The 72089-nt window shown below is 45.3% G+C and overlaps 2 protein-coding genes across 2 annotated transcripts; both read right to left on the bottom strand.

The window, feature by feature from the left end:
* Positions 1 to 4862: 4862 nt before the first annotated feature.
* On the bottom strand, positions 4863 to 5786 carry LOC119445474 (uncharacterized). The gene has a single exon (XM_037709756.2). The coding sequence runs from the start codon at positions 5718 to 5720 to the stop codon at positions 4863 to 4865; it is 858 nt and encodes a 285-aa protein (XP_037565684.1). The 5' UTR covers positions 5721 to 5786.
* A 9224-nt stretch (positions 5787 to 15010) lies between these two features.
* Positions 15011 to 70202, bottom strand: LOC119445473 (glucose 1-dehydrogenase 1-like). Its single transcript, XM_037709755.2, has 9 exons — positions 70096 to 70202; positions 53198 to 53337; positions 48957 to 49049; positions 34270 to 34408; positions 27812 to 27852; positions 27578 to 27647; positions 19849 to 19885; positions 16191 to 16254; positions 15011 to 15373 (listed from the first exon to the last, which is right to left on the bottom strand). The coding sequence occupies exons 1-9, from the start codon at positions 70130 to 70132 to the stop codon at positions 15200 to 15202; spliced, it is 795 nt and encodes a 264-aa protein (XP_037565683.2). The 5' UTR covers positions 70133 to 70202; the 3' UTR covers positions 15011 to 15199.
* Positions 70203 to 72089: the final 1887 nt, after the last annotated feature.

The following is a 72089-nucleotide window of genomic DNA, read 5'->3' as shown; positions in this document are numbered from 1 at the left end:
CGTCGAAAGTGGTGCTTAGTTTCCGGAGAAGTTCAGAAACTGCGACAAGCGGAATTCGGTGACTTGTAACCCATGATGCAAGCCATCCTTGAAATTCCACACATTTACGTGGACAAAGACTTGCCTGATTTTCTGCAGATGATGATGCATAGTCCGAAGAACCTCCATTTTCGATGCCCGAGCTCAAAGGAGGGTCGCTTTGTGGAACAAAATATTCTCTAGAAATGTCTTGCGTATGTGCTTCTACATTTTCTCCTTTCAAGGCAAGGTCACTTTCGTGAAAACTGTCCTTGGATTGAGCATCCTCATGTGGCGAAGATACTTCACTAGAAGCATGGTTACTACTTTTAATAACCTACCATGATACTTATTGGACGGTACTCGTGGCAACAGGACTGGCAGATATCAGTTCGTCATTAACTCTACGCCTCTTCTGACGGTCTGATAGGTCAGCGTAACTTTTCTTCTTTATTGTGGACTTCATTATGAGCATAAAGAGCAAGCGGCTGCCCCTTCAGTGCTCACTCACCACAATGCAAGCACCCGCGCCTGGGTTGATTGCACTCTGTTCTAACAGGGCGAAGCAAAAACAAAAACCAACGTCCGTTTTTCCCGCCAAAAAGCAGAACAAAGAAAACAACTACAAAAAAATCAATAATTGTAGGCTGCTAGAACAAGCGATTTTAAACGTCTTCTAAAATCCGCCTTATAGCAAGATTTTTCCATCCCAATTGAATCCTCCTCGATGTTGACTTCTTCAATCTAGATTTTTGACGGTCAAAGCGAAATATCCATGAATAAGAATGATTATATCTCTTTTGTGCTAGCTGGGTATCAGTCATAATTTTATATTAGCATTCAGGCTGACATTAAGGAAACAAACACTGCTTCCAAACGCCTGACCGTTAACAATCCAATGACATTCGCTCAAGCAGCGCGTGTTAGTCACTGATTGTTAGCATTGGCGGAAAGCAATCAATCGACGGTGCTACACAACACTCGAACGACGCTGCTAGACGCTCGGCTATCTTATCACACTGCTGCCAACGATCGGTCGTTTGCACGCTGAGCTGGCAGCAACGAATCTTTGCGTTGGCGGTTGCTTTCACAAATATTTTCTGTTGAGAAATTCGCAGGTTGGTTTCATCCGCGCACGTTTTCTCATTTATCCTGATAATAGTTTTGCTCCATCACTTCACCACGTCCGACGAGAAACGCAGGAGCACAGTACACAAACACACCCGCCGCTCACAGTAGGTACCAGACTTTGGCGAACTCTCTTCGTCGTAACTTCACTTAGGAGCAAAACAAAACACCCCGGAACAAACACGTACAATGTTTGTTTGCAGCGGTATGCCGCCGCGGGATCTTGTTTCCACACGAAGCGCAGCGCAGTGCCACCGATGTTCGCTGCAATCTTTCTTCGCCGGCTCACGGCTCAGGACAAACGCACGCGGCACAAATTGTGCATCGTAAGCTCACAATAATATTTCCGGCATCACAGACCACTCTGACGAAGGGAGACGCACAGAGCGGACGCGACTCGACCCAGTTCGAAGTGAGGGCGGCCATGTTAGGCATGTTCTCCGTCGGCGGGGACACCGGCCGTCCGGCTCATGACGTCACCTGAAGTGCGCGCCTATTGGTGCCGGCTCGTATGCATCCGCCTTTGAGGGGCAAATAATAATAATAATAATAATAATAATAATAATAATAATAATAATAATAATAATAATAATAATAACAATAATAATAATAATAATAATAATCTTTATTTTCATCAGTTCACTGACAGGAAAGCTGCGGGTAAAAGCTGCTCTTTGTAGAGGCAGCTTGACAAGAGCCCGCAGCTACCTTTGTGTAGTACATACAGCAGTGGCAAGAAGCATAGCACACTTTAGTCAAACAAAAACAAAAAGACATACATAGCAGTAACGCAACTTATATTCCTAACATATGTAGCTCACGTAGCTTAGGCAGTGTACACTTGTAGGGATCAACACAGGCTTTCACATATTTGTTAAGTAGTTTGGGAAGAATGTACGATAGTTTACCTTCTGAGTAATTTGTTCTGGGTGTTTTTACTTTCCACGTCTCTTTACTTCGTGTGTCAAGCGATGTAACGTTTTGCTGTAGGTTGGAAAGGTCATGTAAAAAATGTCTATTTTCTTTGACTTCGCGTCTGATTGCTACAGTCAATTTAAATGCATACATGTTATGAACGGGTAATATCCCAGCCTGCTCAAACAAGCCGCGCGTGTGGGCATCATACGGCAAATTGAAAAGTATTCTTATGTATTTCTTCTGCATCAAGTATAACTTTTGTAGGTTTGTGTAAGTTGTAGTGCCCCATACCAAAAAAACAATAGGTAAGGTGTGAATAAAAATGTGATTTATACAGTAAAAGCTTTACATTATATGGTAACACTGTTTTGCAACGGTGTACCATGCCCACAACGCGCGATAACTGTTCCAATACGCCGTTGACATGTTCGTTCCAAAGCATATTACTTGAAAATGTGACTCCTAGAATTTTTATATGATTTACTAACCCTATTTCGGTATCGCCGTACACAAGATGTAAATTATCGTTTGCCGGTTTGTTCTTTGGTCTGAATAGTACCGCCTTTGTTTTACTAGTGTTTATACCTAAATTATTGGAACATGACTATATTTTTAGTTGTGCAAGAATCTGGTTCATCTTTTGCTGAAGTATTGCGCTATTTACAGCAGAAATAAATATGCTGACATCATCAGCATATAGAACATACATAGCAACAGGATAAATGCGTATTAAATCGTTTATAAAGGCAATGAACAGAAGAGGACCAAGGATGCTTCCCTGTGGCACACCTTTAGTTATTGGCTTTAACGTCGAACAGTTACGATTTATTTCAACTACCTGTTTCCGATGTTTCAAATAACTTTTAAACAAGTCCAACGCATGACCACGAATTCCATAGCAGTGTAGCTTTTTAAATAATGTAGAGTGTTGAATGTTATCGAAAGCTTTGCTAAAGCTTTGCTATGCCGCTGTCTTCTAAAGTTGTATCCGACTATAGAATATACTGGCTAGTGTGCCGACCGCGGCCTCCCGGGTGGCACCGTTTGCAATGAATGTTGGCGGCTGCCGCTAGGAGCGCTGCAGTGCGGGTGATGGCCGCGGCGCCACCCGCTCGTCATAGACCGCCGCGTTATCATAAGGGCGCTGCTGCGCTTTTTGTATTTATAAAGCCGTAGGAGCAGTAAATTTATGTAGGGAGGTCATTTCTAATTTAGGGTTTCTTTTACAATAAGAAAGCTTATCTACTGCTTGCTGCCTGTGTTTAAGTTTACGTACCAGCTTGTTCTGTTTCGAGTGTCGAACCTCCAGTGGTTCAATTCAGGAAAAGGAAGCACTCATTGCATCGTAGTATTTTTAAAGTATACTTATTCGGCGGCTCTTTACTAATAGAAACTAAGAATGCCTAATTTATATGTTCATGTGTAACTGCACTATATATAGGATGTTTTTTTTTCAGACAATACAGATTTATATTTTTAAAAATTGATGAACGAAACGAACCTGGTGTTTTCGCAGACGAGTTCATAGGCGAGGCCGAAATTGCCACAAATAACGTGAGCTTCAGAAGACTAATTAGGAAAAAGTTATTATTACATTTTTATTCGTGCCTTGGTGACCGTTGTCTAAATAGTAAATTAGGAGGCAGTTATATATTCGTCCACACGCATCGTTTAACCACCTGGAGAATTGCACCTTTCAAGAAGTGTGCGGTGAAGTTCGAATGACAGCATGCCGCGGCAAATCCTAACCCGACACACAGCCGCACACGCTTGCCAGGCAAAGCGTATGTGACGCATGAGTAGCTGCCACGACTACAGCCGAGACGTTCGGTTTGCTGCTTTCTCGCGCTTGTCCTCACGGCGTTTCGGTCTGATATGACAACGGGGTCGCCTTTTCTGCGCTCCAGCGGATGATAGCCTGAATTTACTTTTGAAATTAGATGATAACTATCTGGAACTAAATGTGGCTTTCAAGGTAAAAAAAAAACAAAGATGCGTTAAAATGTGAGTGCCTTCATATTCTCCAGTTCAACAACTGTATAAAAAAGCTAGGTCATTAATAATTTTTTGTTAATTCATCTTCTAAACCTCACGTTATTTGCGGCAATGTATTTTCGCCTCTCCTCGGAACTCATCTGCAAAACAACGCCATTTTGCTGCTCTTATATAGCCTCTTTATAAAAAATCAGGATTGTAGTTATACGAGTTCTCTTCGATGACGCTCGTATATGTGCTTCGCATGTTCATCATACGTTGACAAACTAATCATTGTATCGCATGCCGTGATGCGACTTACGTCGTTCAACAAGAGCTTCTCTTTCAAGGCAAAATATTATCTTTTGCTTCATTTCCCTATTGCAAAATCCAGTTTGCAGTGCCCAGTGCCCTGCCTGATTATGGGCCAGTGTCGCGCGCTGGATGCTGGGATGCTGGCAAGGGCGCGGCATACTGGGAGGCACTGGGCGCGGGGTACAGGTGCGAAATGCAGCTCTAGAGCGAGAAATACGTGATGCCTGGCTACCTTATATATTTTTTTCAAATACAGAAAGAAACAGAGAACGTTGTAATGCAATAAAAAAAGAAAAGAAAAAGAAACAAAATAGTATCGACGCGGATTCGAACCTCCGACCAACAGATCCCAATCCCAGTATCTTACCACTACGCCACGCCGATTTTTTTTTTCTTTCGTGGTATTTATTACAAATACGCAAGATATTTCCATAGCGGCCAAAACAGTCAGCCGCGTCTACAAGCACAAAACAAACACTTTACAGTACAATTATTACGGTAAGAGTTCTCTAAAAGGAAGGCAAAAGGATACACTTCAACAACAACGGATACCAGTCTGGTTGGGAGTATCTCTGATCATAAAAGTCTTTCAGCTGTGAAATCATCCGAATGAAATGTGATCTCGAAGATACAATTGGTTCTGCATTCCGATCTAGCATGCGAGTTTTCCATAAACTGTGCAACGCCATAAGCAGGAGCATATCAAAAGGCACATCGTCACATTGAGGTTGTATCAGATATCGTATTGTATAAGCATTTATATCAAAATCCTTTTTTAAGGTCCTTTGGAGAACGTCCCAAAACAATATGGCATCCTTGCAATCAATAAAACAGTGTTCTATGGTTTCCGGGACATTACAGAGACGACAGTTTATCGAAGATACAAAGATTCCTTTCCTATTTAACCAGGTTTTAACAGGTAACGTTTCAGTGTGCACTTTGAAGAAGAATATTTTAGTGTGAGGAGGAATAGGCATTTTACAGACCCGTGTAAGGACGTCATCTCCAGGTAAGCCGATGTACAGCGATCGGTATAACGGAGGTTTAAAAAGCATATCAATTAGATCTTTATACAGATTCTTCCTTGAGATAGAGAATAAGTACTCATTTGAGAACCTCACTGCAAGAAAACACACTGAGAGGCGCACTTCACGCATGAATCCCTGCAAATATGGATGTGAAGCAAAATTTGTCGAAATTACTAAATTTGGTAAAACGTTGACGAGATTAACTTGCAAGAACGCCCGAAGTAATGGATGAGAACAGTCTCGAAAAAAGACGAAACGAGACACTAATTGTCTAACATAAAGGTGAACCAGGCCAAGAACGCCTGCACTAACCGGTCTGAAAATATTGTCACGCCTCATTGGCTCATAAGATGATGACCAAATAAAGGTTGCAAATATTCGGTGAAACTGCTGTATGTAAACCCGGGAACAATGAATTATTTGCAGCACATAGAAGAGTTTTGTTGCCAAAAATAAGTTGCACGCTTTAGCTCTGCCAAAGACTGAGAAATTATGTGGAACGAATGTTTGGGCATAGCGTCTTAGGGTTGGTACACGTTCTCTCCAGTAATGTGCACTTGACTTATATGCATCCAATGGAACGCCCAGGTATTTTGGTGGTTGACAAGTCCACTCAATGCCAGCAAAATATGTCGGTTTAAATATCCATGAGCCAAACCAAAGCCCCAAACTTTTAGCACGGTTCATTCGTGCACCAGAAATTTCTTCAAATTCCTCTATTTTAGACACCACATTTGTGATACTGGGCTTGTCCGTGCAAAAGAAAGCGAGGTCGTCTGCATATGCCAGCACTTTCACCTCTCTGTTCCAAAAACACTGAAACCATGAATATTAGTAGAGTGAATAACGTTTAAACAAACTGGTTCCAAGTAAAGGGCAAAAAGCAATGGCGACAAGGGACACCCTTGCTTCACAGAGGAATGAATTGACACAGGCTTGGACAGGTGACCATTGACAATCAAACGAGTTGAACAATCATTATAACACAATTTCACACCTTTAAATATAACGGAGCCTACGTTAGCATGCTCGATAAGAGAAAAGAGAAAAGAATGACGAACCCTGTCAAAAGCCTTAGCTAGAAAAGAATGACGAACCCTGTCAAAAGCCTTAGCTAAGTCTACTTGTAGCATTGCTAGCTGATCATAAGAACTGGAACAATGTTCCAGTACTGTACGGGCGATGTGTATTTTTGTTTGTATTGAGCGGCCTTGCAGGCCGCAGGTTTGGTGAGAACCAATAAGAATAGACATTGCAAATTGTAGTCTGTTTGATAATACCTTTGCAAGAATTTTATAGTCTACATTAGACAGTGTAATAGGTCTGTAGCCTTCAACAGATCGCAGTTTCTCTCTGTCGGTGTATTTTGGAATGAACACTGTGTGGCTTCTAGTGAATGACTGAGGAAGAGTATCCAGATCAAAAGCAAGTTTGAAAATCTTGAGTAACACGGGAGAAAGTAGGAATTTAAAGGCTTTGTAAAGCTCGCCAGAAATGCCATCCGGACCCGGCGTCTTTGATATCGGTAATTGTTCAATAGCTAATTCTATTTCTTGTTGAGTGAAAGAACCACTAATGACAGAACACTCTTCTTCAGTTAAAGGGGTTACAAAGGATACAAAGCGTCTTACCACATTATCATTTTGTTTATCAGAAGGGGCGTTAAACAATGCCGTGTAGTAAGACTCAAATTCCGACATTATTTCCTTTGTATTAGAGACCAGCGACCCGTTCGAATAAATATCTGGTATTAGTCTGCTTTTTGCATTGCAGTATTCATCAAGTAAAGTTTGACGTGTGGGTTCTTCAGAATGTAAAGTACGATTATTACGCGATCGAACACAGGCACCTCTGTAGCGTATTGCGTCATATTCCTGAAGTGCACATTTAGCTTTAGTAATTTCGTCCACATAAGAGCCAGGTGCCTCACATTATAGATCATAGAGATTATTAAGACTTTTCAGTAAAGTATTTTCTTCTAATTTTCTATAGAACGACCTCACAGACCCGATTTCTATCGCGATTGACCGAACGTCTTGTTTGAAAAGCTCCCAAGGGGCAAATAAAGGCGTATCAGCAGCCAAACAAGTTTTGAGTGCCACCCGCACACGAGAAATGAAGTCCCCATCATTCACAAGTGAAGAGTCAAGTTTCCAGAGCGCCCAGTTCGGTCTGAAATTTGAACGAGTGTTTTTTCCAATCTGCGTGGTAACAATGCAGTGATCTGAAAAAGAAACAGGTTCTGCTTTACAGGACATATCAGGGGATATAAGAGCCGATGAAACATAAATGCGATCAAGTCGTGTGTGGGTACTTCCTTGTGCATGTGTATAAGAGGGTAGGCTACTCGATGCCCCTGTGTCTATCAGTCCAGCCTTCTCAACTATAAGAGACAACACTTCAGCACTCCTATCACTACGACTAGGCCCAGTACGGTCATTTCGATTGCACACACAATTGAAATCGCCCATGAACACAACATTACGGTCACAGTCAAGTAAGGTAGCTATGTTCTCAAAAAGATTAATGCGTCGCGGTGGATCATTAAAGGCATATACATTGATTAGGCGCCATGGCAAGCCATACAACATAAAATCGCATTGTATAAATCGTCCCTCACTGTCAACATTATATGCGACAGCAGAATATGGTAAACTCTTCCTGAGAAACAAAAGGCAGCCCACCGAAAGGCCCACAGCATGTGACACAAATACATGAAAGACAGAGAGAAATGGCTTCAAAGCCTTCTCAGTGTCCTCATCGCTGTCTATCTTCGTTTCTTGAACGGCTACGAAGTCAAAGTGTCTGCTGAACAGCAACCGGCGTAGCTGCACCTGTTTCTGGTGGGATCGGAGGCCACATACGTTAAACGTTGCAAAAATAAGTTGATGGGACAGCGCCATGGTGACTACAAGGTATGCCTCATTACTGCATGCGTTGATCTGGCGGGGAAGGCGGAGGCGAATCCTCCCCCGTACCAACTCCAGGTCTCCTTGATCTCGAGCGTCTGCACTTTCCAGAATGCTTTGATGTTCTCCGACGACGCGACTGTCTAGGACCGATTGTTGAGTTACTTTCTTCACTCGTAACCGTGTTGCACGATGCAGGGCGCTTAGTTGCAGGTATTTCGGTGCAGACAAGGTCGTCTGCAGTGCGTGCTGTAAGATGGGGCTGTGCACTAGGCGGTTCCGTCTTCGAAGTTTCTGCAGCAGTAGCCCGACTGAGGTTATCCTGTTCTCTCGCCATTGGCTCAGAAGCAGTCGGCGTTGCCTTCACACAGTGGAGCGTCATATCTGCATTTTCTGCCTTGTCTTCAGATATCGCCGCGACTGTGCACTCACTTCCCGATGCCTTGTCGACAGCGTTGGCGTCAGCCACCACAGCACCTGGGAGGTCACCCGTTGCATCTAAGACTTCAGTAGCATCCATGATATGGTCCTGCAACGCATCGTCGGGTGGTCTTGTGCGATTCCGTAGTTTACCGGCGTATGTCACCACACATTCTTCTGCAGAGTGTCCGAACCGGTGACAATCCTCAGACGAAGACGCCGTTCTAAACGGTCGCGTTTTTGATGTTCTCCGCCACAAAGGATCAATCGGCATCAAGCCGAGGTACTGCACAGGTTTCTACCAGCAGTAATGATTATCGTATCGTCCTGCCTCGTCTGCCCTCCGGTAAGCTCGTCGCCGACTCCGTTTTTCTGCATGCAGACCTCGCTGGTCGTCCTTACCGGGCCCAAGACTTTAGAGATGCTCTCCGGAACGTTATCGATCTCAAAGACATAAGCTCGATTGGTCAATTGCAAATGTCACACGTGTGGATGGTGACTTGCAAGACAGCGCTAGCTAAAATCAAGCTAGTCACTTGTGGTGAATTTCTGGTTCGAGGCCGCCGCTGTGTTGTGATAGACCCTGAGCCTACAGAAGTTAAGATGAAGCTGCTATGGCTACCTGAACTCATGGAAGATATTTACATACATGAAGCACTTCAGTCATTTGGGAAGATTAAAGCCATATCTGCAGAAACTTGGAGGGTGTCTGATATGGAACAGATGCGCACACTTAATCGAGACGTCGTAGTGTCACTGGCGGATGGAGTTCGCGTCAGTGACATTCCGCATCTACTGACTGTTTGTGGCCTACAGAGCCTAGTACTCATTCCTGGCAGGCCACCGTTATGCCTACGCTGCCACAGAGTCGGGCACATTCGTCGACACTGCCGTACGCCACGATGCGAGGATTGTCACCGGTACGCCACGCCGATAGTTTTTTTTTCTTTCATGGTATTTAATACATTAACATGTCGTCCAATAAAACATTCACTAATTGTGCATAGTCATAGAATGGTGGGTACAATGAGTCACACACAGAAAAACAGAAGAGGCACGCCGATTCGTGATTACCGATTCATATTTTCCATGTCAACGCACAGACACAGTTGTAGCTTTGCACAGACGTCTCGCGCAGACATGGTAGATGCGATACCGCCTTCAATTAAAACTTACGCCTCTATCAGAACGAAAAAGTTGTTGTCGTATTGCATAGTATGCCTGGGATTGCTGGAACACTGATTTGCTTTTGCGATTGGTATATTAACTACGAAAAAAGCCTTAAATGAACCGCCGACCCGGAATGTTGTACGGGCCGTCACTGCCGATTTTGACAGCCGTTTCTTATTCTTCGCGCAAAGGTAGTGCAACATTTTCATAGCTCGACAATGCTTTTCAATCGACACATATGTTTAGTCACATATCTCCGTAAGAGAAGCGGTCGGTTAATGCGGCTGACAGCCTTCGGCGACAGCACATATAGGTATGTTTATAACACGTCATATCGGCGCTCATCGCTTGTTGTGCTGACACTGTACACACGAAAGAAGGATCTGTTTAAAAACACCGCTGGGAAAGGTGAAATGCAGAGTGATTAATCCTTCTTAGACTTGTTGATTCCTCAGCCAAGACGGGCCGATAGAGTGTAGACGAACTCGGCGGATACGGTAGGCTTAACCTTCGGTTGAAGCGAACGATCTCGGTGTGGGTACCTGGCGAATGCGAAACGGCTTGTATTCGAGCTTCAGAACCTTTTAACTATTATTTTTAGTACAGCATGGAAAGTGGAAGCGCCCGAGTCACCGCAGCTTTGTTGTCGGTGCGATAATATCAATCAGTGGCAGGCTTTCTGAGGTCTCTTCGAACGCGTCTGAACGGCTGCTCGGTTTCGTGTCGACTGTACAACACTGCGACAACTCGCAGTCATCGATTGCGTACAAACTACTAGAAAACGAGGGGTTATCTGCGTTTGCGTAATTTCATTCACGAATACAGCTATCCGCACAGTCAAAAGGAAAATGTACAAAGCGAAAGCGATCTCAAGTGTCGCATATGCATGGGCTAGCTCACGCACCTTTATTCCAAGCTGCAACACCGCCGACACGAAACATACATTTATGATCCCAACTTATAGCGCTAGTATTTAGGACAGGAGTCTGTTTTTTGGACAGGAGATTTCCATAAAATTGTATCAAGCATTTAATAATCTACAGCGCCTATACTCTGGCAGTGCAGCAGAAACCAAACCACCGCAGTCTCCAGTACGCGCCAGCGAACTCCAGCGCCAAACAGCGCGTGTACAGCGCACACCAGTGCGCCCCAGCGTCATAGCAGTTAAACCAGCGTCTCGTCCAGTGTGACCCCGCACTTCTCCAGCGATCTCACCAGTGTCGCAGTGACTCCCAGTGACTCCCAGCGTGCGCCCGCGTCCCCAGTGTCACCCAGTGTCCAAAAACGCTCTGGTTTCACACTGGAAGGCACTGGAAGACGCTGGTTTTTGCAATAGGGTTGCCAGAATGTTAATTTCTATATGGAATTACTCCTTTTGATTGTTCGCTTTCCCCATACTTTCCTGCACTTTCGCTTTTTTTCAATTGTATCGACACTACAGGCGAATTTTCACCGTCGCCGTGATGTACTGTGTATAAAGTTCAAGTGCGATAACTTTGCGGCCACACGCCGTACGTGTCATGTAGGTGTGAGCGAGAGCTTGCGAAGGTGAGCCGAGAAGGATGGTTGCTTGATTGGTATATGAGAACTGCTTGGTAGAGGCAGAAAACACGTACAATGTTCCCCGTACATTGTACTTCTTTTCATAAGCTATAACTAACATTTTTTAGCGGTAACTATGTCTCTATAGTACTGCTTCTTCGAAAGAGGCTTTAATTACACTGCGTCGACCGTAAACAAGCCGGAGCTGTAAATAAGGTAACTTTCTTGTCCAAGGATTATACCTCATCACAAGTTGTGCGACACAACTGTTTTCTCTTCTATCTTCATCACAGCATTCAGAACACTACCATTTTCTTTAAATATATATATCTATGAGCTTATGTGAGTGAGCGCGCGCAACACTCGTCGCAACTTGAGTAACTAGGTGTGTGCCAGTGGGATTGTACCGCTCTACAATAACGAAAACGGTCCCACATGTTTATCCGATGCTGAGCGGAATCGCACCGACGTCACAAGAGTTTCTGAGGGACAGGAACTCGATGCATTAGCAGGCAGCGCCATAAGTTCACTCTGTTTGTGCCGCTTCTCAATGAACGCCTTTCACGAGAACCTTTAGCGGGCTGCGCCATGAATGCACTGAGTATGTGTTTCTCTTCAGTGAACATTTCGCCAACTTGGGTCACTTAAAAAAATTAAATTATGGGGTTTTACGTGCCAACACCCCGATCTGATTATAAGGCACGCCGTAGTGGGGGACTCCGGAAATTTGGACCACCTGGGGTTCGTTAACGTGCACCTAAATCTAAGTACACGGGTGTTTTTGCATTTCGCCCCCATCGAAATGCGGCCGCCGTGGCCGGGATTCGATCCCGCGACCTCGTGCTCAGCAGTCCAACACCATAGCCACTGAGCAACCACGGCGGGTCAACTTGGGTCACTGAGTATGTGCCACTGAGTGTACGTCAAGCGAGGAAACATTTCTCAGCGTTCGCAGGCCGCGGCACATCACGCTTTTCGACTCGAAAGCCACACGCGGACTTCTAGGCAGTTCCATTAGATGGCGATACTTGTCCTGAAAGAAGCGCGAGAGACGAGCCCGGTTGGCGCATGACGCTTTTCTCAGCGTTCACAAGCATCGGCAAGCCATATATTTCGGAGGCCACGCGCAGGCCTTGCGTCGACCTCTCTATAGGGCGAACGAGTATTTTCGGGAAGTGCGAACGAGAACGGTGGTAATACGTTGTCTGCATATATTGATTCAATGTTAAACGCATTACTGTCGACAGTCATTGTGAGGTTTCCTTTTTTAAATGTTGTTAGTTTGTGTCTATACAAAAGGCACATAGGATGTTAATGCTTGGAAATTATATATGGACGATTTTTTCACCTTTTTATTGGCCCAGCCGGTGAGTGTATTCTCGAATTCCTAGAAACAAGGAAGGCCTGCGCTTCATTGGAGACCCAGGTGCTCAGAAACGACATTGTACTCAAGATCGGTTTACCTTATAGCGCCGCCTAACTCCCAGCACGTGCATTGAGCGAGCCGGTTAATCTCCCGGTAGTTCTCTTTCTTTTCCCTCCTTCAGTGAATTTTCAGCGTCACTGCGTATTTCTTCCCAACTAAAAAGCCGCAGTTTCGTCCGAAATGAGAAGCATCGATTGCGATACCAAATTAGTAGACAGCTATACGAAGTAAGAATGATAGTTTTATGGGCCGCATAAACTTGCAAAATCTTTCTTTTTAGTAAATTAAGAAGCAGTGTTTCACGCGTGCACAGGCAAACATGAAAACATCTCGCTCCATGACCGCGGAAACTCGCTGTCAAAGCGTGGCTGTCTGGAAGCACAGCAGCAGCTGCGAGCAAATTGGCCTTCGTGTATTTTTCGCTTCAAAGTGAACTAAACGTCGGAAGCACAGCGCATACGAAGCTACCGCCACTCGGCGTGGCACACTTTGTCCACACCGCAGATAGTTTTCACGATACGGCGCCCGCGCGGCTGCGCCGTAAGCAGCAGGCGCTGGAGTAGAAGGCCCCTCCCCTCTCCCTTGCTTCCCCTCCACCATCTCCTCATCCTACTTGTGTCGGATGACGGTGTGCGGCGACGATGTTATCATGTTTGGACTTTATACGGAAGATCACGACGACGGCGACGGCAGAAATGCACTTGCAGTGTCCACATAATTGCTATCGCAATAAAACCAGGAATGATCACCAACACAACCTTTTAAAAACAACTGTTAATGCAGATCAGCAATGTATGAAGGGCTGCAAAGGACGCACTAACAGTGCAAGGCAATATTGTTTGTTTACTACCTCGTATATCTATGCAAAGCTAAACTTCGGCGGAACTCATCTCGTGATGACTGTCGACGGTAATGGTTTAGCATTGAATAAATATAGCGACACAACGTATTGCCACCATCGAAACAAGTAATGTATGAGGCGTCTACGTATGGCAGCGGTATCCCTCTTTCGGGCTTCCCCAAGAACAATCGGCACCATCTGGCGCCACCGCCACAAAGCCTGCGTGTGGCCTCCGAAATACACGGCGCGCCACTGCGTGTAAACGCGTAGAATTGACCCATCGCTGCTGGGCACCCAGTGACCGAAGTTGTCTAGAGGTTTATTGAGGAGCGGCACAAAGCCAGCGAATTTGCGGCGTAGCCTGCTAATGCGTCCGGTTGCTGTCCTTGAGGGACCCTTGTGACGTGGGTTTCATTCCGCACAGCATCGGACAAACTTATGGGATTCTTGTCGTCATTGTATAGGGGCACATTCGCAGTGGTACCGACCTGGTTACTGAAGTTGGCGTCGACGACTTTCATGGAAGAACGGAACACACCACCGGCTCATTGACCCAAGTAGGCATCAATGAGGTTTATCGAAGACCATCACAGACCGAGTGTCACATACGCAGTGGTCCCAGTCGGCGTCAGAAAGTTTCTTTGAACGGTGGTACCTACCCATTCCCGCATCAACTGTCAGCCATGTCGACGAGAAAGAAGTTCTTTGAAGAACGGTACACATGTACACATTGCCACATACTCAGTGACTTTAGTTGTTCGAATGGTTGCTTTCGAACCCTGTCACCTCAGCACATCAGCTGGATGCGCTACCCATTCGACCGTGGGCTACCGAGTGACCTAGTGTAGGCGGGAGGAGTTACCGCGTTACTTATGTCGCATACGTGGAGAGCAGAACGTCTGCACACAAGCCGGGAGCAGAGCAGCAGCTCCCGGAAATGACTTCAGGCCAATTTCATCTGAAAATGGCAAAAACACCCCGCCACCGTCGCAGTATTTACATAACCAGCTTGCACCGGCTCTACCTCACCTCCTGCTGATGCCACCCCATACTCAGGAAAACGGGCTCGCGAGAATAGAGAGGCGAGAAGGATAAATGAAACGCAGAGAGGTAACCCCGGACTCAGCCCGGTTAGCTACGCGGCATTTGGGGAAGGGAAAATAGGATAAAACGATTAGCAGAACAAGACAAAATCCGCTGTTGTTTAAGCATAGCTTTCAGTATGACAAACGTAAAATACGGCATGCGCTGCAGATGACCATGCTCACGGCCGCGCCAGGGACTGAGGCCTCGCAAAAGGTAACTCAGAACAAGACTTCCCTGCAGCCAATACATATTTATTAGTGTGAAAGCGTATATCCATATGCTCCATAATGGTCTTTCATGAACATGTGTTCATATCATGCGCCAGTGCATTCACAATGATATCGATTTCTCTTCCCTTGCGCATCACTGGCCAACACCGGCTATGTGTTGTGACTTGCTGTGGCGCTGACCTCTGGGTCTTCTTTCAGTTATCGCGACGATTAAGAGGCGACAGCAGCTGCATGCCGCCATCGACGGGCATTGTAATTCCAGTGACGAAGGAGGCGTCGTCCGAGGCCAGGAAGGCGATGCAACAGGCAACCTCGTCCGCGGTGCCTGGTCTGCCCAAGGCGTGTGCGGGGCCCGTTGACTCCAGCATCTGCATGGATGCACGAGTCACACCGCGAACACTTAGGCATACAACTCGGCGTGACGCTGCAAAGTAATGAATCCAAATGCACTGCACCACTGACTATCTTTAGCCATATAGCTCTGGCCCTCATTAAATATTTATGTTACATTAAACATATTTTTTTTTGATACCTGAAGTGCCCCATTTGGGATTTTACATGAGGTGCTGGGGACATCTTGCAGGTAATATTTTCGATGAATACCCTGAAAGATCAATGCGTAGAGTGGTGCCCCGCTTCAGCAGGGAGATGATTCTAGGCGGAGATTCAGCGCTACCACTGACGCCCGACGAACGCGCTGGGAGTCTTCATCCCCTACGCTACGTCACGCCAGCGCCGGTGCGCACTAGTTTCTAACTGGTGCTGCTGTTAAAGCGCCATAAATGAAGCATTGCAGGTTCATGTCGAATAATTCGACGTTAGTCATAGACCTACTACAACTGAAGGCGTTGTTCAAGTCCGACAACCCATTAAGTCGGCACGCGGCCATAGCAACGTACTTGAAAGGCTTCGCAGTGGATTAGTTGGCAATCCATAATAAACTTGTGAGCGCGAAGGAAACAGAGTGACTACAGGACGGACGCACAGCGCTTGTGCGTGTCCTAACTGTCGTCACTGTTTTTACGTCGTGCTTCAAGGTTATTACGTACCCCACAAGCCTCCCTCCGTAACCACAGCGATGTGTCGCGCCGACGCTTTCAGTGAATGCGCACTCGACAAGAAGCACTGTTGCTGGGAAGGCGGTGCATACGAACTTGATTACGAAAAAAATAAATAATTGTATACCCGCATATGGTCTTCCAGACTGTCCCCAGGCTGCTTTCCTATAGGTGTTTTGATGACCGCTGGGCTGGACAAGACAAAACAATGCGAGAGAAAGCTTCATTATTGTTAGTGCTATTGCAATGGCGAACGGATAGCGGGTAATCTGCTGCTAATTCTGAACCCATTGATCGGCCAGCATCTCCAGATTATTCGGTAAGGAATAAAAAAATGGCGTATTTAAAATTGTTGCCTGAGCGGTGCTTGCTTGAGCCGCGCACCATCAGCATTGGAAGACGCTTAAGCTTCGCCTTTCAGAGTGGAGCACGATAGCATTCAACGATCTCAGGCTGCTTATCAGGCTTTTTTCGCGAATATTCAAATTGCCATTCGACGCTGGCATGTCTTTAGGTTGTAGGTAAGTCGTATTTAACAATTTTTCTGACAAATTTTACTTTGAGAAATTCATTTTTTTCACTAACCCCTGGCGCCACGCGGTGGGTGTGTGTGGTCGGGGTGGTTCAGAATGCATTTTTCCGCCACGGACGCCACGGACGCCGATGCTTACACCGACACCGACACCGGATTTTCTGCGACACGGGGCGCTTAACGCTTTCGCTTTAAAATCGCTTAACAGCCAAGGCTTTGTAGGTTAAGCTAGCTACTGGACAAACCTATTTTTTTTTTAATAGACGTATGCGTATGTCTTTGAGCCTGTGTGAGTAGGCACCTAGCCAAGAGCTGTGTTATGGCACGCGTATGCGTAGGTGTTTGTTAGTCTTTAAACACGGAATCTAATCGTCGAAATTTGTGTGACCTAATGTACCCGTATACCGGTAACTTGACATAATTATTGCTAACGCGAGGCCTATGCCAGCAAAGCAAGCAAGCATGTCTCGTAATTTTAGTAAAGCATAAGCTTTACATCCATCGGAGCAAAATATACAGGAACCAGCCATTTTTTCGAAGACATGAGGTTTCACGTTATAGCGTCTAAGAAGCATGCCTCGCACTGAATTCAAGTGTATGTTGCCCGTGGAAACTTTATTTATGTTAGTACTCCCTTCACATATATTATCAAATAATTAAACATGCAAGTCAGTGAGTGTCTTGCCGTTGTTCAGGGCAATGATCACCGTGTACTTATTCACCGTAACTTATATTTGCCATCTTCATAATCTACATGTGGTGATGTACTTTTCCCGTTTTTCATTTTTTTCAGATTTCCTAATGCACCTTTTCCGTAGGAAATAGCGAGAATTCACTGACAAGGAGTCGATTTTAATAGACGAACGTGTTTAAAAAGTGTCATCATCTACGAAAGCTTCTATCGCAAAGAACACTTGGCCTGAATATAATGTTATATGATGCCTGCCAGCGAACTTTAGCCGAGCTCATAAATAAATACAAGTGAAATATATACGGTAGCAACTCCACAGATTACTTCAGAGTAGCCTCTCACAACTACGTGAATTGTTTTCTCTCTAACTGTTCAAACAGCAGAGACAAGTTACGTCTTCCGATTTTGCAATCTCGTCAATAACCACTCAGCTTTACAATTGGTCATTTCGCTCGGTTCTTGGGACAACAATAATGCCACTCCATTACCACCCAGCTGCCTATAGCAATTGTAGAAATACTCGGAAAAATCTGCGAAACGGTGTATCTTATTGGGCGTTGACGTCGTGATTCTGTGTGCTTACAATGAGTTTGACAATAGATCGCTTGACGGCACTATTGCGACTGCAACGAATTACTCAAGATGTTTGTTATCGGCTAAGGATGAGTGAGATATCAATATGCAATAGTGCAATTAATAATTAGTATTCCTTTGTTCTGAACTGAATCCTGAGGCTCTTTATAACGCCTTTTCTGCAAATGGTATCAATAGTTCACTAGCGTAAGGTTTACCACATGAAATAAATTTCCTCTGAGAGTAATTAAAAAAAATGACACGAAACATAACGCCCGTTCTCGCGCAATATCTATTTTCTAGAAAACGTGAAATTTTGAGTTCACCTTCATTGAAATGGCACTAAACAGGACGACGCATACTAGTAAATTAGTACAATTTACGCGAAGATGAACCTGGACCAACTAGTCCTAGAAAACGTCCTGCCTAAAATTTTAGGGTTTTACGCGCCAGAACCACGATATTACTTCAAGGCGTGCCGTAGTAACATGAGGGATGACCCCGGAGTAACTCTGAAAATGCGGGGTTATTTAACGTTCACCTATAACACGAGCGTTTTCTGCATTTCGCTATCATCGAAACGCGGCTGCCGCGACCTGGATCGAATCCGCGACCTCGGGTTCAGTAGCGCTGCGTCCATATAGGTACTAAGTTACCGCGGCAAATAATTTTCGTTAAATCTAATCTTATCTACGGATATCTTATCTTTACAAATCTTTAGATTACCACTTTTTAGGACGAAACACTTTATTAAAGACCCGAAATGAATGCGCAAAACACTGTTTGGACCGATAGCTTAATAGCTAGTAGCCGGTCCAATATTGACTTTGCATACAGGTTATGTACAAGGTTATGTACAAAATCAGCACTTGCTTGTATCGTTATATTCTTAATAACTGCATCGATGACTAGTCTCACATGGTCAACGTGCAATGCCGGCTGTTCAACATTAAGCTTTACGGAATTTGTAAAAATCTCATGTGGCAAGAAGCATTATTCTTACCGTTGAATTGGTTTATTCGAAGAGGCGGACATTATAACACGAGAAATCGAAACACATATTCAACTAACTAGTAAACAATCACTAATTAACTTCTTAGTTAATTTCTGTACGACACATATTTCAATTTACAAATTGTAGCCGGTGAGGCGTACCCACTTGGAATGCATTTCAAGAATGACAGCAGTTTGTAGATATGAGCCATCAAACTCGCTGTAAAAATGCACTCTTGCTCCAATTACTTTTTTTACCAAAATACTGTTTTATACATAGAACTGGAACTGGAAAGTAACTGGAACGCCCATGTATTTCGTCTCACACTTTGTGAAATAATATCTCGAAACTGGTGTCATCCTGGAAATTTTTTTCAAGTGGATGCGTCTTGCAAACTCACCTGCTACAATTCGTAAATTGCAATACGTGTCGTAAAGTAATTAACTAACGATTTCGTTAGTAAATTTCTGTTAACTAGTTGAATGTGTGTTTCGATTTCTCGTGCTACTAATGTCCGCCTCTTCGAATAACCCAACTCCACGATAAGGATTATGCTACCTCCCACACGCGATTTTGAAAATTTTCGTAAAGCTTAACTTTGGACACCCGGTGCACATTTAAACCTTTTACATATAGACTTACAATATGAACCGCTTTCACATTTCAGCTGTTCAACTGTCATAGCATATGGCGCAGATGTGCATACATGGATGCACAGGTTGGTGCTCAGAACACAGACTGGTGCTCTGGAAGCTGAGAGCACTTGTTGCGCCAGACTAGTATAAACATGGAGAAAATGGGAAATACTCTAACTTTCGCAATGTTCCATGGCCAGCGTGTTTTGCTTCTGCAACGCTAAATTTTTACACTCGGTACCTAGACGCTGCGCTCGAAAAAAGCTCGAGAGTACAAATGCGCTGGAGCGAACTGCGGCCGAGCCTAATGTTCTCTTTATAAAGAAGACTAAAAATGGAAACAAACTATGTTTTACTTACTTGACGGTGTTCACGCGCACCCCGAACGGCGCATTCTCTGAAAAAGTTAATGTGTAAAAATAAAATAAATTAGAGGACAACGTAAACTATTGCAGTGTCATCTGTAACAATAAGGGATAAATGAACGGCGTGGATGGCTACATCTTAATCACTAACTTGACACAGCTCGTTGAAATGTCGCTGGCTTGATGAACGGATGCATTCTCCGTTCAGAGAACCTATGTTCATCTTGGCTAGGGGTCACAGCGTTCAAGTATTATTTAGACTCTAACTTCTACTTGACGAACTGTGCGATAGCAAGTGATTACTAACCAGATGACAGAAGCGAGCGTTCACTACTAATTATTGACTGTAGTGATGACAACACATAAAAAATGAAAACAAATCTACAAAAGAACAAAAAGAACTCAGAACTGGCATGACGGCGCCTCGGTGCAAATTGATAACAAAAATTAAAATCTTGTCATTTAACTGCAGAAAAACAGCACATGTGATGAAAGACAGAATCACAGACAAAAGAAATGAAAACACTCCAATGGCAAGAGGGGGCATTTTTGTTTTCAGTACACGTGTTTATTCCATGTGCAGTTAGTTATGTGACAAGGTTTTAATTCAATGTCGATGTACTCGGAGCTTCAGTCGATGATTTGTCGCTTTTCGGCACTTTGTATCGTGTATTTGTCTGTGTGTTTTACCAATATTCTAGTGCCACTAAAATAAGATGTTGGCCTAGTAGTTTCATGTTTTGGTCCACAAATGTGGCGCAGCAATAGGGACGTGGATAATTAAAACCACAAGAGTGGGCCCGTCTGTGTTTGTTGTTTCTGTCACCCGTGTCCCTACTTCTACGGCAAAATTCTGCTCATGAATATGGTACCAATATTATAGGAACTGTGACTGACTGCTCGCGTTTGACCACTCATTATCGCGCTGTTCTATTTTAAACGTCGAGGGAGTATCTCAGGTATCTCGTGCACTGGTTGCACGTTAAAGAGCGACAGGTAGTCAAAATTATTCTAGAGCCCCCACTACGGTGTGCTCATAATGATATCCTGGTTTCGGCACCTAATACCCCAGAATAAAAAAAATTGCCCTCGCCATGCTCCTTGACAGCTTCTTCATTAGCTCGATGCTTAGCCACCGCTCCGCGAAAGTGTTGGTTCTGGGTGCGACCTCCAGACCAGGGGTGCTATGTAGGATGCCCCGAGTTCTTGCTCGACAGCAGTCAATGAACAAAGATAGCGCAGTCTGTGAATAAAAATAGCGCAGTCAGTGAACAAAGATAGCGCGGAACGCTCAGAATCAGTAGACAAATTTTCAATGGCACTTGGTTATCTCTGCGTGGATGAATTAGAAAGAATTGCGACGTCTCTCCGATGACGCCTCAGCCTCGTTCGCGAACTTGCATGGTCGTCCAGAGGAGCCGGGCGCAGCTCTACAGATTGAGAAGTTGAAGTCGAAGGTTTGTCCATCGGAGCGCACGACAGAACTCACTGAAATCACAGCACCGACTTGCAGCAGCGCGACGCGCGGTGTTAAATATAGACCGGCGACACAGTTGCCGCTTCCCAGCAACTGTAGCTCATACAACCATAATCTTTATCCTGAAACGGTCGCGGCGAACGCTATGCGCGAAGGCGAGCTTTCTGGTTCTTTTTTTTCTTTCCCCCGCACGGCCGGCGCCACCGCTGCAGTGGTGATTGATGATCAATGATTATTTAAAGGCATCCCCTTTGAATCGGGGTGGTGAGAAATAGTTATCGAGCATTTCATTGTACATCTCCTTAATATTCTTTTTTCTTCAATATCTACCTTGTGGCGCAACCTATGTATGTAACGTTTCCGGTCGTATCAGTCTCTTCCCGGATATTTTTTCCACCAATACTCCAAACACCTCTTACGTATGTCGACTGCTGACTGGTTGATGCTTCCGTTCACTTTAAACCCAAGTGCTTCTGGAAGGTGTACTTTACCTATGGTTCTCACTGGCTGAATCCCTTCGCATTCTATTAGGATGTGCTCAGTGCTCTCTGGAGTTTTCTGCAGCATGCACATGCCTCATCTCGTTCTGAACATTTGCTCGGGTAGGTTTTTGTCCTTAGGCAGATGGCTACAGCTTCAAATAGCAAAGCTGATAAGGGTAAGAGAAGCCCCATCATTTTTTAATTGGTATGACTTGCTCTTGAATTGACACCACATATCTCTTTGTGTTGCCGTACAGATTTTCACTTCTAATTTCTTTCTTCTAATTCATCTAAATTTCCTTGTTCCTTTTTGTTTCCATTCTTTGCATTCAATTCACTATCTTCGTTTCTCTCACTTTCTTTCGGATGACTCATGGTTGTCGATTTACACTTTCAGTTAGCCTGTAATTGGTTGCCAACTTTCTTGACCTCTTCCTCCAATCAGTGTCCACGCTTTTCAGGTACAGATACTTGTGCCCTTTAGCCGCCCATTTATTTTCATGCATGTTCCTCAGTCTTTCTTCAAACTAATTTTGCTCTGCGCTTCTCTGACTTCAAGAGAGGCGCGACGCTTGTCAACCTGCAATCCCTCATTTGCGGTTCCCCCTTGTGCTCCCAAAGCCACCCGGCCTACCGATCTTTGCTTAACTTCCAACCACGCCAATACATCCGATTTTGAGCACAGAATGGCATTTGCGAAACTTGGATCCGAATCTACAGCTCAGTGTTCCGTCAGGAATATCTAGAGCTGAGGAGACGCTTCTGTGCCGCTTGTGGCTTGGCGTGGCCTTCACGAAGGCTTACTCATTTCGGATCGGAATGGTCAACAGCCCTACATGCGATAACTGCAGCTGCGAGGAAACAATCGCCCACCATCTCTGTTAGTGTCCCCGCTTCAGTGAGCTCAGGTAAGAACTTTCAAGAGTGTTAGATGGACTTCACAAACGCCCTTTGTCGAAGGAAAGGGAACTGGGACACTGGCCGAGACCGTCCTCAGCACAGAAGGCTTTGAAAGCGTTGTGGCGCTTCTTGCAGAGAACTGGTCTTAGAGACAGACTTTAAGCAGTGTCGTATTCTCCTTTTATTTCGTTTTTGTGTGCTCTTCTCGACCTTATTTTGTAACATGTTTTCTATTATCTTTTACTCCCCTTACACCCTTTCACCAGAACAGGGTAGCCAGCCGGTTTGAGAACTGGCTAACCTCCCTGCCTTTCCGTCTATACCTCCTTTCATCCTTAGCGCTGGCACCATTACTCCTTTCCAGATTCCATGCACCACCTCATACTTAGTGTGGCCCCACAGTGATCAATGTTTCCTTATTGCTACATTCCGCTTCCCCCTTATTTTCAGATTATCTTAGTGGGTGCTTGTGTAAGTCTTTCCTTCGTTTATGTATACGCCGAGGTATTTATATTGCTTGACTATGGGTATGACTACCCGCCGTTGTTACTTAGTGGCTATGGTGTTGGGCTGCTAAGCACGAGGTCGCGGGATCGAATCCCGGCCACGGCGGCTGTGTACTTAGATTTAGGTGCTCGGTAAAGAATCCCAGGTGGCCCAAATTATTCCGGAGTTCCCCTCTATGGCGTGCCTCATGATCAGATCGTAATTTTATCACGTAAAGCCCCATCATTTTGAATTGGTATGACTTGCTATTAAATTGACACCACGTAATTACTCGTCTTTTCATTTCATATCATAATTCCTGATTTCCCTGTGCTGAATTTAAGGCCTAGATTTGTATCTGCGTTACCACAGATATATATATTATATTGTCCGCTAGTAGCACTATGTAGTCCGCATACAACCGTCCAGGGACCTTCTGTTGCACCATTTGTCCATTACGAATGTAGGATAAATCTAACCCTAGTTCGCTGTTTTCGAGTCGTCTTTCTATGCCTATGCCATAAAACGTGAACAACAATGGAGACAGCGGACATCCTTGCTTCAGTCCTTGGTGAATTCCCACCACTTCATTACCTCTTCGACCTCCCCATACCACTTGTGCTCGGTTGTCTCTAAATATCTCCCGCAATAGCTATACGAAACGTCACCTATGCTCTCGTGCATCCCTGTCCACCTTTTCATAGGCTCATTTGATATCTAGAAATGCTATCGCTGCAAGTCTATTCTGAGCTACTGAAATCTATATGCACTGAGTTAGTGAAAGCATATTATCCTCTAATCGCCTGCCTGGCCTTACCCCATTCTGTAGTTCCCCCAGAACATCATTTTCTCCACCCACTTCGACAGTTCTAATATTATGGCTTGCATTGCCATTCTATATATCAGCGATGTTACTGTAATTGGCATGTACGAGCTTGACTTATCCTTATCAGCTTTTCCTTTGTAGATGAGGTTCATGTTGCATTGATGTCATCTAACCGGAATTTGCTTTGTTCTAAACACTTGCTCTGCGGCATTAGTCAGCAGTGCCTTGCTCTTTGAACCGATGTTTTTCATTAGCTGTATTGGAATTTCATCGGGTCTTGCTGTTGTGTTGTTAGGGATATGTTACAACGGAGCTGTCATACGCTACTTTCCAGTGGATCGCGTTTCCAGCGGACCGAGCGCGTAGACCAAAAACTCCGTAACCTCGATACAAAGCAAAAGCGTATCGCCGGTGTGCCCCAGCTGCATTTATTAGGCAATGGGTGTTTCTTTGGCTGGTGACGTCACGTACTGCATAGGCAAGTTATGTCAGTTGCGTTCCGGTCGTGTAATGCATAGGCCGCGTATTGTGCGGACCGATAAAAGGCGGTAGAGAATGACAATTCGTGTGATATGTGTCTTTACTGAAATCAATATAGTTTATCACCATATATACAGCACGCTGGTCATCCCCCTTCACAGAGTGGAATGGCACAGAGTTGGATTTTTGAATTTTTTACAGTAAAAATGTTCTATGCTAAATTTTGATTTCACGGACTTCTGTGTTGTTGCTGGATCTGTTTTAGTCTAAACTACCCTTTCTTTCGTGCCGAATTTATCCCAAATAACGTCTGTGATATACCGCAGCGCATCGTCACCTTCGTAGATCTTACCGTCTTATCCCTTCTAGTCGTTCGCGAATTTTAGTTGCAGCTTGGAATGCTCTTATGTGTTTACATAATATTTTAGGGGTGCCTTCGTCTCTTTTGTGAATGTTTTGCACCCAACGTTCACTTGCGCATTTATATTCTCTTGCACGAGCTCCCTCACCACCCTTTTCTTTTCTCGAGATGTGTTCTATCTAGAGTGCGCCTCTTCTTCGCGTAATACCAACTTTTTGACTTCTCGATGAGCCCTAGAAGCCTCTTTACGCTCTACTATAGCTTGCTTTATTTCCTTGTTCCACCACTTACGTTGTTTTCTCTTTCCAATATGACAATCTATTTGCCGTGTCTGTCTTATTTCCTGCTGCATAACGTCTACCAGTTCCTTATATTCCGAGACTGCCGCAGGAAATGCTTCCATTTTCTTCTCTGTGTTTCTTTCGGTCTCTGTTATTAGTTATTCATTCGTTTTAGAAATTCTGATGCTATTGGTTCGTGTTTGCTTTCTATCCCAAACTTTAATGTTAAACGTCTATGATCCCTACCCAGGCTATTTTGTACATGTTCGCCTATTATAATTTGGTCTAGTTGCTCGTAGACTATTTCTAAGACTAAGGCGTAGTCGATACATTACTGCCTGTTTTCGCATTGCTACGCTACCTGTCCATGACACTCATGCTCCCTGTTAACTACTATAAAGTTCTATTCATCACACAGATCCAGCCCTATAGAGAACCGCTGTAATCGGTATATTTCTTAACAAAACGCCACTTTTTGCATTGAAGCACAAAAGTGACTGAAACGCTAATGCATCTCTCCGCAAAGTTCGGGAAACATATCTCGAAACTGGTGTCATCCTGGCAATTTGGTCCAAGTGTATCCGCCTTGCGAGCTCCACGGCTAGAATTTGTATATTGCAATATGGGCCATAAGATAATTAGTTAAAAACCTAATTGGTGAATTTTGCTAATTATTCGGCTATTCATTTCAATTTTTTATGCCTATAATGTCCACCTCTTCGAGTAGACCAGCTCATAACTAGAATTGTGCTATCTGCTACAGGCAACCATAAAAAACTTTTGAAAGTTCGCTGGAACACCCGATACACTTCGAGCTCAACGTGCCTTGCCGGACCCCATTAAGTTCAAGAAACATATTTGGAAATGAATACTATAATTGTGAGACAATGTTGAAATATTTTGCTATCGATCATTACGAAAACACCTTGTCATCCTAACAAAAATTCACCTGAATTTCTATTTTAGTTATTCACAGATACTGCTATGCCCGAAGGGATTTCAGCAGGGTGGAAGTACAATATATCAGCGCACAAATACAGCCAACAGAACAAAGCAAGATAGAGTACATTGCTTATACAAACAACACAAGTTTTGAATAAAACACGGAAAATGTCTGCATCCTTTTTCAAGTATAGCCTAAAATTTTAAAGTAGAATGCAATGGCGTCCATGACTGCACAGCTGCAGCGGAAAACGATTAGCACAAGTGATATATCACCCGAGCAGCTAGATTGCGGCACGCGATGCTGCTGTTCCCTGGGAGGCCGTAAATAAGGGTGCCAGGCACCCCCTTAATATGGCACCTTAGATACCCGTGTGCACGGGAACAAGAGCGTCGCCTTCCGAAATTTCCCTGCTCTGGTCAGCGGCCACTTGTGCTAATCCTTTTCTGCTGTGGCTGTACATTCACGCGGTGGTGCAACGTCGTGGTGAAGTGGCTATGCTGTGGCCTTGCACTGAAACAACTTACCTTTATAACATAAAAGCACCTCCCATATTTGTTTTGGGCGCTATTCGAATCGACAAAGCTATCTTTAGAAGGTAACAAAAAACATTTCGATGCTGCTCTACTTATTAAAGGAGATGGATAATTTGCTTGAACGCCTAGCCCTAATGGGCAATTTCATTTTCCTTGAAATGATGTAGAACTTGTCCAACCACCACTATGCCGGGGAAGCAAAACGATTAAACAGTTGCAAGAGCCCACTGCGACTATAGCGCTGATGCGGATGTGTGGAGGCCAGAGAAAAATTACAGTTCGCAACGTGAACATGCCAAAAGAAACTTTTAAATAGGGCAAAGGTATCGAGAACGGCGTACCAATGGGGAAGGCAAACAGGCTTTTCTTTAGATAGAATTAAGACGCCACAGTAATAGTGGCACAAATACATATATTTCTTCAAAGTTACACAGGACAACTCAATCATCGCTGTAAAAGCGGTATAGAGAGATCTAACGCCGAGCGTTTCCTGAAGAACGGGGTGTTGAGCAGCTCATCCTAAGCAGCGGCGACGTGTAGCGCGGGAAATCGTCGACGAAATGCCAGTTCTGCAAACGGAGCGCGATAATGGCGAGACAATTCTGGTAGAGGCGTCTATTTTAAAGGTATTGAAGTAACAATGAAGTGTGCTCTGCCATTAGGTCGCCATCAGCCCAATTTCGACGATGACCTTGAAATCATGGATAATCTTTCAGGTATACGATAGCCATCGAATACAACTTTCCGCGCAACTCCGTAGGCTCTTACTCATCGATGCCAATCCTATAGGCGCTAAATATTGCTGTAGTCCTGTCTTCCCGAGCTATCTTCCTGAGCTGTAATCGTTAGCAGCAATAAAAGTTTGTCTCCTACGTATGCATTGGCGTAGTGCGCCCATTAGAGCAGCTGCGCTTGCAGGAATGCAGTTTGTTGGGCGGCCATGCTCACTTACCTAGTGCCGCGCATCGTGACAGATGATCCAACGCTGCTTTTGTCACGCAGTAAGGTGTCGCTACGTTAACCTACACAAAGAGACGACAAAAATTTGATAAGCGATCTTATGGCGTACGCATGTTATAGCGTAAAAAGGAAACCAAATATACCTACTACATTTCAGCCATATATGAGCACCTGCATGCTTGAAAATACGACAAGCAAACAGAGCTGTTTTTAACATTTCACTTACCGCAATTGTCGATGCTACGCTTGAAACGTTGACGATGCTGCCTGCAAAATACGCATAAGTAGAATAATGAACAACAAGCTTGGTAGCAGAAAAAGCACCTCGTGAAGCGCTCTGTATTGTCCTCTGGAAGCTGGAAAATACGTCATTTTGAGTGAACAGAGAGACAATTGTTTTGCTTCTGTCTTGCTGCGATGCATTAGTGAAGCAGGGAGGCTCACCCCTTAATTTCGACTGCCGTCGAGCATGCCACTTATGCAAAGTCTCATGAAAACCATCTACACCATTGCATGGCCTATTACGAGCTGCATTGTCGGAATTAACGGCCCGTGATATTATCAACTTTGATCACAGTGCCGACAATCCATTGCTGGCGCAAGGCCGCATTGATTCTCCCCCTTCATTGCGATGGATAAACGCTATAGGCACGCATGCGGCACCGTGACAGAGAGGTGCCACCATAAACCTTATTCACGCCTCCTTGCAGCAGAGTTATGACGTGCGACATGGCCTTGTAATTGCAAATTTCGTTCCCCGCAACGGGATGAGTGAAGGACCTCGGTATGCTTCAGCGCCTGCAACACGAACGCTTCGTTGAATACAACAACATGAAATAGGTGACGGGGAGATAGATGCCTAAACAGGAGCCATAATACTTCTGCGGAATTCAACGTCGATCAGGCTTCAATAAAAGCGAACTACACGCAAAATAGTTAAGGAAACTGAGAAGCGCGGTTTGTTTTATTAGGTATTATTTATGTACTGGTGAAGTGACAACGCGTGGTGATCGAGCAAAACTGAAGGGGCGTCTCGCAAGCGCTTGAGTATTGGCTAAACAATCGGTTCATAAGCAAAGTGTGGGAACGCGTTTGATTGTGATGAATGCTGTTTTGACGGCACAGAAGCAGGCGAAGGACGGACAGAAAAACAAAGACAAGCGTCGACATTGAACTGACATTAGTGTTCAAGCAATACGAATTGTATACTAAAGGGCACGCTTGGAAATGTCGATAGATTCATGCTGTCGCCGCTGCCGTTGCCCACTATTTCATTGTCGGCTTCGGCACGACAATTGTGACGTATGTTTTGCTAAAGGTGACTTTTGCATTTCTAGTGTGACCGCCGATGACGATGAACTGCGATAGCTCAGAGTGCAGGTGTCCGCTCATGAGATTGGAGCACTTTCGAAGCGCACTAGTTGTCGTTAAGTGGATTCAAACACTCGACTAACTTGTCTGACATGCAGCGAGAAATCAAAGCGCTACCATCGCAATTTATAAACGTGATCGCGATGCACAAATAGGAAATAACTGAATCCGGGTGGAGTTTGCTGCGTTCGTTTATAAAATTTTATTTACAAAAAGGTAGAGAGGTCGGCCTGAGCTGTAGCTTGTTTTGGCCACTACGCTGAGGAAATGGGATAAAGAGAAAGCTCAACAGGGGCTCGATCGCGAGCGAAAGTACACGTGTGACTGTGTTTCTAAATACTGCAACAACGGTAACGGAGTGGCCGCGGATACAATGTGATATCGGTGCTGTGAACACCCTATTGAATCTTGCGCACATATCACGACTTACTCTCAGAACTGTCCACGGAACTGTCCATCTAGGAACGCCGCATAAACGTTGCAAAACATAGAAGTTCGTGGCGGAGCAGGCGAGTGGCTATAGAGCCTAACCGAGTCTATCACACACAATGACAGCCGAAAATGAGGGCTGGACATTATTCTACTGCTATAATTAGTTTAGAGTGATTCGGAATTCGATGCATAATGAAACAGATAACTCTTAGTGCAACACGTCCGTACGGAGAGACAGCGCCTGCTGAATCCTGCAATGCCCAGTGGCATTTGCCTGCAAGGTAAGTTATCTTCGCTAAACTTGGCCTTATTACGATTACCATGTTTGTCCCGTACTTTTCTTTCTACTATTCTATTTTTATAGACCTCCATTCATTCAGTGTTTCTTTAAAGGGACCCTGAACCACCCTTCCGGCTTGGTGAAATAACGTAGTCCGCGGGTACACTGCTGTTAACATCTTCGCCAAGTTTAGCTGTCGTACGCGGTGCGTGGAGCTCGCAAGCGGAGCGCCACGTCGCCTTTCTCTCAAACGGTCTCTTTTCAACAGAAGCCGTGACCATCGCTCTCTTCTGGACGATTTATTTAATAAAGCGGAATCCCCTACGCGATTGCAATTTGTAGCTGCGTTGACTAAGCTGCGTTGGTACCGCGGCCGCCGCACGGTGCCCCGCGAGTCCACTGCCTAAGCGCACTGCGGCTCATTGAGGAGAACCGCGTTTGATTTACGTTTAGTGCGTCGTAGGCACCAAAAACTGAAGTCGTGGCGTCTACGTTAACAGCCAAAATGAAATTTTAACTGTACGCCACGGTGACATTTGGGAGCGTTGTGGCCACGAACCACTCCGCCGTAGCCTTCGCAGTGCAAGGCATTAAAGCATTGAAGAAGGTACGGGAGCACGGCGAAGGTCGTGTTCGATTGCCAATAATTCCGCTTCTGCTGAACGCATTGAAACGCATTAAGTAAGCCTATTTTCATGTGAAATGCCGTTCTACATTTCTATAAAAAATTGGTTCAGCGCACCTTTAATTTCCTAGTCTTGGCTTCTTCCGCGCGTTCACTGTAATATCCTGGTCGCAGAGTAGCAAACCTAGAGCAGACTATGATGTTCCGTTCCGTAGGTTCGATGTCTTCAAACTGAGAAAGAAATGCTCACTCTGGACTTTTCAAATGAAATAAAGTAAGCTCTCAAAACTACTCTATAAGGATTGTTCCGATTTGAGCAGTTGTGAGTGCTCAAATCTAAGCAATCAAACTGTCATGAGCGTTTACTGTTACTGGGGGCTGTAGACACAAATTTGATACCGTTACGAGTAATTTTTTCTGTGTACGTTTGCAGCCGACGATCAGAGCAATAAGCGTGTTCTTAAGAGCATTTGTGGGTAGAGGAAGGATGCAAAATGTGCTGGGAAATAAGGTATTGTCATAAGATAATGACGGTGCTAAGGCGAACGCTGGCTTGAAGGAACAAGTGGAAAGATTAAGAAGCACATAGCTGTTTCTTTTTTTTTAGGGGGGGGAGGGGTGTGGGGGGTAAGTTGTGCCCAGGCTAGAAAAAACGCGGCAGCCACGACAGCGGCGATATTGATCGCCGATCGTCGAATCGCATCAGTTTACTGAGTCGGCATAATGGGATGATTATATACTCAAGCAATTCTTTTTCGCGCCTATTGAATGATCCAAGAAGTGCCTCCCCCCCCCCCCCACCCCTTTGCTCTGCGCCACCCAAGTTAGTACAGCAATTACCCTGTGGTAAGCAGTGGGTGATAAAATAGACTAGAATCAAGCAATGGCAATCGCCACGTTATTCCTGTCTTGAAGTCGAGCATGGGCGCTATAACGTAAAATGATTCCAAACTGTTTCGATTCCAAACTCCTGACGTCAAATTTACGTAACCACCGACGCAAGCATCGGGCGGTGACCCGCAGCGTTGTCTGAACAGCCCAATCAAACACTCTCCTCGTTTATAGGAGGTCATCTTTGCTCGCTTTCAACACCAATAACATTGTATACACTCAGCGGTTTTTCTTATCTAATTGGCTGACAAGAGGCGAGGAGCACGATCTAGTGGAGAGGGTTTCGATGGGGCCGAGCCAGCACAGTGAAAATAGATAACCGAATGAAGAGGGTGGTGCCGCCTTGTCCGATTGGTCCGCTTTGCCTTACTTAGCTTGCGGTGGCTGGTCGAAAATCACGGCGGAGTGCAACAGAAGGATAAGAATGCCGCTAAAACGGATCCTCAGCAAGGAAGACTTGGCAGAGCGATGTCATATGCATGCCGAAAGGGCTCGATAACGTTTTACTGCCACGAAAAAATGTTTATCATGCGCAAATAAATACATGCTCACCGGCAGCTGCGAGTAGCGAGGGCCTGAGTGATCGGCGGGCAGCCATCTTCTATTTCTTTCGGAACGGGGCAGTCTGTGGCTATTGAGAAAAATCTTAAGTTTTGTTCGGCATATTAATGCATTTTTTTCGCGCACGCGTCACTTTGACGTGGTGAGCTTTCGCAGTTTTGTGACGTCGCGTGGCAGACAGGCGAAGTGGGCGTAGCCAGAAAACATTAGACCAATAGCAGATGGCTAATGGTGAAAAGGCGTCGAATCAGGAATGAGTATTTTTCTTTTGTGCGGTTTAATGACGCATAATCAGTGTGTACACGTTATATCAGATGGGGAGCTATCGCGGTTTTCGTGACGTCACGTGACAGACAGGCGCAGTTGGGAGTGGCCCGAAAATGTTTTGACCAATCGTGGAGGCTGATTGCAGAAATTGGAATCAAAACAGTTTGGAATCATTTTTAGTTATAGCGCCCCAGTTGTACTTTATACATATCATCGCAGATTACATAGAAGTCCGTGGTGCTCGCGTAGGTTCGAGAATGTGCTCCAGCTATCGCCACGTCATTAGGTCCCGTTCATACGCAGGCGTCTGTCGCCATTGAGCGGCGCCGAATCCAATACGGACGCGGCGAATTTCGCCAATCAGTTCCAGACGAATTTCCACCGCCGCTGCCACCGAAATCCCTCTCCGCCAGCCAATCGGAACGCGAGCGAGCTACGAAGCCAGCCCTCATGGCACACTGCAAATTGCGCCTCGATATGAGGTGAGAATATTGTAATTATACAGATCCTAAGCGCTCTGGGAATCGGGAAGCGAAACTTTCATGGGCCAGCAAGTCATCATGGGCCAGCAAGTCAGCAACGAATGAGGAAAACTCGGTGTGGACATGTGTTGATGCGTTCTCATACTCGTCTCGACAGATCGCACTAGTAGTAAAATGCTGCAAGCTTTCTCCGTGTTTTCGCGGTATGTCGAGAGATGGCAGCAGCTCCGGTGGCGCGAAAGGCGAGCAATGTGACCGAAGCAGCATTTCGGCAGCAGAAGACTCTGCGCCGCCTCAGATGCCGAAAGTCTCATTGTGAACAAGCCATTACGTTGCGCCCATGCCGCAACGAAGTAAGCGCAAAATTCACGTATGCTATGGCGCAGGAAGCGCAATGTACAGTCGTACATTATGGTGGAAGTTATCACCCACCAAAATTAAAACGTTTGCTTGGCAGAACACAAGCACAGGTCTCACTTTAGTAAGAGGCGTCGATGATAGCATTCCTATATGTCATCGGCGTGTCTCCTTAGTCGATTTAAGCCATTCCTGAGCAAAACGCGCCACTGCTTTCTAAAAAATATTTTTGAGCGGCCCAATGTAGTGGTTTCACCAGTCGTGTAATTTAGAATTCGATGGAGTAGCATCTGGTCAGGTGAAATAATTGCTAGGAATGAGCTGGTTCAATAAGAGCAGTAAAAAAATTGCTTTTTCACGATCTGCGCCGATTTCCCATTCACTATCCTAATTTATTTTCGGACTCGGAAATAGGGACCTGTATTGATCCAAACGTCAGCCAATGAATGGAACCACCTTCCCGCCAATATTATTTCCATCAACTGTAACTAACATTTTCTTAGCGCTCCAGCTATACAGGGTGTTCAAAATTAAGCTTTACTGAATTTTGGAAAAGCGCCTGTGGCAGTTAGATAATTTTATCCTTGAGCTGGGTTATTCGAAGAGGCGGATATTAGTAGCACAAGAAATCAAAGCACATATGCATCTAATTAACAAAAAATGACTAATTAACGTCTTAGTTATTTACTTTATGACACATCATGCAATTTACGAACTGTAGCTGGTGAGCTTGCAAGACGGATCCACTTGAAATTAGTTTCCAGGATGGCACCAGTTTCGAGATAACATTTCCCAAAGTGTGGGACGAAATACATGGGCGTTCCAGTTACTTTTGTGCTTCAATGTATGGAACAGCATTATGGTAAAAAAAGTAAGTGGAACAACAGTGCATTTTTACAGTGAGTTTGATGGCGCATATCTCCAAACTGCATGGTGTCGTTCTGCAAATTCATTTCAAGTGGATGCGCCTGAAAAGCTCACCGGCTACAATTCGTAAATTGCAATATGTGTCGTAAAGTAATTAACTAAGAAATTCATCAGTGAATTGTTGTTAATTAGTTGAAGATATGCTTTAATTTCTCGTGCTACTAATGCCCCCCTCATCGAATAACCCAGCTCAACGATACGAGTAATGCTACCTGCCACAGGCAATTTTAAAAAATTCCGTAAGGCTTAATTTTGAACACTCGGTATAATGACAAGATTACTGCATTGTATGAATACTTACTGCATTCATTTTCGTTACTTTTAGTTGTGTGCTATTTTCACCCCTGTAAACACTTCAGTTATGTCTCTTTTATATTGTTTGTTACCCAACTTCCCTCTTCGATGCCTTCACTGGCCCTCAGGGTATTGTAAACAAATAAGTAAATAAAGTGCTATAGCGTTCGGTGACAAAACACGCATCTAAGCCCCACCTTTCGTTCGCCGCAAGTAGGGCACAGCGTATTTTATCATCCAGAAAGGACCCCGAAAGTTAGTTTGCCAGACGAGATTGTAGTCCTCTGCAGTGGATTTCTCAAGCGACTTCCTCATGTTGATGCCTGCATTGTTCACCTGTAACAAACGATAACGCGACAAAATGTAACAATTATTGCTTAAAAGTAAAGCCAGCCCTTTGAATCGAATTTAATTTAATTCTGAGGTACTATACGTGCCAAACCCATGATTTCATTATGAGGCACGTCGTAGTGGGGGATTCCAGATTAATTTTGACCACCAGGAGATGTAACATGATCCCAATGAACGGGACACGGGCGATTTTACATTTTGCCCGACGCGGCCGGAATTTGATCCCGCGAGCTCGTGCTCAGAAGAGCAACACCATAACCATTACATCACCACGGCCGGTCCCTTTCAATCCGATGACAGAGTTGAGTCAATTGTAAGGACACAAAATGCCAGTCACAGCATCACGGGAAGACACGAACGGGACGGAAAATTAGGTTCTCACATTGCTACTAAATTATCGATGATTTTAGGGAAGTGCGCCCGTGCTGCCAGCTTGATTCGAAAACGTATTGCAAACCTGCGTGTTTGCAATACGTCCGTGTCTATCAGATCAAATATCCCACAATATCAGAACGAATTCACGCTCTTGCGGTAAAAAACCCCGTCCGTGTGTGCCTCTTGTCCTATGAAATAAGCTTTCCGTCCTGAGCATGCTTCTGCAATTTACCCAACTGAATGTTATTCCGAAATAAAGTTACATAGATCATCTATAGTCACCTAATTTAGTATAACCACGACTGATGCTTTCGTTGTTCTATATTTCTCTGTAGTTGACATGGCCATGAAATAACATAATCCTGAAGCTCCTCCAAAGCTGTTTATTCAGATTCTTGCCTAGTCTCTTGCAGCATCGTTGCAACTAAAATGTATGTCCGTTCAGTTCAGGTTCTATCGTTCGTGCAGTTATTATTGTCAGCGAGAGAGCAGGATTGTAGGTTTTTAAAGCTATACTGCGGTAAGGGGTTCAATTTTATGGCCGCCTTAGGATTGTACGGCCTCTGACGTCTTCTTTGCAAGCCGCTTATCATCGGCGAGCCGGGGAGTGTTGTATGCATCGGCTGCTAGAACCAAGGAGGTTTGAACCAAGGAGGCTAGAACACTCTTCGTGCAAGCAGGCAGCAAATCCCTTATGAAAATGAACCATGAGTTTCTTATTAGGACATTACGCGTTTCTAATGTGCCATCAGACAGAAATGCATCGTCTAATGTTGTTTAGCATCACAAGTACATCAGATACTCAAATGGCAATGCATATTAGGATTTCTGATGAGAGGAGTACACAGCTTTTTTTGTCATTGCTAATGTCAAAGCACATGAAATAAAAATGCGTATGACAGGAACTTTTATTTCTTTTTCTTCTTTCTTTATTTTATACAGCGAAGCTGTCCTTAGTTAGGATCTAGAAAAAATGTCTCCGAAATGTTGACAAAAGACAAGTTGGAGGTCGTGCAAAAAGGGTCGAAGCGCAATGGCACATACGCATGTCATGTGGGCCGATCCTGGCGATAGTGCAGAAAGGGTCCAAGCTCAATGGCGCAAACCTCTGTGGGCTCGACCGGGGACCTGTAACGCGCCCTTGGATTACCCTTGTCACACGTGGGACCCAGAGAGACGAAAACAATGCGACGGCGCGATGAACGCTGTTGCCCAAACGCTAGTCTATGACGATGCGTGTCGAAACGTCAGTGATAAAACGCAATAGTCTTACCAACCAGTAGCTATGTCTCATTCTCTCGTGACATAGCCATTTCCCTAGCGACGTCATCAGTTGCCCCTTGGACTCAGTATGCGTAAGACCCGTGTCGCTCACTCCGGAGAGGAAGAGCGCGCCTTCGAGGAACGCCGCAGCACTCAACAGCGCGAATGGATGCGAAAGCGACGAGAAGCCGGTACGCGCCGCGGCCCATGCAATTGCTGAGGCCGATGGTGTGAGGTGGTGCAAATCGAGTCGCCTAAACTCGCTTTCACTCGCACATACAGAATACGGCGCGCGGCGATGCAACGAAGTTATGTGTTGTGTCTTTCCAACCAAACAAAACCACCAAAGTAATAAAAATTTTAAATATAATGAAGCAAAACCAACAGCCCCGCTGGTCTGCGATCTTCACATAGTGGAAGGGCTCTGCTGTTTGTTTTGGGCGCGGGGGGGGGGGGGGTAATAATACAGATTATTAGTCTATCATATCGAGCGCAATTCACAGGCCAATCGCAGTGTTCCATAGTTTGCCAAAAATGTTGATTTAAAACCAATTCTGGGGTTTATGCGAAAACCACGATCGAGGCACACTACAGAGATCGTTTCGCCAATTTCTGAGCCTACAGCTGATGTTAACGACAGCAGGAAGTCATCTAAAACGAAGTGACGGCGCAGGCAGTCAAAATCATTCATCTCACGCCCCAGCGACAGCTTTCACAGGATAACATAACCGGATCTCTAAGGCAATGCTTTTGCTAGCTGCAGACGGCGGAAGCAATCCAAAATTAAAAATACGTCATAGAATTTCTTTTTACGATAAACTGTAGCGTAAAATGTGGACTGTTTGGTGGTTTGTTTTGCCTCGCAACACATATAGGTAGCTGGGCGTAACAAGGCACAAAAAATGAGTTCAGTGGTTATTATTGTTGGCCTCACGGAGGCCACCACAACCTCACAAGCACGGTGCTCACAAGTATGCAGGTGGCGCTGTTGTTTTTCCTCAGTCTTCAAGATGGCGGTCGTCTGTACGAGCTGCAACTGTGCTGCTTACGATGTGCTGCTTGATCGTGTGTTTTTATGTTTGCTGTAATGAAACAGGACGTAGTTAGCGTGCACAAAAGTGCGAGAAGATACCTTGTGTCTCCCTGCAATCTCGCCGTATGAGTGGCACGCCAGGTAAATGTGGACCAACGATTTTCATGCCGTGGCCTTTGTCGGGTTGTCGTGGAAAGTTGGGTGGACGTCGAAAAGAAATAATACGTATTGTTAGCGTGCCTCAGCTCGTCCACTACACAGCGACATCTATGATGGGAGTAATGTCGTCGACGCAGCACCGGCCACTTGGAGAGCGTCGTACCATTGAAAAGGTAAGCAGTCGTGCTTGCCAAGTACACGTGTGTTGTGTGTGCTCCTCGTGTGTGCATAGCATGCCTTGCGAACGTAGGAAATAAAACTTCTGCGACAACAGTGAAACCTGTGCTTGTGCACGCTGCGAGCTGTTTGTCAGAATTTAGTTACGCAAATTTATTGCTTTGATGCGAAATTGAATATCCTGATAAGCGTTTTCTTCCCATGGGGGGGGGGGGGGGGGGAGAAAGATTACGTTCGGAAATAATCGTGTTCACCTGTGGGTGCGCTTCCGCTTTTCTGCTGGAGTTGCATAATAATGACTCATCTGTCTCTTCACCGATTCTTACTGCAATTACAATTTTTCGCTTATAAACTGTTCGACGTTGTAAATAATCTCTGCTTACCAGGTTTTCGGTTTACGAGCAGTTTGAGGAGAAAACGAAAATGTAAGCAGTCACAGCTTGCTACTAGTACAGCGTTCTTTTCAAAACAAGGGGTGTTGCCATAACTTTGACGTGACTAAACATGGCAAGGGAAAGTTGTTTAAACTAAGTTTAAACTAAGTCATGTTTAAACTTGTCTTACACAGTATGCGAAGAGATACCCATCCCTGCATTTGTGCATTTTCTGAGAACCAGCCATGTCCACTAGGTGAAATTTGTAGCGTCCTTTTGAGTTTGCCGGGCAGTTCATGTAACTTTTCAGAACAAAATTTACACTGTGAGAGAAGGGAGCCCATTACTAATGGGGCTGGCTCACAAGTCTTTTTATTTATGTGGTATGCCTCAGTGATTTTACGTGTCAATTTTCTATTGTAGGTGAAAAATAGGTGACGATCGTAATCTGGCCAGAAGCCCTATTGCTGTAATGCACGGCCAAGACGGATGAGCATACTGGTCTTTTGAGTCAAATATGGTTGATATCTTACGTACATATTTAGGGATCAGCCAGTCTGCACTATGTGCATTTGACCACATTTGAAAGGAGTACAATACACTGCCTCGGACACACACTGGACAAATTTAGTGGTATCTTTAACCAAGCAAGTCTCGCTTGCCGGCTCGCCTTTCACAGTTCGCTTACGAACTGTCGTTCATATCCTGTCTACATTACTTCTTTCTGGTTATATATGTGCATAGCAGTCCACAAGGGAATTGAGAAAGACACCAAGGCAAGGGAGACTTGCTTAGTTAAAGATACCACCAAACTTGTCTTGTATCCGTCAGGGGTTGTGTGGCATATTCCTTTGATCATGTGTATATTTGGTCAGATTTACATGGGGCAGGCTGGCCGGTGCCTCAACATGTGCCTAGGAGAGCACCAACATCGGTGGGACATAGTGGACATAGGCCAAGATAGGCATGGCATAGTGGACTTGAAATGCATGAGAACTATGCCGGTAGCTCATGCAAATATTCTATAATGGCTGGCACTTAAATGTCTCGAGGTTGCATGGGGTTGCCCGTACACCAGCACTCCTATGCTTGTTTCCACGCCAAGTGATCATATAGAATATTTTCCAATTCCCGCTAGCAATCCACAGACACTGCTGCTCTTTGTCGGGTGGAAACCAATACAGCCAGAGTAGTTCACAACACGTACACTCCACAGCGGATCGGCATTGCATGTTTGTACAGCCAAGAGAAATTTGGGCATACTGTAGCTACTGCTACACCCAAAGGCTACACGGCGGTTCCTCAACGACTTTATGTGAACCAACATCGCATAAACTTTTCGAAAAACTAACATCTCCAAATCGTTCCGCAGCAAGTGATACAGTGTGTATTCCTGTGGTTCATTGCCAAGTGTTGTTAATTTTCTGTACTTTCACCATGCAGGGTACACGTGCACTCGCTTCAAGACGACGACTCTCCACCTCAAAAACAGCCTCTCTTCAAAGACTAGCAGGGAGACAAAATGAAAGGAAAATACCACATCCATAACCAGACAGATACTACGTGTTCCTTACATTTAACCTTCTTCTCTCTTTAAGGCAGCGTGGTATATGCTCAATAAATGTTTTTATCAACTTTTTTTCGTTGAGAAATGTCTAATGTGCAGCATATGTACGGGCCCACGCACATGTTGGATGTTGGAAAAAGTGCTGCACCTTAGCTTGATATATGTATATCAAGCACGAAAGACACATAAGAAAATGTTGCCACACGTGGTGGCTAATTTTGTTTTAGGAATTCTATGAATGCCAGCAATCTAATGTATAAACTAAGAAGAGACTCTTTAGGAAGACATGACACGGTCACACGAAAACTGCTTTGGAGCACGCATTAGGAAGACATTTCATGCTCACAAGAAAAACCCTCATCAAGTATGCATCAGAACGACGGTGGCCAATATGTTTTAGAATGACATTAGGAATACATCAGAATATTTCCGAAGAAACACATCAGAGACTCATTTGGCTGTAATGTCAAACGTCATCAGACCTTCATGTGAAACTCATCTCATATTTTCTTAAGGGAAGGCAACTATGTGCTTTGTAGACCTTCTCTGGAGAGAGTCGCGAGGCGCAGGCCTCTATTATGAGCGACTGGCAGGTGTTGCCGCGTGCGTAATTACATCGTGAAAACATTCGTGCCCCGATGTTTCGGTAGCACGTGCCCCTTATTTGTCTATGCTGTAGTGCGCATTCAAGAGAAGAAGTATCCGAGTGAGTTTTGCGTTTGGGAGAGCTTATTATGGGACAAATTGATTATGCAGGACTGAAGATGTCCTTCGAGGAATGTGTAGTAGCCGAGCTTTCTTTAACAGCGAAGCTGCTATTAGTCGACCCTTCGCCATCTGTCCGGCGTCGCGCAGGTCACGTGACCACAAGAGGATGAGAGCCGCGCCGGGGAAGGGCAGGTGACGTGACCAGCAGAGGAGGAGAGGCGAGCTGGGATAGGAGGCGACCAATGAGAGGCCGCGCCGGGGCGCGAGGAGGAGAGGCTTATCAGATGCCTGAAACGCTTTCTTGTAATTGGGTATAAGAAAGCCTCAAAAATAAAACCATATACTCGCCTTAAAACAACGAAAAAAAATAAGGGCGAGAGATTTCAGCTTACAAAGCTCAGACCAGAGAATCATGGACGTTTAGTTATGCATGTTTATTATGCTGGAACACATTTAAAATGACTTTCTGATGAATGAGCTTCCAATAGGAAGTTGACGAAGTCGCCAAATGATCAGCATACAGTTCTCAGAATAACACACACAAACAGGATGCCACAAGCGATTGATGGTAAGCGTTTGCAACCAATGCGTCATAATGTTGCTGTTATTTTATTGCGATATGAATTATATGGACACTTCAGGCGCAATTCCGCTGTCGTCGTCGCCGTGATGTTCCGCATAGAGTCAAGTGCGAAAACATTGTGGTCACGTGCCGTATGCTGTGAGTGTGGCGAGGGCATCCTACTTCGATGGTGGCTGCGTTTAACGCGGCTGATCGCCGCCGCACGGGCCCTATAGGTTGAAAGAGATCTACGATGGGCACAGTCGAGGCGCGCTGAGGGCGGATAGCATCGTGTGCGCTGTTTTTGCCGCTGAGTTCACGTTGAAGCAAGAGGTAGCACAAAGATTAATTCCCTCGCTCCTGCTGCTCTTACCCGCCGTGGTTGCTTAGTGGCTATGGTATTCGGCTGCTAAGCACGAGGTCGCGGGATCGAATCCCGGCCGCGGTGGCCGCATTTCGACGGGGGCGAAATGCAAAAAACCCGTGTACTGAGATTTATGTGCACGTTAAAGAACCCCAGGTGGTGGAAATTCTTCCGGAGTTCCCACTGCGGCGTGCCTCATAATCAGATCGTGATTTTGGCGCGTAAAACCCCACAATTCATTCTGCTGCTCTTACTCACGCCTGCGTTTTGAGGGCGAATGTACGCGGTCATCGAGTAAGACGCGTTCACGTTTGCCTGTGCGCGTGTGACAAACGGCCGATAAATTAACTATGCTTACTTATTATAGCTGTGTAATATTTTGTTATCGCAATTGATGCTCGCCTTTCGGGCGAAACTGCGACTTTTTTGCCGTGACTGGCAGGCAGGTAATTGCTATGGCACCACACGCTATGGGGAACATAATCATCTGTATAGTAGTTATTGAACCGCTTCACGAAAACCTCGCTCCTCTGTTTCCAACATGTGGATTACATCTACATATTGTTTCCTAATTCGATGTCATCAGGGTGTCCAAACTATCACGCAGCACGATTTAAAAAAAGACGACAGGCGCTACGCGAAGTAAACCTAGTGTGTATTGTTTCCAGTACAGTGGAGTAGCCGCCAGTAATTTTTCCGTTACTGAGATTTTATTAGCTCATTGTAATAAATTATCTAACTCGAGAAGTACTGCACTAATTATCAGGCGTGGGCAAGAGAGCAACGTAGGCAGCATGGCTCACACATGGCCCGTTTGCTCTTCGCAAGTTTTCCTGTCATCCTTCCTTATGGCATGCCTGCCTCCTGCTCAGACGGCAATCAACGTTTCTGAAACTGTGGAACTACACCGAAGAATGCTACGCTTTCCCGGGTATTATCCCGGATGTTTGCCCAGCACCGCAGTTCGCTATCTGCAGGGAATACTCATCGACACTGGCATCAGTTCCTGAGGCTACCTTTATCTACTGGCCGCACGCTCATCACTTTAGTGGTCAAGAACGTAGGCAGCATGGCTCACGCTTGGCCCGTTTGCGCTTCGCAGGTGTGTAAACGATATTCTTTATATGCTAAAAAAGCGACAACCCGTACTTGCTGTTGTTCCCTTGCCCACAAGTATTTTGTGAAATTAACTGTGACTGTTTTTTGTTAATGTTTCTGCTACTATGCTCCGGTGATGTGGAAACAAATCCCGGGCCTGACACTATCGGCATCATTGCTTTCCTTGGAAGACTTGCCCGATGATCCCGCAGAACAAATGCGGGTTCTTTTTCATTTACTGAAAGATCTGCATACTCGTTCTGTGCAATCAGCAAAAAAGTCAGGCCGAGCTGTCCGCTGACATAAAAGCCATAAAAAGCAGTCAGAAAATTATCGAAACGAAGATTGGCAACATTCACGAGAAATTGGATGAACTCGAAGAAAAAACTAAATCATTCGACAAAATGTCTGAAGAACTTAATGGAGTACGCCATAAACAGGAAGGCGCTATCGCCCGGCATGACTCTTTGGAAGCCCGTCTAGATGATTTAGAAGATAGGTCGCGTCGCGACAACTTAATTTTTCGAGGTATACCTGACTCTCCTGAATCGTGCGAGCAGTCTGAAGCACGTGTCAAATCTGCCCTTCTTTGTGTCGCGAATAATTTGCCCGATAATGCTATCGATCGTGCGCATCGTATCGGACCTTTCGTCCCCAACAAGTGCCGCTCCATTGTTGTGAATTTTTCAAACTATAAAGTTAAACAAAAAGTTTTGAGTGCACGTAAAAAGCTAAAGGAAAATGGCATCACTATGAGCGAAGATTTTTCACCCGCAACGCGTCGTATACGCTCGAAACTTGCTGATTTTGTCAAAAATCAATCAGAAACGCAGCCCTATCAGCTTAGGTACAAAACGCTTGTCATGAATAAATAGCATTACGTGTACAATTCAGAAACAGACAGCGTCACTGAACGTAAGCAATTTGCGTCACCTGATAACCGCCGTACAAATGCCAACGCAACTAAAGGTACGCCAAGCTAGAGGTGCGCGAGGGGATGTGGGCAGGATCAGTTACACACATCTGTACTCTTTACTAATGTTCGAAGCCTGCCTAATAAGCGTGACCTTTTGAACTCTGCTATATATACTTGCAATGCACACATCTCGTATTGACGGAAACCTGGCTTCGGCCAGAAGTAATGGATAACGAATTTTTTCATCAGTTAATCAATTTTCTGTATATCGCTGTGATCGAGAGTCGCGGATCGGCGGCGGTGTATTGCTCGCCATCTCGAAAGAACTACCATCGTACCGCATTCACATTCCAAGTAAGTGGGAAACCGTTTGGGTTGTCACTGAATTTCCGGAGCAAAAAATAATCATTGGCGTCTGTTACCGCCCCCCTGCTCACAATTCCATTTTCGTTAACGGACTACATGACGTGATCAATTCTGTGGTGTGTCAATTCCCGAGGTTACCGCTTTTCTTAATGGGTGATTTTAACATCCCTAATGTTTTGTGGGATTGTGAGCCACCTGTGTTGAATCCTCCTTCATCACTCGCAAGAGACTTTTTGCATATGTGCGCTGTATTTTCTTTAACACAATCGATAACGAAACCAACTATAATCGCAGAATCAACAGCTAACATTCTTGATCTCGTATTAGCAACACACCCTGAATACGTTTCCAACGTCACTCACCTGCCCGGTATAAGTGACCACTCCATTCTATTATTTCGCATTAACATTTCACGTCGAAAATGCAAAAACAGAAAGAAAGTTATCAAAGATTATAAAAATGCCAACTTGGAACTAATAAACTAGGAACTTTGCACTTTTCTTGACGTTTTTCTCCATGGTTTTGAAGAGGGAACGGTACAATCAAATTGGGATTTATTTTTATTTAAGGTTAAAGAATTAACAAGTAAATACATACCTACTCATACGATAATTTCAAATGCTGATGCATCATGGTACAACCGCTACATAAAACGCTTGTCGAATAAGAAAAAACGCACATACCGCTCGGCGATACAGTCCACAGATTACGGTCACTGGGCAGCCTACGAACAAGCTCCCGCTCTGTACATAGCAGCCATAAAGAATGCTAAAGATAATTTTCTTAATAACACGTTACCTTCAATGCTCACATCCGATCCCAAAAAGTTCTGGCGCGTGTTTCATCCTAAAAGTGATAGCGCAATCAGTTTTGTTGATTCTGCAGGGAATACTATAGGTGATGCGCAGTGTGGCCCTGTGTTAAATGAAGTCATTTTCCGCAACTTTTCTACAACTCAAACAATGCTTCCTCATGTTAAACCTTTAGGATTTATAGTAATGTCTCCCATTACAACTGATTACAATGGCGTGGTCAAAGCTATAAAAAATTTAGAAGCATCCTCCTCACCTGGGTACGATTCCATTAATCCTATGTTTCTGATAAATACAGTCGCTTACTCCTCAATTATATTAACAAAAATTTTTCAACAGTCCCTAGAGAACAATTCCCTCCCCACTGACTGGAAGATCGGGAGGGTCGTTCCGCTTCACAAGTCTGGTAATAAACACTCGCCTCTAAATTATCGCCCCATTTCTCTAACTAGCATTCCATGTAAAATTTTCGAGCATATTCTATTTTCAAATGTTGTTTCTTTTCTTGAATCGAATTCATTATTTTCGCCTTCACAGCATGGTTTCCACAAGACATTCTCGTGCGATACACAACTCGTATGTTGCACTCACCGTCTTCATGCTATCCTCGATCGTTTTCTTTCGCTGACTGTATATTTTTAGATTTTTAAAAGCCTTCTATAAAGTATGCCATAATCTCCTTTTATATAAGTTGCAGTTACTAAATTTAGATTCCAAACTGCTTGCATGGCTTGAATGTTTTTTACTAAATCGTTCCCAGTTTGTCTCTATTAATAACACTGACTCTCCTCCGAGTCCTGTTTCCTCAGGGGTACCTCAAGGATCGGTGCTCGGCCCTCTCCTCTTTCTAATCTACATTACCGACTTACCTTCCTGCGTCTCTTCCCATATCAATTTGTTTGCAGATGACTGTGTAATATTTCGAGAAATAACTAGCCCAAATGATACTACTATTCTACAGTCTGATCTTGATGCTGTGTCCGCTTGGTGTAAGACTTGGTGCATGGAATTAAACACTAAAAATGCAAAGTTATGCGTGCAACTAGATCTGCTAATGTAAATGTTTCATATCATCTTTATAGCTTTCCTTTGGAAGTAGTATCGACATACAGATATCTTGGCGTCATTATATCCTCAAAACTAACCTGGAATGATCACATTGAATCCATAATCGCCAGCGCCAACAAAACACTTGCATATCTTCGCCGGAATTTCTCACACGCGCTCCTCAGGCCCTTAAACGTTTACTTTATAAAACACTAATTCGTTCGAAGGTGGAATACGCCGCCTCTGTTTGGGACCCTTTCCATGACAATCTAATCTACTTACTTGAAATGGTTCAAAATAACTCTGCACGCTTTATTGTGTCTAATTATGGTCGAACCGCAAGTGTGACTGATATGAAATCGAGCCTTGAACTACCATCACTAGCATCTCGCCGTAAGATTCATCGCTTGTATCTTTTTCACCGCATAATTCACCATCGTTCACTACACGATGATTTCATCTTTCCTCCCCAGTATGTATCATCCCGCATTGACCATCGACATAAAGTAGCCGTTCCTTTTCGTAGGACTTCTACTTTTCAGTATTCATTTTTCCCAGGACTTGTGAGGAGTGGAACCATCTTCCTACCACCACTGCAGAAATTACAGACCATCAACGTTTCAAGAATGCTTTAACTAACAGTAACTAAATAGTTCTTTACGTCATGTTATATTTCGTTGTTTCTTGTTTGCTTGTGTGGGGCTGTATCATCTGGGCAGTTTATTGTTTTATAGTTCGATGATTTGTATTGATTTGTATTGATTTGATTTGTTAGAGTATGTATTTGTATTGGTACTCAATGTATAGGTGTATCTTCTCACAGAAATGTTTTTTTTACCACTCCTCTCTGTAATGCTTCGGCCCTGAGGGTAAAATAAATAAAAGTGTCACGGAGAAAGTTGCAGAGCAACATGAAAACTCCCGATACAGCTTTCTGTTGCTCAATACGTGCTACATAAATGTGTTTTTCTGAGTATACATACATATATATATATATATATATATATATATATATGTAGAGGCGTGTATGCGTGTGTGCGTTCGTTCGTATTGCTATCGGAAGCTACGTTAAAGCCGCGTGTGGCTAGACTACCCAGTATATCATTTGAAAAGTACAACTTGCGGGAAGCACGTTCCGAAAAAAATAAATATCATTAATTGAAAGGAAAGCTTAGTTCATAGGACGACAAGAGGGACGGGGTTTTTTACCCCAACACCGTGAATTCGTTCTGATATTGAGTGACATTTGATCTGCTAGACACGGACGTATTGCAAACACTTGCTTACAATTTAACTATGAGCCAGACCCACCATCTGCTTATGGAGCATGTCGTAGTGAATAATTCTTCACGGCATGAGGTTCTTTAACGTGCGCGCAAAGCACGCTACACGAGCGTTTTGCACTGCGACCCTATCGGAATGCAGCCGCCGCAGCCCGGATCCAGCTACCGTCCTCGTGCTGCGCAGCGAAACGCCATAGCCGCTGAGTTGCGTCGATGGGTGAAGCCACACTCTCGCTTATCAAGGCGGCCTTCCATCATATCGCACGGGCGCCGCTTGACGTTTTACTGCGATAGCAATTATATGGGCACTCACAAGCGCATTTTTGCCGTCGCCGTCGTCGCCGCCGTAAGGTTTCTTTATGAAGCCCAAAGGCGATGAAACCGTCGCCGCGCGCCGTACGATGCGTGTGCGAGTGAAAGCTTGCGAGGGTGAGCCGGAAACCGCAGCTTAATCTCGCGCACGCGAGAGAGGAAAGCGGCCGGAAGTGCGCGATCTTCATTGGCTCGCGGGGCACGGGGATGAGGCGACGGAGGCGGGGGGGGGGGGTTCTGCTCTGGCGGCTGCTGCTGGCGCAGCTGCCGCGCGGGCACTGTATCTTCAAAGCGATCTGCTATGAGGACGAAGTGTGCTCCCGCGAGGGCCTCATCTTCAAAGCGATCTGCGATGGGTACAAAGTGCACGCGAAGAGTGCCGGTAGCTTCGTATGCACTGTTCTTTCGACGTTCGAGTTGAAGCGAGACAAGAGACCGCGCGAAGGTCAATTTGCTCGCTGCTACAGGCGCGCTTTCTCACTCCAGCGTTTTGACGAGTTTCCGCGGTCATCGAGCGAGATGTGTTCATGTTTACCTGTGCTCGCGTCACGCCTTGCTTGTTTATTTAGTTAGTAAGCGAATATTTACAAGTTTATACAGCCGATAAAGCTACTGTCCTTACTTCGCATAGCTGTCTACTAATTTGCTATCGCAATCGATGCTTCGCTTGTCGGGCGAAACTGTAACTTTCTTGAAACCGCGCCGGGTTTCGTGAGCATGGCTGCTACCTGGTTGCTGCCTTTCCGATTAGGCCAACCAATCACAGCGGAGTACGCATGCCGCACGCGGCACTGGGATCCTTGCAACACCAGCCGATGGCGCTCGGCTCCAGGAATCCGCGGTAGCCGCAGCGCCATGCGTGCGGGGGAAAGAAACAATAGAGAACCAGAAAGCTCACCTTCGCGTATCCACGCCTGCACGGTAATGAGGAAGTAAACGCTTTTTACAGATAGAATGGATTCGAATTGCGCTACATACGTATGCAAATTCTGCCTCTGAAACCGTGGTGCGTTCAAAGCGTCCGTCATACTCGCTAGTTGTCAGCAACTGCGCTTAACAGTAAGTTCGGTATAATGTATGTATGCCCGCGTTAATGTGTGTCTGTGTGTTTGCGACCCACACGACACACGAGCGCGCGACACGAAGCATCGCGGTATATCGATGCGAACTCGTTGGATCTGCTGCATTTTTTGTGCAAATACTAAATATTAGGCAACAGGTTTTGCCGCGATTCATTAGGAACCGTTGTTATGCAGTGTGGCTCTCGCAGATTGAAGAGTGATACTCAGTATATTAACTACTGCAGTTACCGCTGTGCTACTCGCTCTGCTAACTACTTTTACTTCTTAAAACGCCGTAAATTGATGAAGCACATCACGCAGACTGTGACAGGTACACCAGTAAAGCACCACAGTGCCGCTCTGTCACTGTGCTTTTTTGTGCTATTCGATGCAGCGCGCTTTACGAATAACCAGGAACCGTGTAGCTCCAGATATTACTTTTCTAAATACCACCACGTAGTACTATTAAGCGAAGCTTTATAGGCTCACAAGTTTCGATGGCGGTGGTGGTAGTGGTGGTGTCACGCTGAAAAGTGGGCCGATCCTGGTGACTGTGCAGAAAGTGTCCAAGCTCAATGGCACATAACCATGTCATGTGGGCCGATCCTGGTGATAGTGCAGAAAGGTTCCAAGCTCAATGGCACATGCCCCTGTGGGCTCGAGGACCTGTAACGCGCCCTTGAACTACCCTTGTCACACGGAGACACAAAGTCACCAACCCTTCTCCTGCCGAGAAAACGGGGGTAAGCAAAGCGTGTCGTTCGATTCTAGCGTGAGGGCTTCCGAAGCCCGAGCGAAACTCAGCGAAGAGCCGCGGACCCCGAGTTGCAGGTGCGCGATGTTGAGGCCAAACGTCAACGAAGAGCCGCTGACTCTGAGTTTAGGGCAAACGCAGCGGAACGCCTGCAACAGTGTCGTCTTGTCACAAGCATCGCTTACGGCCATTTTCTCGACAGGCGAGGGGCTCTGAGTTTTCTTGTCTTAAATGATGCAATCGACGATAGTGTTCATGAGACGAAATCGTGCTTATTTCAAGTTATGAGGCGTCCCACTCACCAGTATGTCAATTTTTCCAAAATACTTGGCTGTCGTCTCTATTACAGCAGCAATATCCTCCTCGACTGTGATATCACCGGGCACCACAAGCACCTGGAAATGACCAGAATATAATGGACTGCGCAAGTGTAGCTACGGCACCGCATTTGGCGCCTAAATTGAATTACAGTCGAATAGGTTTGCCAGGCTCCACTAACGGTACTCTACATTTAGCATCTATGTGATGCCCTTTAGTACTGCGGTTGGCCTTGAATTTATGCTTCCACCATTTTTCATAAATTAGTGTCCTCGCAAAATGTTTAGGAAAGATTCAATTCAATACATAGAAACGCTTCAATTTTCCGCATCATCTGAACTGTGATTATCGTTATCAGTGTTACTGGATCATTTTATATTTGTTTTTATTTTTTCCACTCTCCTCAGGAATATTATTCCGTTTCCCGCTCCCAGGCAAACATCTCTGCCTTCCAATAGAAGGCGTCTCTCTCTGTCAAACATTCTGCGAGCAGGTGTGTGAGTTTACAGAGAACTCAGGTCAAATGAAAACTGCATGTGTGGCACGTTTTTCCACTTGCGCCGCACCATCCTCCCGAGGTACCCTCACGAATACCTAATCCACTTAATCTGCACCATTGACTTTATTCCTTGTAAAAATAATCCGACATTCTATATATGGAAAAATGATTGTACAGTTATACATGAAATAAGTATATTGAAGCCCACCAGATCACATTTATTGACAACACTGATTAGACACTGACTATAAAGGGAAATGTAATAAAAGGGGTCAAGGCCGGACTAAATGACCGGACTGTATCCGGTCAAGGCCGGATACAGATTTGAAAACCCCAAAGGTAGACACCTATGGCTAGACGCACAACAAGAGGGCCTTACCCTCATCACAGACCCGTCGACTCCTACGAGGAGAGGGTCTAGTGTTAGTGTGGACACTACGCCAGATCTCACCTTTACAAAGAACATTAGGGATGCGAATTGGCTTAACACCCAACAGGATCTCGGCAGCGATCACAATATCCTCGAAATCACTGTTAAAGCAGGGCCAAGCAAACCCAAGGGCAAACAACTGAAAATTGTAGACTGGAACAAACTCAGACAAATTCGCGAGAAAAAGGATAATACTATCACCGACATCGCGGACTGGAGCACGCAGCTGAAGCAGGATGTTAAGTCAGCCACAAAAATAATCCCCCAGGACGCGCAAATCGAGCAGGTAGACAGTAAACTCCTACATATGTGGGAAGCTAAAGAAGGTCTCCTGAGGAGATGGAAAACTCAGAGACACAACAGGACGCTCCGACGCAGGCTAGCCCGACTTAACAGGGATATAGAAGCATACGCACAACAGCTCTGTAACCAACAATGGGAAGCAACATGCACTAATATGGATAATCAGTTAGGATTATCCAGAACGTGGAACTTCCTCAGGCACCTTTTGAATCCTGAGGAAAGTAAAGCCACGTACAGACAAAACATAAACAAAATCTTGCATGCATATGACAAAACTGAAGAAGCTTTTATCGATGAGGTAGCCACAAGGTATTTATCACGGGCTAAGCCAACAACTCACCCAGATTATACAGGCACCAAAAACATACAATTAGACGAAGATATTAGCGAAGCGGAATTGAGAGCAGCTCTACAAAAGTTAAATACTACATCTGCGCCAGGACTAGACGGAATAACTAACAAGACGATCCGAAATCTCGATGATGCCTCTCTAGAAGAACTTACCAAGTATATAAACGCATGCTGGCTATCCGGTAAAATACCACTGCAATGGAAAACGGCCCAGATTATTCTAATACCTAAACCAGGCAAGCGGCTGCAGTTGGAGAACTTGAGACCCATTTCACTCACGTCCTGTGTGGGCAAACTCATGGAGCACGTTGTCCTAGCGAGACTGACCAACTATCTCGAGGACAACGACGTTCTCCCGCCTACAATGTTGGGCTTCCGGAGAAATTTGTCTACACAGGATGCAATGCTCCAACTTAAGCATCAAATTATAGATAACATCAGTCGGAACACCAAAGCTATCTTAGGATTGGACCTAAAGAAGGCGTTTGACAGTGTTACCCACGAAACAATATTAAAGAGAATAAATGAGCTAGGCCTAGGCCAGCGAGTATACAATTATATACGAGACTTCCTTACTAACAGAAAAGCATACATTAGGATAGGAGACCTTAACTCCGAAGAACTACAGATTGGAAGCGCAGGTACGCCCCAAGGTTCAGTAATATCACCGATGCTGTTTAACCTGGCTCTAATTGGATTACCAACAAAACTACAGGAAATCGATGGCCTCAATCATACCATTTACGCTGACGACATCACCCTCTGGGTGAGCGATGGCAACGATGGACAGGTCGAAAACACATTACAACGTGCAATAGAAGCAGTTGAACAATACCTAGCAGGAACCGGACTGTTGTGTTCGGCTGAGAAATCTGAGCTCCTCATTTATTTACCATCGCGACGTGGCCGAAAGCCACGCAACTACGAGGAACGAAACCATCCGGAAATTCACCTAACTACCGCGGATGGTACGCCCATACCCAAGGTTGACAAGATCAGAGTATTGGGGCTGATCATTGAAAGTAACGGCTACAATGGAGAGACCATTCGTAAATTAGACAATATAACATCTCAAATCATGCGACTACTGAAGCGAATAGCCAACAAACACAGTGGAATGAAAGAAGGCAATCTGCTTAGGCTAGTCCAAGCGTTTGTAATAAGCAGAATAGTATACGTCGCATCGTACCTACGATGGTACTCGTCAGAAAGATACAAATTAGACTGCCTGATCAGAAAAATCTACAAGCAAGCAATCGGACTCTCCATCACCACCAGCAACGATAAACTACTGCAGCTAGGTCTTCACAATACACTGGATGAGCTAATCGAGGCACAACGCATAGCACAATATGAACGCCTGTCCAAAACTAAAACAGGTAGGCAAATATTGGATCGCCTGGGTATAGGTTATCATGCCCAACATGGTGTCAAAGTAGATATGCCCAGACACATCAGAGGCATGATAACCGTCCCTCCAATGCCCAAGAATATGCATCCCACCCACCATCAGGGTAGGCGAAAAAGCAGAGCACGCGATATACAAAAGAAATTCGGTAACAGCAAGGACACCATATTTGTAGACGCAGCTAGGTACAGACACAAACGCGCCTACACAGCAGTGGTGATAAATTACGAGGGAAAATGCATGACGAGCGCTACAGTCAACACGCCACACGTAGAAACCGCAGAGGAAATAGCTATCGCGCTAGCCATAGCACAAACACAAGCACATATAATCATCAGTGATTCCCAGACGGCAATGCGAAACTTTGCCAATGGTCGGATCTCCCCAGAGGCACTACGACTCCTAAAATTAGGTAACAACCACGACAGAAGTGTCCATCTCATCTGGACACCCGCTCACACACTACCAGACGGTAGCAATGAGGTGGCGCACCGCATGGCTCGAGAGCTTACGGACCGAGCCTCGGTTAGTCCCGCTTCACCGACTACCGACGAGTGGGAGTGGGAAGATCGAATGACCAAATTTCATGAAATTACGCAACACCATAGATTGCAGAGGCGCACATTCCCGCCGCCTCATCCAAAATTAAACAAAAAACAGTCTGTCGAATGGCGGCAGTTACAAACCAGTTCCTATCCGAGTCCAGCTATCATGCACATAATACACCCAGATTTATACACGACTGACAAGTGCAGACATTGCGACTCTAGAGCCACCCTAGAGCATATCCTATGGGAATGTGCGGGTATAACACACAATAACAGTGATGCAGCCTCAAACAGCGACAGCCTCCGCGCGCGCTGGGAGTCTGCGTTGCTCAGCTCGGACCTGCAGCACCAACTCTGGGCCGTCCAGCGAGCCGAGGAAGCCGCCAAGGGCCAACAACCCTTAGCCGAAGCCTAGGCGGGGTCTAGGCCCACCCCACCAAATCGCAGGGCACTCAATAAAGTTATTTGAATGAATGAATGAAGGCCGGACTACAAAGCAGTATGCATCGATTATGAAAGGAAGCAAAAAGAATGCTGCCCTAAAGATGAAGAGACAGCCAAGTCCTTGACGCTAGGCGGGACGCTTTCGGAATGCATAAGCACTGCGGCCCTATAAATAGCGGAAGCGTCCCGCGTGGATCTGGTTTTGAGCTGTGTCATTTTAGTGAGAGGTAAAGACAGCTCACCTTGTCTTGGGGAATCCCCTTCGAGCAGCACGCCTCAGCCACGCTTTCCAATGCTTTTTTGTTCCTTGCAGTCAGCGCGAGCCAGCAGCCATGGGAGGCGAAACGTAGAGCCGTGGCTTCCCCGATGCCCGACGAAGCACCTGTCGTGTTAAAGTGAAGACAGCACTATCAGAGTAACGTGCGGCTTAGCTACAAGCTTTTTTATTACCATTATATTACTGAAAAGCTACAAGCTTTTTTATTACCATTATATTACTGAAATGAATTTAGAGTAAGGTGAAAAATTGCCGAGGCCAGGGCGTTTGACGGTCAAAGTCCGGCAGCTCCTGTACAATGGACACATGGTGGCAAAGCCACATTGACCGATAAGCTGAATCTGCCTTTTGTCAGACAGGCACAGGCTATCGATGTCAGAGCATACAGGAGCTGCCACAGAGCGATGGCTATAGCGACATAATCTTGACGTGATTGAATACGCCACCGCTGTACAGGGGAACCGGGTTTATTCAGTCTGGAGTAGGGTTACCAAACTTTATGTCCATAGGGAACACCAGATGCCTTCCCAGAGTGTCTCTAGGATAGCAAACCGGTTGTGCTGAACTGGTTAACCCTCCTGCCTTTCCTTCTCCCCTCTTTCCTTCCTTCCTTCTTTCCTTCCTTCCTTCCTTCCTTCCCAGAGTGTCTCGAATACCCGCCCTTCGCCAGCCCCCTACTTTTTACAGCGAAGCTCTCTGTGGCTAGGATCTGGAAAAAAATGTGTCCGGGAAGTTGACAGGCCGATCCTTGTGATTGTGAGGAAAGAGTCCAAGCTCCATGGCACACACCCCAGGGACCTGTAACGCACCCTTGAACTACCCTTGTCAATGAATGGACACACGAGATTGGCGTGCAACAAGAGCGTCGAGTCCCGGGTGGGTGGAGTCGCCATCTTTGCAAAGACCGACTGCATGAGTGCCACCCCGTACGATACGCTGCCAGTCGTAAATGGTGCCACCGCCTCGGATTGTGCGGGCGTTTGTGCCGTTAGGCTAGAATATGGCAGTGCAGTTGCTGCGGTATAGATCCCTCCCGCAACCTCAAAGAGAGTGATCGAAGTCTTTTTGTCTGACGTATTCGGTTGCGTGTCTCTCGACAACAACACATCCATCGTCGTCGCGGGGGAGGTCAACGTTGACATCAGCATACCCGACGGAAGGTCGATCTCATCGTTCATGTTGGAAAGTTTCGGCTTAAAGTGTTGCAATGAGGTGGATGTGCCAACAACACGCAACAGATCGTGCATTGATCTCATATTTAACAAGAATGTGTCTAGAATCGTTGTGCAACCAATTGCAATTTACTATAGCGACCATAAGGTTAAGGGTAGTTCAGAACCCAGCTTTGGAATCCTTGATCAAATTGATCAATATGGTGACTAAGTGAATGGAAGTAAAACCAAAAACAAGACAAATGTAAACAACGAAGTTATGTGTTGTGCCTTTTAAACCATTTAACATAACCACCAAATTAAAAAAAATAAATTATAATTAAACAAAACCAACAGCTTCGCTGGTCTTCCATCTTCACATAGTGGAAGGGCTCTGAATTTTTGCCAACCGATGTGCTTCTCCGTGGTCTCACGATGTCTGTTACGGTCAGTCAATTGAATGGCTTAAAACAAAACAAGTGCTCAAATTATCGAATCAACCAAACAGAGTAATAATACACCCAAGGGCGTAGGAGGTCGGATTCGTTTTGGCCGCACGCGGAAGCCTAAAGTGCTGTTCGCAGAACCCAGTTTAGGAACCCTTCGTCTAAAGGACGACACATATACTGTTCTGTCCTCTAGGTCGTGTTTACCGCAGTCATATCCAACTCAGCGGAACGAAACTGGGACAAAGAATGCTTCCGACTTCACATAAGCTGCTCGTCTCGCAACTAAATTTTTATTCAAGATCAAACGCCTTAGTACAACGGAAACTTGTAGAAAACGATTCTATGAAAATCATGTAACAATTATCGAAGAATCACGATGTGGCCGCACAGACACAACGGCCGAAAGCATATCTCACAGAAGTTGGCCTATCTTACCAAGCTTACGCAAGCAGGAGCTGCTGAGGTTCTAGAGTTCCTTTATTGGTAGAGATATTATTGTCTGGGTGATACGATTGTACTCTCATCCGTTGAATACGAATACTATCATTTCTCTTGTTATTTAATTACAATGTCCCGACAGAATGGGTAGGTCATTAGTAACGTAGTACACTCGCATGTGAGTGTACAACACTGCGAGTGTACTATGATAACGTGGGGCGGGTTGGCAGCTTAAAAGTGAGGGTGGGAAAAACAGTGATGATCTAGCGGATGCGTGTTTATATAACGACCCCTCTGGCTTACATATCTTTTGCCGCATGACAGTTTGATCAGGTAATGTACACCAAGTAGGTAGGACACCCATTTAACGCGTTTTTTTTAAAATTTTGCCACCAGCATCTTTTTTTTTGTTTTAACCATTGTGGCTGCTTCTTGCGCAGGCCACCAAAGTTCTCTGCCGTTGAAAAGAAAGAAACTTCTCTCTTTCTAGTTTTAATTCATTCCCGTTTCAGCAGGATGGTGGACCCAATTAATTATTGCTTTTCCTAAAAGCTATGTGAAGAGACCATTTATTGGAGCTGCTACAGCCCTACAACCCTTTTCCTTCAGCTTTTACCAATGCAAACACGACAAACACTGAAATGCGTCATAAAATTTTTCTCTTCTGTGCTTTTCCATTTTTTGCACCACCATAGTTGTGGTCGTTCACCACCGATGTCATCGGTGTGTGATCGATGACAATTTGGCCACAATTTCGTTCTTCTTATAACTATACCAGCGCGCAAAACGGCGCTGTCACTCAAAATCATATCCGCGACAGCTCTGCTTTGCCGTTCCATGCGTTGCTTTTTCAGTTGCATTCGCCAGGACCGTCGCCTTAGAACTATGCCGCAGTTTAAGAGCCATGGCTATCCGCAACGAGAGACTTTCAAGAGGGTCTCCGCACTACGTGCCAGCCTCATATAAATCATTGGATGTTTAACGTAGAGATGCTGAAGCAACTACTGATCTTGCGCATACAAGATACTCTAGCAACACCGTTAACTGCGGACAGCGATATAACTAGCGAATAAAAGTTCTTGCAGAATTCAATTTTGTGTTTTGCATAACGTGGCGAAACTGTATAAACCCTTCATTACCTGCTGCACCAAATTCCTTCGAAAGCATAACCCTTCGAAAGCAAAAGCCAGAAGCACCGAAAACCGAAAGCAAAAAACAAAAACCCTTCGAAAGCGTATATGCCATTGTTGGAACACGCGCGACAAAGAAGAGGACGAAGCTCGTGCTTGGGACCACGCGAAAAAGCACCTAACCCACGGAGTCGTTTCACGATTTATACATAATAAACCCTTTTCCTATGGAACGGGAGGCTTGATTTCCTTCAAGTGGTGCCGAAACTCATCGGAACAGCGAACTACATCGATGGTACCCAGGTAATCGCCTTCCTGCCTACCGATTCATCGTACCGACCTTTGGCTGCTCATCGCGGAGTCCAACCATGGAAGCGCTCAAGCTCAAGCGCAAAGCCAAGAGATCGCAGCTAACGCGGCTTATTAACGACATCGAATCAACGCTTAGCCAAGACAGTGTCACGGAAGAGCAGCTTTGCATCCTTAGCGAACGCCTCAATCATCTTTACACCGACTTGAGGGCAACTGACTCCGACATCGTACCTCTGCTCTCTACCACGGAAGCTGAAGCAGAGTTTGATCGGGTTGTCGATTGCAATGATCGAGCCACAGCGACGTCCGCGAAGCTCAAATACCGTATACGTCAGATTCATGAATCACTCAACCGTACGTCATCGTCGACGTCAAACGAACCCGTTCAACGCACGCTACAACCCAGTGTTCATCTTCCGAAGATCCGAAGATTTTGTGCAAGTCCAGGGTGGCCCAAATGAAGGAGACAAGGCTTGCCCGACTCGAACTACTAGCCTGTCTCGTCTCAGCACGAATGTACGAGTACTTGCGTCAAGAGCTATCCGAGGACATTACATCAGTGCAGTTTGGGACTGACTCAATGATAGCACTGTACTGGATTACCGGCGATCCTAAGAGATGGAAAGACTTCATTCGCCATAGGGTAACGGAAATTCAGAGTAAAACGGACGTCACATTGTGGAGACACTGCCCTGGAAAGCAAAATCCTGCTGATTTTTTTGACAAGAGAAGTTTCGGCGCGTGAATTGACAACAAACTCAGCCTGGTGGACAGGACCCCACTGGATTACTTGTGAAGAGAATGAATGGCCACCACACCGTAGACCGAACTCAACCGATCTTCCACCGAGTGTCACGGAGGAGCGTACTCATCGGGTACCATGCTTGCAAGTCGCCATGCAAGCCAAGCCACCTATTATAGACATTCACAACTACAGCTCTCTTACTCGACTACACCGTGTTACAGCTTGGATACTGCGATTTACCTCGAAGTTGAAGCGGAAAAGTGTGTCCCGGGGAGCCCTGAATGCAGAAGAAGTACAAGCCGGCGAACCATACTGGATAAAGAAGGTTCAAAGCTGAGCCTTTTCTCCCGAAATTGACCGCGTCTCCAAAGGAGTTAAACATATAGGATTCTATACTGCGGGACGTGACATGCTTCCTCGACAGTGGAGTTCTTCGAGTCGCAGGACGCCTACAATACAGTAAGAAATCATACGATGAAAAACATGCAATCGTCTTACTAAAGGACCACTATTACTGCGAGCTCCTCGTCATGCAGCACCATCGGCAACTTCTTCATGCAGGAGTTCGGGATACACTTGTACAAATAAGGGAAAGATTTTGGATATTACGAGGACGGCAGCTAATCAAGAAGGTCATCATAGGATGCATCGTGAGCCAACGCTACAACGTCAAAGCTTCTCCGAAGTGACTGCACCGTTACCACCTGAAAGAGTAACGGCTTCGGAATCCTTTCAAGTAACAGGACTTGATTTCGCCGGTCCCCTCTACGTTAAACATCCAAATGACTACGCCAAAGTGTATATTTGCCTGTTCACGTGCGCCGTGATTAGAGCTGTTCACCTCGAAATAGTAGAAGACATGACCGCTACAAGCTTTCTCAACGCTTTCCGACGCTTTGTGTCGCGGCGGGGACTTCCTTCTGTTATATATTCCGACAACGCCTTAGCATTCAAGACGAGCAAGAGAGAGCTTTCGAGATTGTGGTAGTCATTGAGAAACGAAGAAGTTTGTAACTTCATCGCGAACCATCACATAAAATGGAAATTTATCGCTGATCATGCACCGTGGTGGGGCGGTTTTTACGAGACTTATCAGGTCGGTCAAGCTGACGTTGAAGAAGTGCATCGGCAAGGGACATCTTACGGAGAAACAACTACAAACAACTTTAACTGAAGTAGAGGCTGTGATCAATTCCCGGCCAATCACATACGTTTATAGCGACTGTCGAGATCTGGAATCCCTCTCCCCGGCTCACTTTCTCATTGGAAAGCGAATATCTGCACTTGCCGACCTAACACGCGGCGAGATCACAGCCGATGGTCGCCATATACTACCTATGTGGGAACAACGAGAAAAAACTCGAAGAGCTTTCTGGGAACGTTGGTCCAAAGAATACCTCTCGGAGTTAAGAACAATGTCAAGCACAAAGTCAACGACACCGTTCGACAGAATTAAGAAAGGTGACCTCGTCCTTCTACAAGAGCCCAGCAAGCCCCGGCAACTGTGGAGCATTGTTCGAATAGAGGAGCTCCATAAAGGAATGGATCGCAAGACAAGAACCTGTACCTTGAGACTACCGGGCGGATCTACCGTTAAACGGGTAGTTCAACACCTGTACCCACTGGAATCAAACTTTTTGTGAACTTCTGCGTGCGGGGCAGTTGTTGGAACAAGCGCGACAAAGTAGAGGACGAAGATCGTGCTTGGGAGCACGCGCAACGGCAGCTAACCCACGGAGTCGTTTCACGGTTTATTCATAATAAACACTTTTCCTATGGAACGGGAGGCTTGATTTCCTTCAGCCATACAGCATTCGCAGCAGTGCACGACCCCATCGACAATGCTACTCTGGAGCTCACTCTACAACCAAAGTTCTACGCGGGGCTCTGCTGAGAGAGATTATCGCTTCGTGTGGCTAAATAGCGCAAGATAACACGTACACGAGGACCAAGAGACAAGACAAGCTCCTGAATTTCGAATTAAGTTTATTGGCCCATGCACATACATAGACAGACTAGCACTATTATCGCGCAAAACCAAAGAAACAACTTTATTCATGACGAGTCTGACGAATCTAGCAAGGATAGATTCTGACGAAAATCATGACGAATCTAGCAAGGATAAGTTTGAGGAAACTACGAAGATGATTGAAAATAAGCATGCTTTCGCTAGATTAACAACTGATCCTTATCATATTATCAAAGCGGGTGATGAGTGCGTAAGTCAGGCCTTGATGATGTTGGGGGCCGAAGGAGGCGAATGTGCTCGATACGTCATGATTTTCTGTCTTTTGATTTTTTTGCTTCTTACGATTTTTTTTTTGTCGGATGAACTTGCCGACATATTTGTGCATGGCGAGTAAAGTCAGCGCTTTGGCTTGTACCTTCTTCTTCGAGTAATTGTTCCCCTGCGCTGCTGAGCGACAAATAAATTTCTACCGACTATAAATGAACTCTAATTGCTTCTGCAAAGAATGTTGGTCTCTCCATCTTGCCAGGTATGTATCCCAACTCAAAGTGCAATGACGCCTCCCAAATAGGGTGCTGCATCGTGTTGATCATTTGCTTCCGCTTTATGCTTTCAGAAGATTCTCCAGACGTGTCCCTCTACTGACTCGTTTGACAGCGTTGTGGGACTAAGCTGTGTATAATGCGTTCATAAAACTTTCCTGACACGCCACGCGCAATACGTTTAATAGTACGTTCAGAGCACGAGCTATCATATAACTTGAATTGTAAACTGTGTTGCAGATTCAGTGCCTACACGTTAACCAATGTTTACTGTTCGCAATCTTTCTTTGTACAAGAATATCATTGTACAAGTTCGACGGCAATGACGTGCAACAACGTCCACACAGTGGACGGTTTCGCAGTGACCACATACGCAGCAGTGCGAAATGTATTGCTTATTTACCTTCGAAAATCGAAACATAAGTCACAGAAAAAAAATAGTTTGCCGACCCAGAATTTGACTAGTCAAGTCAGACAATTAGAGGCAGCCCAATGAGAACATGAAAAAGGGGTTACCAGCGAATACACAAGAACGCATACACGAGAAAAAAAAAGCGTTAGACACGGGTGGACACAGGACACGCTTTGTCAAGTTCATGCACCAGCTGGCTCGAGCTTGCGCTAGTGCACCCCAACGAGAAGGCGCGCAATTCTCATGTATGAAATTAAGTAGCGGCAGCGTTAATCTTAATTGCGTGTCGTCGGCATTGCAACCTAAGCTTTTCGACGGCGTCATTTTGAGGCGCAAGTCGCACAACAAAACGTTTGCAGCGCGCTAGAAAGACCGCGATGATGGCGGCGTCACTGGATAGGTACAAACTGAGAGGGCCATAGACTACTGCTGAAATCTTGCCTTTTTAGATTCGGCGGATTACGCTCTCATTCTACCTAAATACAGTGATTCTGGTTCTCATTCTCTAAAATAATTTCTCATGGTGTCCATTTGCAACTATTTCAAAAGTAACAAAGTGCATTTTACCGAGGCAGTATTTCGGGCTTTTCTTTCTTTAAAGCTTGTCCTGTGTGGGTGGGCGGGTGCAAGTCACGTGGGTGTCCCCCGCACCTTGCACCAAAGTTTAAAAATATGCAAGTGCCACGTAGCTCGACAACATAAAGGTGCTTCTAGCGGCCAGTCGCGCAGCAATCGTTGCAGAAAATATTACTTCCACAAAAACATTACTTGCAGAAAAAATTGAAATGCACAAGTGACTAATCAACCAACATTCACTAATGAAGTTGTTAACAAAGCACCTTATCGTTCATATTACAATTTACGAATTCCAGCCGCGGAGTTCGCAAGGGGCATCCACTTGGAACGAATTCTCAAAATGACACCACTTTCGAGAAATGAATTCCCCAATTTGCGTCGGCGTTCCAGTTACTTTCTTAATAAAACGTCGTTTGAATTACAAAATTAACTATAATAGTTAATATTAGTTCCCTATATTAACTAGTTCATATCAAATAGCAATATCAGGTAAGATACCATATATGTATATATATATATATAATGAATTATTTAATTTATTTATTTATCAGTTTATGCACTTTTATATGACCCGCCCCGGTGGTTTAGCGGCAATGGTGTTGCGCTGCTAAACACGAGGTCACGGGTTCATTTCCCGGCCGGGGCGGCCGCTTTTCAATGGGGGCGAACTGCAAGAACGCCCATGTCCCGTGCATCAGGGGCTTGTTAATAATCCTCTGTTGGTCCAAATTAATCTACAGTCCCCCACTACGGCATGCACGTAAAACCCAGAATTCTATTAAATGTACTTAAATATTTTCGTGCCAGGCCACTGATGCCACTTACATAACTTTAATACGAGACTAACTCCTAAAATCGCGTGTGCGGTTTCGGATTCCCATGTATGCTTTACGTGAACCCTGAAGCGGAATTTCAAAGCTGCAGGGAATACAGAGCCGTGTGGTTGTACAACTTGTGAACATCTCGCTCGTAGGTCAACAACTAGGAGGCATGCTCCCGCTTTCATTTTATTATGAATTCCTTTAGGTTTTGTAATGAGGCATACAGTTAACAATATATCCGTTGTTGACTTCATCCCGCGATCAACGCGTTTTTAAGAACGTACTGACCTCTCGACCCTGTTCTTCTGCAAGCGCACGCACCATGCACTGCGAAATGGTTCCTCGGGCACATAAATGTAATGGGCTGTTGAGTATCAAGTTATTGCCTTACCACAATTGAACACACGGTCTTCTTTTTGGTTCGCTAGAATAAAGGTAGGTTCACGTCATCGTCGATTCGGTCGAAAAACTCCCGGATACTGCTAGACTGCTGACCTGTAACACCACAGCGGACGCCGGTTCTTGGTAGCAATCCACAATGTGCCCCTGCCATAAAACTCACTCGCGGCGTTTGCGGCCATGTTTTTAAAGACTTCGTGTGCTCCTACGTATAATTCTCGCCTTCTCGACGGCTGCTATTCGGCGCGTAGCTGTCACGACTGTTACACTGGTGCTTTCTGTCTCATCGGGCGAGCTTTTATTGCTATATGCTCGCGGACAACTTCCAGTGGCAATCAAGGAAAAGATAGAGGAGCGGCGCTTTTTACCATGTTACTGCGCAAAGTATCATGGCAGCATTTGAAAGCGATTTCGCTTTCTTGGAGCAGGTACTGGAATCAGCGTCCCCTCCACGTGCGATGGTTTAGCACTTGTTTAAAGGGGGGAAATAATTGAAAAGTTGGTAGAACTTTGAACTGAGTTGTGTATTTGAAACCATATTTTAGATTAAGTAAGTTGTTATTGGCTTCTGTTTTTCACATAATTAATACGAATGTCGCTAGGCGCGAGGATCATTGTTTGCAAGAATAACAAGAAAAATGTTTGTACATGTGGTATTACAAAGCAATATTTGTGCAAGTTCATTAGTGTAGTAAAAATGGGAATAACAAACGCTTTCTTACAGCAAAGCTAGAGGTCCCGCTATCTTTCAGCGTGCCTAGTTTGAAAGACTGAGGCCAAACGGCCTACTTATGACGCTATTTTTGAAGGTTTCAGATTTCTTGGAGAAGTTTTATTGCCGTGGCCACTGGAAGCCGATCTGGATCAAGTTTTTTTTTTTCTCAAAAGGCAGTTGGACGTATCATGTGTGGCGGAAATGTAGCATCCGCAATTAACATGTTCAGCTTGCGGATAAAGTTATGCCAGAAATAGTGACCCGATGAGAACAATCGTTGACACTACTTCTACATAAACAATAGCGAATGCGCAGTAAATACAAAGTGCTCTGCGACGGATGGTCAATAGATTAGATGGAATTTTGATGGCAAGTATTCATCACGCATTTTTTCACGCTCTTCGTAATTGTGCTCGAGGTAAAATTGAAAAGACGAATCGTGAGAGGGGATTCTGACGGCAGGCCATGTTACCTGCTCGTCACCAAACGTTCGCGTATGGAAACACACCCCTACGGCTCAGTAATTAATGTGGAAATAGCACGGAACAGGGGAGGAAGGAACCACGCGGTGACACTTGCACCAGCTGGGAGCGCATCAGGTGACCGGTTGTTGATAAGCACAGCCGAGAACAGATTTTTCGCAACTGTTTTATACAGTTGAGAAATTTCTAACCTAGGTTCAGCTGCTAGTGTTCATAGTACTAACACGCGTACATTGGTTATCCTTTTCCCGGGGACCGCTGTTACTCCTGCTAACAACTGTTAATGTTATCGCTCGGTGCGAGGCACTCGACTGTATCAGACCATTCTCGATTGTTGTAGCCGATTCCATCTGTTGCGTATGTTGTCGCCGAACCTTGTAATCAGAGGACGTATTCACAGATGGTCACTTTCGGTGATATCACTTTCAGTGCGCGCATATTGGTGTGTTGAGCGACACCGGATTAACTGATTGGCTATTATTGCCGTGCATTATGGAAGGCAAAAGAGCACCAATGATTACGCTGGAATTATCGACGAGTCACATCGACGTGACTGGCCCGTAGATCTGATTTTGACGATCCAAGAAGGACGGACATTTGGCGCTCCTCCGACCACTGCCCTCTTTGGTATCACTGCAATGTAGCGAGCCATGTCTACCGCCTAGACGTGGCGTCCAGAGCACTGTCCAGACAGCAAGAAATAACGCCGAATAGGAGTCTCAGTCCACCTTTCTAGAGGGTACTTGAAGATCAATATTGCCACCTAACGCAGAAGCAACCTGACACATGGAAACCATCGTCGAGAGCGACCAATACCTACTACTCGGCCGAGAAATCGGCGCCGTAAGGAGAATCTTGCAATTGCGCCGAGGAAAAACGCAGGTAATGGACTAACTTCAGCCAGAAACATAAAGATTTCAACAGAAGGCATGAAGATCGTATATATGAAAGAAAATGCAGCACTCATGCAGCGATGCGTTTGCCCTCCGGTTTTTAGCGAAACTGCAACAATGGTCTGTGTCCCTGAGCCATGGCAACCTTCAATAATAATCCTAGTCGTCATAAGGCATAAAAAAGAACGGCTGAATAGCCTCCTGCAGCAAAAAAAGGGACTGCTTCTCCTTTTCGTAAATAATTCACAAACATCAGTTGAAAATAATGGCATAAGAACTGAACAATGCGCTCAACCACAACATTAGAGTCCCTACCAAGTTTCGGCGTGGGAACAAGAGCATATAAAGCAACAAGTCAAGGAAGTACTGCGTGACGAAATCAACCAGTCAACAAAAAGCCCCGTGGGCGTCTCCTGTTGTGTTAGCAAAAAAGAAGGATGGAAGTCTCTGATTTTACATCGATTGTTGTCGCGTAAACAGTCACGAAGAAAGACGTATATCCTCCACCACTGGTAGAAGACGTACTGGACAAGCTTTGCAATACAAGGTATTTCTCCTCAATGGCAGCCAAGACTGATTACTGGCATAGCGAAGTCGACTGGGACCAAGAACAAAACACCTTTGTTACGCCGGACGGCCTCTTAAAATTCAAAGTCATGTTGTTCGGCTTTTGCTCGGAACCTGAAACATTCCAGCCTGCGATGGACGTGGAGCCGGCCGGCTTAAAGTGGCGAAATTGTCTCATCTTCTTGGATGACATTGCTGTCTTTTCCGCAAACTTCTATGATCATCTGAGAACATTCTAGCCCCTGATTGACATGGTGCCTGTGGGCCTAAAATGGAAGACGTCTGTCATTTACTCGGATGACACTATCGTACTTTCCGAACGTTTCGATGATCATCTCAGGCTACATGGAACTGCACCCGGACTCATTCTGAAACCGCGACAGTGGCGGTTCGAGTACGAAAATCTGCTGTTCCTATGCCACGTCATCAGCACGTCTGGAGTCCTTGCTGATCCGCAGAAGACATCTGCCACCGCCGAATTTTCGCAAACTGCTGACAATAAGGCAATACGCAAATTTTCTGGTCTGTGCGCTCATTACAGGCGCTTTCCAAATATGTGTCATGCATTGCCGAGTAACTGACTAATCTGGCGAAGTGAGACGTGGAGTTAACGTGTGATTTGTCGCCGAAAGCAGCATTTCAGTATCTCAAAAGACGCCTGCAGTCACCGCCGGCACTAGCACACTTCGACGAAGACGCGGATGCCGAAGTCCACAGTGACGCAAGCAGCGTAAGCCTCAGCGCCATGCTTGTCAAAGGAAAGTCGGTTGCTATCAAAAGCACAAGCTAATTATTCTGCCATGGACATAGAATGTGTTGCAAACAATGGGGCTATGGCGAAATTTCACCTTCGCTATATGGCAGTCCATCCAAAGTCGTAAAAGACCCTCACACATTGCGTTGGATAGCAAAGTTAAAGAAACCTTCAAGACGCCTAGGCCAGTGGATCTTCAGATGGCACGAGTTTGTCGTCAGCGGCATTTACAAGTGTGGACAGAAATACACTGATTCCGACAGCCTGTCTCGCGCCCCCATCGACCCACCACAGCAAGTAGACGAATAAAAGGACGCCTTCCTACCGGAACAAGAATCGCTGACTAGCAGACCCGGACATAAGTAGTCTTGCTGAGTACTTGGCAGATAAAAGCGACTGCCTCAAGAATATTTAGAGGCGGATTGTGCTTGTTTTGCTTGCAAAAGGGCGTTCTGGTTAAGGAGAACTTTTCTGCAGTATGCGCAAACTGCTTTCACGTTGTGCCATTAGCACTGCGGTCAAAGGTTGTCCACGTCCTCAATGATGATCCGACCACTGGGCAGCTGGGGATTACCCAGTACCTCCACCAGATGTATCACTGACCGCGCCTCACCGCCGACGTTGCTCACTATGTCAAGACGTACCGAGACAGAAGTAGAGCTCGAAGTCGGGCTAGTTGGTTGACATGCATGGTATATTTTAACCGCGCTAACGCACGCAGAAACAACAGTTCAGTTGCGAGTCTGCGCACGTCTTGTCTGCCTCGACCTTGTCCGTGTGGGTTAGCGCAGTTAAAATATACCGTACCCAGACAGTCACCGACGCAGGACGCCACTGACAAGGCCAGCGGGATTGCTACAGTCAGTCGAGCCACCTTGCCGACCGTTCCATCGGATGGGTATGGACTTATTGGGGCCATTGCCTACGTCAACATCTGGGAATAAGTGGATCGTCGTGGCTGCCCACTACGATTCCCCACTATGCCAAAATGAAAGCCCTGCCCGAAGCTGGTGTGACGCATGTGGCGAAATTCTTCGTCGAGAACATCCTAGCTGATACGACATGGAGCCCCAGGCCTCCTCATCACCGCCAGAGGAGTGGCTTTTACACCGGAGCTTAAGCAAGTGACCCGGCAGTACAGCCAGAGAACTGAAAGAAGTGACCGGAGGATAAGCGCTTACTACCCGCAGATGAACGGTCGTACAGTACGCGAAAGTAAGACCCTTGCCAACGTGTTGACAATGTACACCTTTGTTATCTTTAATACTATCGCGCGAGCATCAACTGCACGACGTGTCATCGGCTTTGTAACGACGAGGGGCACTCCTGAAGCGAACAACGCAGCAAATAAAATTCGAACTGGGCGCGCCCGCGCACCCTCTCGCCTCTACATGACCGCTGCCATGCCATGCGCTCGACACTCGCGCTATATTATTAAAAAATTGCAAACGTGTACGTCAACGTCGAGCACAATAAAGAAACAACGCAGATAATGCCCTTCAAGCTGGTTTACGGAAGGAGCGTGGCTCAAACACTTGATGTCATGCTACCGAATGTCAGCGACGAAGACAACTGCGACGTCGCCGCCTAGCTCCAAAGTGCCGAAGAAGCTGACATTAAGAATTAGCAAAAGGCGGAATACCGACACTACGACATTTGACGACATTATGTAGAATACCGCCCTGGAGACTGTGCTTGGGTTTGGACCCTGATATGCCAACGTGGACCGAGTGAGCAGCTACTTCGACGTTATTTCGGACCGTACTAGATCATCCGACATATTGACACATTGGACTATGAGGTCGCGCCGGACGGCATTTTGCAATAATAGTGGCGCCGTGCACAGGCCAGAACTCGTCAATGTAGTGCGCGTGATTCTGTTATACGGACGTTAACTAACTCTGGAAACTTGCTTTCTTAATTACTGTGTTCGTTTTCTTTATTAGTCTCATGTCCTGTTTGCAGCATTGGGACGATGCTTTTTAAGAAGGGAGCATTTACACTTGTACTTTGTTTATCCTTTTTAAGTCATATATATATATATATATATATATATATATATATATTTATATATATGTTTACTCATATATGCTTCTCAATGTCCCCCTTCAAATAATATTAACGTTTTTGTAGCTGATCAACTCCTTTTTTGCTGTCTGAAAGGTCTCCTAAGCTAAGTCTTACTGAATAAATTGTTGATTATACTCTAAAAACACGATTTTAAGGTTCTCTCATGAAAATTAGTTTAGATATAGCAGCGTGAATGAGCATCTCATGCAATAAAATACCTTTGCTTATACTGACGGTCATGCAGTATTGAAATAAACGTACTGCTCAATTATAGTAGCTGGGCGTCACCGTCACTAGGAATCTTAATTGCACAAACACATAAATAGCATACCTGGATCCACTCAACACGAAGTTTTTGTCATAAAACATAAACTAAAAGATGCTGCGGCTATATATATATATATATATATATATATATATTCATTCAGGAAGTACCTTTACCTGTTGCTAACTTGTAAGTAGCTAACTGGTCAAGTTATCTCTCAGATCAAGGCGCGCGCTCGTGTGCATCAGAACATTCTCGATCGTTCTCACCCATACCTTTTGTTGACTATGCTGTCGGCCAACCTTGCAATCATATTGCATGCCCTACCGATATAATGTTGTACATTTCGGAAGGCACGAGTGCGCCAGCCATTACGTTGGAATTATCGACGAGTCATGTAGAAATAGTCTACGCGTCTGACGCGTAGGTCAGATTACGACGATCGACGCATATGATCATCAATGTTGTTCTTCCCGCGTATAACTTGTTTTTGGGAGCATAGGTTGGTTCAATAAACTAAGTTTTGCGTCTCGCCGCTGTGCCAGTCTGATGGGTAAGCGTCACGACAACATGAAAATTAATTATTTTATATTAAAATTATTTAAATTAGGGGGTCTTACGAGCCAAAACCACGATCTGATTATGAAGCACGCCGCAGAGGGGGACTCCAGAATTTTGGACCACCTCTGGTTCTTTAACGTGCACCTAAATCTAAGTAGACGGGTGTTTTCGCATTTCGACGGGGGCGAAATGCGAAAACATGCCATGGCCGGGATTGAAAACGCCATGGCCGGGATTGAACATGAAAATTCTAAAGCTCTCTAGCATAAACACTGGCTGGTTACGTTTCTGTCATCCATGCAGGATGACAGCGTCCGCTTGGGCGCCAGTAATAGATTACTTTGTCAGCTTGTGTTCGCAAGAGAGCACTATAGAGAGGTATTTAAGAGATAACTAGGAATGAAAAATGGAAGTCCCTTTTTTAAAGAAAGATAGTTGAACGCGAAGCTTCAGGGCGTGGAGTCGTACGTTATAAACTCAATACCGTCAACGTTTTTCCCTTCAAAATAATTGTTTTTTACATTAATTTCTTTATAGCGATTAGGCTGTTAAAGAATGTACGTCAACGCTTGCCCATCTTTCAGCTCATCTTCGCCGAAGTGCAGATATCCAAAGGTCATCCATCATAGGATGTGCATGCATTTCTTATAGTTTAAATGCTTATAGATCGTTCACCTTCGAAGAACGCCGGGCCTTTTCTGCGAAAATTGCCATCTCGGCTACACATGGTATTTAAAAAATTGCCTATCCACGTGCACGCTATTTGGCACCGTGTAACAGTTTGTCTAAGATAGACTTGTCGGTAATTTTAACTTTTTTTTCCATTAAAAAACAGTCCCCAGCTGACTGCAATGATAACTTTTAGAATATATTTTTATTATGTGTTTGTACCCATGGGTAACTTTGACAAAAAGAACCTTTTATAATATGGAGCGCATTGAGAAAAAAAAAGCCACGCCTGCCTCCCCGTTGTGTCCAGGCATCACAGGTCGCCCTTTAGCGTCTAGACTAGGAGTGCACAATAAAAGTTCGGTGCCCGCCACGGTAGCTTAGTGGCTAAGGCTTTGAGCTGCTAAGTTCGAGGCCATGGTTTCGAACACAGTTGTAGGGCGTGGATTCTGGTGGTGGCGGAAAGGAGAAATGCTGACGTACCGTGCATTGGGTGGATTTCAAACAAATCCGACTGGCCAAAATTAATCCGGAGCCCCGCCACCACCCGCCCCCCACAATTTGGCGTGCCTCATATTAGGAATGAAGTTAGGTTGCACGGACGTCATCGTGGACGCCATATTTGGGAACTAGCAGGTCGAGAAGCGGCGTAATCAAGAACTATGGCAGCATCACATCAAAGACAGGAGCGTCTTGCGTCAAACGTCCGAGCGATAACAGTCACGCACCGGTGAAAAACAAGCACCGTCAAAAATTAACACAGTGTGTGCGTGATAATGCGTGGCACTGACGTCATCGTAGTCGCCATCTTTGGGTACCAGCGCGGTGAGAGATGGCTCCGTGACGTCACATGAAACGTAACAACCCAGAACTTAATTTTTAGACAATTTTGCGGTCGATAAAAAACACACGGCAAAGTTCGTACAAACTGTAAAGTACGTACCCGTTATCACGGCCACTTTTCCACTCAGGTCTGGCATTGTGCGTACAATTGCAGGCAGGCAGGCCGCGAGTGGAATGCGCTCGCGCAGCGAAGTGTTCGGCGCGGCCTTGCGGGCGGCAACTGATCCCCACCGCATCGGCAAAAATCCGCCGTGCAGCCGGCGCAATCTCCGCCCCTTCCTCCTTTCCTAAGCGCGTCGTAGTGAAACGCATCGTCGCGCTGCGAATGTAGTTGTCGCCACAATATCAGTGTTTAACGTAGGAAGGTGGCCGATACCCTCGCATTTAATCACTGCTGTCGTAAAGTTCCCATTGCGTGCCTCAGTCATGCGGGTGATGGACAGGACTAGGGTTCTGCGTTTGCACTCGCACGCGTTCTATGCAGCGTAGCGCGCTCCTCTCGCACTCTTGTAACATCCGCTTGATGTACGCCACACCGTGCTGGTGGTCATTGTGATCGACAAGATCGATAAACGCTGTTTCATCCTCTGCAGAGGCCTTTCAACAGCCATCGTTGATGTTTATTGGTGCTTTTTTAACGATCGCACTGCGACGAGAGGCGTCGTGAGTTCATCTGATGATGAAAATGATTTCCTTCAAAGATGGCACGAACACATTGTGGGAGATCCTGAATCGGGTGCTATACCAAAAAGCTAAACAACGGTGCCAAGAAAACTGACAAATCAAGTAAGGCGTAATACATAGTCAACATTCCAAAGAAGAACAAAAATAAGTCAGCAAGACAACATTTAAAGAAAAGGAAAACTGTCGTAAACGGTTTTGCATAGACTTAGGACTCAACAAGCAGTCTTTCGAAATTTTTTGCTATTTCAATTTGATAAACAAGAACTAAAGCGTAGCGATATGAAAGTGTTTTCATAGCACCAAACTATTTCTTATTTCCTAAACATACCTAAAGCTCTGGACGAGGTATCCTAGTTTTTGTTCAAACGCATTCACTCTAAACACTAGGGAGAGTATCGCAGGAGTGAAGGGGTCGATTTACTCTTCAAGGCATTATTTTACTCTCGAAAAATGTCGGCTGCAGTGAAATGCATTGTTCACTCTATCCGCAGCGAGAGAGTGAGATGTTATTTGTAGTCTGCCTTTCTGAAAGATAGTAGAAAGCCCGTTCTTTTCTTCCGGCAAAACGGAGCAAAACGTAGTATATACTGCTGCTTAAACTGCGTGAGGCTGGTCCCGAACATGGTGATGTATCGCTCACGCACGCAGAGCAAAGCACACACCGTTTTTCTTGTAAGAGAACAGGCATCCAGAGCGCAAACGAGTGCGGAGATCAGCGTACTACTTTTTAATTCGAAGTTCCTCCAGCGCGCGCCCGCACAACATCGCGGAACAATAAAGCACCGGAGAAAGACGATCCGTTCAGCGGGCAGGCCATCCAAGAAAGATCTTTTGTGAGCCATCTTTCGCCGCCGCGAAAAAAGGACAATCATTCATCGTTGGTTGGATTGAATAACAAATCCTCCACGTAAGTGAACTCTAACTTACGTTGTGTGTACATTCGGCGTATATCGCCAGGCATTTACCGCGAAGGTTAGCCGCCGCTATTGCCAACCAACTAGGTATGCGTGCTGCGTCGTCCGATGTCAATCGAAAAAGACAATCGTCGCGATGACTGTATCTGATTTTATCACATGCCGCTATACGAAAGAGCTTTGAAAATTGCAAACGCTGAGTGAACCATGGTGTGTTGAATAAGGAGTGAGGCGCGGCGTCGCAAAAAAAGGTTTGTTCCCCATCCCATGATTCAACGCCCATGAGGAGTGCTGAGCGTGCATCTTATGTGCTTGAATTTATTCAATTTGGCAGTCTACTGTGTGCGGAGCGCTGTTTAACTAAAGAGTTACATAACAAAAGGCGTCAACTTGCTGGCACCATGCTTTCGTTATATTAAGGCGCGCGCTTGATCGTGTTTTTCGCCCATGGATAATCTGCGGCCACTGAAGTTACGTGCAGCGCTAGTGCCCGTTA

This window comes from Dermacentor silvarum, chromosome 3 (genome assembly GCF_013339745.2).
Source record: "Dermacentor silvarum isolate Dsil-2018 chromosome 3, BIME_Dsil_1.4, whole genome shotgun sequence".
Classification (NCBI taxonomy): Eukaryota; Metazoa; Arthropoda; class Arachnida; order Ixodida; family Ixodidae; genus Dermacentor; species Dermacentor silvarum.
The sequence above is the reverse complement of the archived record's forward strand: the minus strand, read 5'-3'. Positions and strand labels throughout refer to the sequence as shown.

Coding starts and splice junctions, on each gene's coding strand:
- LOC119445474 (XM_037709756.2), bottom strand. CDS start 5,720: ATGAGGCGTGACAATATTTTCAGACCGGTTAGTGCAGGCGTTCTTGGC.
- LOC119445473 (XM_037709755.2), bottom strand. CDS start 70,132: ATGCCAGACCTGAGTGGAAAAGTGGCCGTGATAACGG. Junction 34,409..48,956: donor TTGGAAAAATTGACATACTG/GTGAGTGGGACG, acceptor CGTTTGTTACAG/GTGAACAATGCAGGCATCAA. Junction 19,886..27,577: donor GTCACGATGCGCGGCACTAG/GTAAGTGAGCAT, acceptor TAACTTTTTCAG/AGAATGCGCCGTTCGGGGTG.